The sequence below is a fragment of the Hemitrygon akajei genome, chromosome 3 (assembly GCF_048418815.1).
Source record: "Hemitrygon akajei chromosome 3, sHemAka1.3, whole genome shotgun sequence".
NCBI lineage: Eukaryota > Metazoa > Chordata > Chondrichthyes > Myliobatiformes > Dasyatidae > Hemitrygon > Hemitrygon akajei.
The window spans coordinates 120,760,565-120,832,653 of record NC_133126.1 but is presented as its reverse complement, the minus strand read 5'-3'; positions in this window follow the sequence as shown (position 1 = coordinate 120,832,653).

Genomic DNA, 72,089 nt, shown 5'->3' with positions numbered 1-72,089 from the left:
AATGATGTTCATGGCCCTCATCACCCTATCTGTTTCCCCTCCCTTCACCCCCACCTGCCCATCATCAAGACACCCCTACTACCAGTTCCTTCTCTCATCTTCTTCCCTTTATTACATGGTTCCCTGTCCTAGCAGATTCCATTTTCTTCAGCCCTTGGTCATTTCCACCTATCATTTCCCAGCTTCTTGCATCATTCCCACTCACCACCCCCTCCTCACCTTTTTATATTGACTCTCTTCCTCTCTCTTTCCAGTCCTGATGAAGGATCTCAGCCAAAACGTAGATTGTTCCCCTGAAACGTAGATTGGCCCACTGACTTCCTCCAGCATGTCTGAGTGGTGCTCACATTCTTTGAATGGAAATGTTAAATCCTAGCAAAGTCACTTCTTTTATCTGTCCACACTTCTGTGAAAACTCGTTGGATGTTTTCCTTTGTTAAAGGTGGTGTGCAGAACATGATGAGGTTTCGAGAGACTGTAGTTTCAGGGTTAGTCAGGATACCGTGTGTCCAGGGGGATGAAGGTTCCGAACTTCATTGACACAAGGTGTGCCTCTGGCAGATTGGAGTGTTGGCTTATACCAGAGTGGTAATGGGAAGTAGAGTTGAAATGGGTGGCCACCTGGAGATCCCTTTTCTTTCTGGCGGATGGGGCATAGGTGCTTGGCGAAGCGGTCTCCCAATCTACATCGGGTCTCACTGATAGACAGGTCACACTAGGAACACTGGATACAGCAGATGATCCCAACAGACCCACAGCCTCACCTAGAAGGACAGTTTGGGGCCCCAAATGGTAGTGAGGGGGGTGGTGTAGGGGCAACTGTAGCACTTGTTCCGCTTGCAAAGATAAGTGCCAGGAGGGAGATCATTGAAGAGGGACGAATGGAGAAGGGAGTCGCATAGGGAGTGATACCGGTGGAAAGCGAAAAGTGGGAGGAGGGGAAAGATGTGCTTGGACCTCCCACAGCGGGATCATATCGGTCAATTGTGGGGCAGTGTGGCTTGAAGGGCTGGGAAAACCTACTCCATGCTTTATCTCAATAAATAACTGTGCAAGTGTTTAGATAATGTCTGTGCACAATGTGCTATATAGCTCTGTATTATTCCAAACCTCTGTGTACCTTGTAATGCTCTCCTGTATGTGTTATTTTGTGCTTGTTTATATTTTTGTACAGTAATTCTTTTCTTTTTTCTTTTTACAATATTTTTATTCAGAAGAAAAAAAACAAGATTTACAGAGTGCAACACATTGATACATCTCAACATAACTTGTGTACCTTCATATATTGTAATAAAATTGATCAAAATGCTATAGCATAACACTTAAAGGAATAGCACTCTGTAATCAAAAATTTAAAGATAAGTCATACATCATAAAAGACATTTTTAATATAAAAAAGTCAACCCCCTACCAACTACCAAAGAAAAAAGCTGAAGGATGACAATGGATAATTAGAAAAAAAAGACATATTCACTTAAGAAGGGAAGATAAAAATATACATAAAAGTCTATGCACTGTTAAACTTTATAAATTGGAAAAGTAATTTAGGAAAGGTCCCCAAATATCATAAAAAGATTGTTTTGAATTTAAGACTGAGCAGCGGATCTTTTCTAAATTTAAATAAGACATAATATCACGTAGCCATTGAAGATGTGTAGGAGGGGTAGACTCCTTCCATTTGAGCAAGATTGCTCTTCTTGCTAAAAGAGAGGTAAAAACTAAAACCTGTAGGTTAGGAGTATTTAAAGTTATCTCTTCATTTGCAATAATACCAAACAAGGCAGTAAGGGGATTTGGGTCAAATTGGACCCTAAAAAGTTGTGAGAAGGTATGAAATACTTCCCGCCAAAACTTTTCAATTGTAGGGCAAAATCAAAACATATGAATTAAAGAGGCATCAGCAGAGTTGCATTTATTACAAAGTGAAGAAACATTCGGGTCAAAACTGGAGAGCTTCTGTTTAGAAATGTAAGCTCTATGAACCACTTTAAATTGTAGAAGAGAATGACGAGCACAGAAAGATGATTTATTAACCTGTTTAAGAATTTTATTCCATCTATCATCAGAAATCTGACAATTTAGGTCATCCTCCCAAGCTTTTTTTATTTTATCTAAAAAGTCTTGTCTAGAATCAATCAACAAGTTATAGATACTGGTAATAGAACCATTAACAAAAGGTTTTAAATTTAAAAGATCGTCCAGTAAATTTTTATCAGGACCTATAGGAAAAGTAGCTAATTGGAAACGTAGAAAATCTCTAATTTGAAGGTATCTGTAAAAATGTGTTTTTGGGAATGCAAATTTATTTGACAATTGGTCAAATGAAGCAAGAGATCCTGAGATAAGCAGGTCCCAAAAACACTTAATACCTAGTTCATCCCAATCTTTAAAGACTTTATCAGTCATGGAAGGGATAAAAAAAAATTAAGGAGAATGGGAGATGATAATGAAAAATTTGTTAAACCAAAACATTTTCTAAATTGAGACCAGGTCCTTAAAGTTTGCTTAACAATTATGTTATCTGTTGTTTTATTTACTGAAAAAGAAGAATATGATCCAAGAAGAGAGACAATAGAGGAATTTTTTACAGAATTAACTTCTAAGGAGGCCCATGATGGGCAATCTTTACGATAAAAATAATAGGACCAGAAAGTAATATTCCTTATATTTGCAGTCCAATAGTAAAACCTAAAATTGGGTAGGGCTAGTCCACCCATCTCTTTATTTCTTTGTAAGTAAACTTTACTTAAACGAGCTTGTTTATTATTCCAAATATAAGAGGTTAAAATTGAATCTAAAGAATCAAAGTACGTCTTAGGAATAAAAATAGGTAAGGCCCGAAAAAGATATAAAAATTTAGGAAGAATCTTCATTTTAATCGAATTAATTCGGCCAATTAGGGATAAAGAAAGAAGGGACCATTTAGAAAGCGTCTTTTTCACATAATTCAATAAGGGGTTTAAGTTTTCTTTAAATAAATTCTTGAAGTTTTTAGTAATTGTTACACCTAGATATGTAAATTGACTTGTAACAACTTTGAACGGAAATTTGGCATTTGATGACATTAGGTCATTTAAAGGAAATAGCTCACTTTTATGTATGTTCAGTTTATATCCTGAAAAAGAACTAAACTGGGAGATTAAAGAAAGAAGCAAAGGTAAAGAAGTTTCAGTGTTAGAGATAAAAAGTAAAATATCATCAGCGTATAATGAAATTTTATGAAACATACCTTCCCTTAGTATACCAGAAATGTCCTTAGATTCTCGAAGTGCTTTTGCTAAGGGTTCTATAGCTAAAGCAAAAAATAAAGAACTAAGAGGACAACCTTGTCTAGTTCCCCGCTGTAATTTAAAGGGCTTAGAAATTTGGGAGTTAGTAATAACCTGAGCGGTAGGAGACAAGTAGATTAATTTAACCCAAAGAATAAAATTAGGCCCAAAATTAAACTTTTCTAAGGTCTTAAAAAGATAATTCCACTCACTCCGGTCAAAGGCTTTTTCTGCATCTAAGGATAATATACACTCTGATTTTTTTTGGATGGTGAATATATCACATTCCATAACCGACATATATTAAAATGTGAGTAACGATTTTTAATAAATCCTGTTTGGTCATGTGATATAATGAATGATAGAATATTTTCAAGTCTTCGAGCTAAGATTTTGGATAAAATTTTTGCATCAACATTTAATAAAGAAATCGGTCTGTATGAAGAACATACAGCTGGATTTTTATTTTTTTTTAAGAATAAGAGAAATAAAAGCTTCATAAAAAGATTGAGGGAGTTTACCTGATATAAAGGACTCTGATAAAACAGAGGATAAATAAGGTGTAAGTAACATAGTGAAAGTTTTATAAAACTCCCCAGGAAAGCCATCAGGTCCTGGGGTCTTACCAGAATGTAAAGCATGTATAGCCTCAGCCACAACTTCATTGGAAATAGGCTGATCTAACTGTGTTAGACTATCAGCAGACAATGTAGGAATGTTGATATTACTGAAAAAAGCATTCATATAGGTATCATCTGAAGAAGAGTCAGACTGATACAACTTAAGGTAAAAGTCTTTAAATACATTGTTAATTTCAGAATGGTCGGATGTCTTAGTTCCATTATCTTTAAACATTTCAGTGATTTGACGATTAACTGTAAAAGATTTTACGCGATTGGCTAATAAACTACCAGTTCTATCCCCGTGAATGTAAAATTGAGTTTTATCTCTCAACAGCTGTCGTTCAATTGGGTAAGTCAGCAGAAGATTATACTTGGATTGGATTTCAATACGCTTATTATATATGCTTGGATCTGGAGATAGGACATACTTTCGATCAAGATCTTTTATTATCGCCGCTAGGTCAGACCTTCCTTTGTCAGCTTTTTTCTTTATATAGGTAGAGTAAGAGATAATTTCTCCACGAATATATGCTTTAAAAGTATCCCAGACTATATTACCAGCAGTATCTCATTTAAAATTTTCTTTAAAGAAAAAAGTAATATGGTTTTCCAAAAACTTTAGAAAATTTTTATCAGATAACAATGATAAGTTAAAACATCAACTTCTATTTGGTACAGAGTAAACAGGTAGTCTTAAAGCCAGAAGCACAGGTGCATGATCAGACAAAGCAATCTCATAATCACAGGATCATACCGGTGGAAGCAAGTTTCTATCTATTAAAAAAAATCAATCCGAGAGTACATATGATGAACCTGAGAGAAATACGGATATTCCTTTTCTTTGGGGTGTAAAAAACGCCACACATCAAGAATACCACATTGAGATAAAAAAGATTTAAAAAGTAGGACTGATTTATTAGTGACAGGGGTTTTACTTGAAGAGTGGTCTAATATAGGGTCAAGCCAAAAATTAAAATCTCCACCCATCACTAAGGAATACCGATTCAAATCAGGCAGAAAAGAGAAAAGACGTTCAAAGAACAAGGAGTCATCTGTATTTGGAGCATATACATTCACAAATACGATTAGTTTATTCTCAAGACTACCCGAAACAATAACAAAGTGCCCATTTGTATCAGAAATTACATTATGTTGAATAAAGGATACATTCTGATCAAACAGGAGAGAGACGCCTCTCGATCTAGATTGAGAGGGTGAATGAAAATGTATACCCTTCCATCCTTGAAAAAGCGTGAAATATAATCGTTACGAATTAAGTTTTCCTGGAGAAAGATTATACCAGTTTTAAGTTTCCTGATATAAGAGAAAATCTTATTTTGTTTAACAGGGTTATTTAGACCTTTCACATTAAAATTGAGTATATTAATAAAAGAATCCATCAAGTATCCTTTAGTAATGTATAAAAGGTAATCACAGACATGTAGTTAGTGGATAAATAAAACAGTAAAAACATCCAATCAGCTTTCTGGAAGAACCCATTTCCCCCCTCCCTCCCCCCAAGAGAGAAATCAGCCAAGAGAGGCTGAAGACTAATTCTAACGTTCCCAACCCAAAACTCCAGTGGCTCCAGAAAATATATATGTATAGCTGTGCTTAATAAACGATTGTAAATATTTATATATACATAAACAAAATATCAAAGTAAATAAGTTTGCTAATTACGAAAAAAAACACTATGGGAAAATATACGTATTAGTCTCGGTAAAAAAGGAAAGACAGATAAGGAAAATCAATAAGTAAGACAACATATACTCGCGGGTGCAAAAAAAAAGGAGTAAAGAAACAAATAGAAGATAATTAAAAAGGGAAGCTGTTTAGATAGATTCCTACATGACTAATTTAAGGCATTCAAGGGAGAGAAAAAAAAGGATAACATGGCAAAATAATGGGAAAAAAATCAAAAACCAGCAATAAGAAATATAGAATATTGTATACTATTGAAAAACAGTAAAAGACCAAAAGGTATATAAATAATCAAAAGATAGGAAAAATCTGAGTGAATTTAAGGTAAAACAAAACACCCTATAGTTTCATTCCCCAGTAATTACTACATGTACACCCTACATAATTACTTTCAGTCAAATTACTAAAAGGAAGGTAAAAATCAACATAGAGAATATAACGTATTGTTTAAAAAGAGCTGCGAAAAAGTAACATCAGAGGACCCATATAAAGGCAGAAAACAGCAAAAGACTTCATAAAACCAAAAAACCTTGTTATCAACTGTTATGAACCCCATAACTGGGTCACTTACCAGCAAAGATAGAGAGGTCCGCTGAAGTCTGATGGTACCATTTTTAAACGTTTTTATTTATAAAGGGGCACAAAAGTAAAGTTAATACAAACATTCAGATAATATATGTCGTCAATACTCAATCTAAAGCACGGGTATAGTAATAATCAACAATTCGAAGTAGCTCTATCGTTTGTCTAGGGGTAAAACCATTGTCCGATGGAAATATAAAAAGTCTCGCCAGTTCATGAAGGCTTTTAGCCATTTGAGGGACCGCTGGGTGTTCACGGGTTGGAGAGAGAAAATAAACCTGCCAGCCTGTTGGACTCAAATCGTGGAATCGGGAACGTGAGTTCCCCGTTGTCAGTTCGGAATCCTTTTCGGGGTTATCAGCCACTCGATTCCCTAGCTAGGGGAACCAAATCACACGTGGCTCCTGAACAGCTTCCCGTCCTTACGGGAGCGATGAGCGATGGTGTCTCCGTCTGGTGCGTCGCTGGAGTACCGCCTCCTGCAGTCTCCGTTTTATCATGGCTGGCAGATTTGTAAATGTCAATCAAGGTAGGGTGATACAATCCCCACCCCACATTGCCCGAGGGTGTCCATGTCCCTGATAGCTGGCACGTACTATAGAGTTGCAATTCACACAGGTGCTTCTAAGAACAATGGTCAAATCCGTTGCATTGTCTCTCATTTCCTGGGTCCAAGACCCAAATTAATAGCGATCTTGCGATTCTCCGGAAGGAGGGGGCTGGTCCCGCACCCTTCGGCCCCTCAGAGCTGTGGTACATTTATAACACCCTCTTTCTTCAAAGCGTTTTCACCAGCGGTGAAACGAAGTGGTACAGAGTCTTACAGGATTTTAGAATCTAACACAATACACAAGCTTTCCATGTCACTACAGAGCTATACAGTTATACATTTAATTCAGCATCTAAACAGGTAACGAGTACAGTGGCACTTCCTTTAATATTTTTTTGTTTCTCTTGTACCTGACTAAAGGCTGGTAGCATCAGATTTCAACTTAACAGGCAGGTTCCAAGGGGGTTGTCTTTGTTATTCACATGCTTTGTCAAAATCCCGTACAGCCAGTTTTCCTATTTAAAATGGCGCCCCCATTAACCATCACCTTTTTTTCGGTGAGTTTCTATGGGAGGAACTCGAGTAGTTTGGCAGGGTAAACTTCCGTCTGCCTTATTCATAGGAGTTCTTGTATCAACACCGGATCCCAGACCTAATTCATTCCTACCCAATTCTTTAGTTTTAAGCAAGTTGCTATTTTTCTCTTCAGGACCCGTCATGTTATTAGTTTCCAATTTAAGATCTGCAAGCGATCCTGCTTTTTCCAGACAGCCTGTCAAGTGCTGCCTGTTCACTCCACATCCTTGAATAACAATAGCGTGTGGGGCCCTGGCAGCTCTCGACTTACTCTGTAAGCGAGCTGCCGGGTTTTAAATTTTTTCATTCGATTTGGGAACTACAAACTTTCCGTTCCCTTCAATAATAATGTTTATCCCCACATGGTCGAGTTCCACTTTAAGGTTCACCACCCCTTCGTGTACAAACACCTGGGTACCCTCCCTTCCACCAATTACCAGGGTTAACCCTGTCTTCACTGAACCCAGTCCATCTGACCCACAGGGACTGCATTCCTTTTCAACTGAATCAAATACCTCAGACTTTTTCTGAGCTCCATTACTCGGTTCAGTACCACGTGCATCCACATCTTGGACACACTCAAACGGGACATCTGCCTCTTCCTGGCTTTCAATACCCGTACCCTTTTCAAATTCTAAATTCCCCTGATCCTCCCAGTTCCTCTCTGGGCAACTCCCTTCCGGAGTAAACTTAACCCCGCGGGCTGAAACAACCTCATCTGCCAACCCAGCAGACCTCTCCAAGGTAGTGGCATCCTTTTCATCTAGGACTGCCTTCATCTCATTATTGGGAACACCTTGATAACTCTCAACTTCTTCAAACAGGGCTGCCACCCCCGACAGATCATCCATGTCCAACTCTGGACCTTTTAACAGCTTTTTCCGTTTCTCATCTTTATTTCCTATCTCTAGGACCTTTCTCTTCACTAAGGGCCGATCTATCTCCTCTCCCTTACCCTCTTTCACATTACTATTCCTCTTTTTACCACCCTCTAAACCTTCGTGGCAGAGGGTCGGTAAAGACGTCTCGGCCAAATCAAAACTGGCCAATTTTAAACTGCTCCCGTTCTCAGCTGCCGATCTCGACAGGCTGCGAGTGACCGCGCATGCGGTATAGCTCGGGGACGCTAGGGGCGGGGCCTCAACACGCACCGGTCGGCGGGTCATAGTCATGGTTGACCAAATCCTACCCCCGGCTAAATCGTTCCCAAGGAGGACGTCCACGTCAGTTCTCGGGAATTCTGATGGCACCCCTATTTCAACTGATCCATACACCAGCTCACAATCCAAAATGAGCCTATGTAAGGACACCATTTCTGTCCATTTTCCTATTCCTCTCAGGGCTACCTCACCCGTCTAAGGTCCGAATTGTAATACGTTACGGCTAATTAATGATAGCTCTGCCCCCGTGTCTCTCCAAATCCGTACGGGAATTGGTGGGTCCCCCTCCCTCACAGACACAGTTCCGTGTGACAGATAAATCTCAGACCCCTCGCGTTCTCTGCTTACCCGGGACCCTCTTGCCAATTTTCTGATTACCACTGCACACCCGATAGGGACCGCTGCTTTCCCTTTTTCTGGCTCCTTCCTCGGAGCAAAGCACCTAGATGCAATATGTCCTCCCTTCTCACAATTAAAACAGGTCAAGCCCGGAAATCTCAGGCCGCCTGGCCTTTCCCCCTCAACCTTACCACTAGCTCCCGGCGGGACCTCTGCCTCAGCCGGCGGACTTTCTTGGTCGTTCCCATGGTCTCTCGGGGTACTTTTATTCGAGGGAAACTTTGTCTTGTGGGTTAGGGCATATTCATCTGCGAACCTAGCAATTTCCGAGATGGACTTATTCGGCTTCTCATTCAAGTACATCCGGATCTCCTCCGGAACACACCCTTTTAATTCCTCAATCAAAAATAACTCCCTGATACGCCCATAATCCCCGTCCACCTGTTCCGCGGTGCACCAATGGTCCAAGAGCACACCCTTTTCATGGGCTAGCTCGGTATACGTTTGATTCCACCCTTTTCGTAAATTTCTGAACCTTTGTCGATAAGCTTCAGGTATTAGCTCGTAACTCCGGAGAATGGCCTCCTTTACTTTGGCATAATTCTCCGCTTCCCCCTCCCCGACGGACAATGCCGCATATGCTCGTTGTGCCTTCCCTTTTAACTCACTTTGTAACAACGCCACCCACTGCTCTTTGGGCCACTTCTGATTTACTGCCACCTTTTCAAAAAGCAAGAAATAACTATCAACATCCGACTCTTCGAATGGAGGTACTACCCTCAACTCCCGACTAACATTAAACCTCTCCTCTCCATCTAACCCTGGATCTCTTCGCTCTTTCCTTAACTTCTCCATCTCTAAGTCATGTTCCCTCTGTTTCTCTTTCTCCTCATACTCTCTTTGCTTTTCAGCTCGGTCCTGCTCTCTCTCGGCCCGTTCCTTCTCGTTCTCGGCTGCTTCTAGCTCTTTTAGCTGAATTTCATGCTGTCTTTGCCCCTCAGCTTGGTCCTGCTCTTTTTTCACCTCTAACCCCTTTAGTTGGAGCTCCTGGTCCCGTTTCACCTCTAACTCCTTTAGGTGGAACGCCTGCTCCCTTTGTTTGTCGGCCCTTTCTTTCTCTTTCTCAGCCCTTTCTTTCTCTTTCTCAGCCCTTTCTTTCTCTTTCTCAGCCCTTTCTTTCTCTCTCTAAGCCCGTTCTTTCTCTGTCTCAGCCCGTTCTTTCTCTTTCTCGGCTGCTTCCAGCTGCTTTATTTTAAATTCATGTTCCAACCTTAATTTCTCCAACTCTAACTGATCCGTCTCACTTGCTAGTACCTTTTCAGGGATATTTTCCAACTCCTCAGCTGCAAACACCTTCTTCCCAATGTAATACTGAGTTATGACCCTTCGCACTTCCCGCATTTTCATTGATGACCTCACCTCTGTGAGGCTTAACCCCTTCGCCAGATTTACCAAGTCTAATTTTGTAGCTGCCTCTAGCGCCCCCAGAGTCGGGTCTTTCATAAATTCATCCACGTCCATCTTTGCTGGTTTCCCGTCTGGCTACCCGCGTACCAGATACAAATTTTTTGACTTACAAACCCAATTCACTGACCTCCCAATTTGGTATCAAATCTCGAGACGAGGCCCCACGTTGTTATGAAACCCATAACTGGGTCACTTACCAGCAAAGATAGAGAGGTCCGCTGAAGTCTGATGGTACCATTTTTAAACATTTTTATTTATAAAGGGGCACAAAAGTAAGGTTAATACAAACATTCAGATAATATACGTCATCAATACTCAATCTAAAGCACGGGTATAGTAATAATCAACAATTCGAAGTAGCTCTATCGTTTGTCTAGGGGTAAAACCATTGTCCGATGGAAATATAAAAAGTCTCGCCAGTTCATGAAGGCTTTTAGCCGTTTGAGGGACCGCTGGGTGTTCACGGGTTGGAGAGAGAAAATAAACTTGCCAGCCTGTTGGACTCAAATCATGGAATCGTGAGTTCCCCGTTGTCAGTTCGGAATCCTTTTCGGGGTTATCAGCCACTCGATTCCCTAGCTAGGGGAACCAAACCACACGTGGCTCCCGAACAGCTTCCCGTCCTTACGGGAGCGATGAGCGATGGTGTCTCCGTCTGGTGCGTCGCTGGAGTACCGCCTCCTGCAGTCTCCATTTTATCATGGCTGGCAGATTTGAAAATGTCAATCAAGGTAGGGTGATACAATCCCCACCCCACATTGCCCGAGGGTGTCCATGTCCCTGATAGCTGGCACGTACTATAGAGTTGCAATTCACATAGGTGCCTCTAAGAACAATGGTCAAATCCGTTGCATTGTCTCTTATTTCCTGGGTCCAAGACCCAAATTAATAGCGATCTTGCGATTCTCCGGAAGGAGGGGGCTGGTCCCGCACCCTTCGGCCCCTCAGAGCTGTGGTACATTCATAACACAACAAAGCGCCAATTACTTGATTGAACACCTGAAATTAAAACATTTAACATAAAACAACTCAAGGTTGAATTTAAGCATGGAGACTTTGTAGCTTCTTCAGGCTTCGTAAACCAAGAAACCTTATTATCTGAAGTAGTAACCTTGAGTTTACATGGATCTTTGAGAGAAAGGCGACAGCCAAGCTTAAAAAGATCAGACATGACCTCTTTAAAAGCCTGTCTAGCTCTTGGAACTTCCGGTGGATAATCTTGAACGATCCGAAACTGTTGATCACAAAATTGTAATATACGTTTCTTCCTTGATTCACGAAGGATCTGTTCTTTAATCTGATAGTCATAAAAGCGAATGATAACAGAGCGATGTTTGGCAAGATCCCAATTAGGCAGGGTAACTCGGTGAACGCCCTCAAGTTTTGGTAGTTCCGATAATATATCAGGGAATAAATCTTTCAGCATTTGAGCACAAAAATCGATAGGTTCATTACCCTGCAATTTTTCAGGAAGTCCAAGAATTCTGATATTGCACCTTCGGTTCCTGGTCTCCAAATCTGTAAGTTTCTTCAGTAACGCGTTGTATTTTTAAAGTTGTTCCTTAGAAATTTTCTTGAAACCTTCGATATCCTTCTGCAACACCGGCAGAGATTCTTCGTGTAGCTTAATACGAACTTTGTGGTCATTCACAGTCTGCTGTATACTTCCAAGTTTCCGATTAAGCGTTTTCAGTTCAGATTTAACCAGGTCGAAGGAATTCTGTAACAAGTCAAACTTGGATTCCAAGTCATCCAGTTTATCCAATTTTTCGAGTTTCTCTGACATTTGTTGAAACATTTCAGTCAAAGTCTCTAAAGTAGTCTCTTTTTTTTTAGTGTTTTCTACTCATGGTGTTCTCACCGAGATAGGTTTAAACAGCAAAGTAAGCAAATAATTTCGGAGCACATAGCTACCGCAACCTACTCCATTACACCCACCGGAAGTCTCCCGTACAGTAATTGGTAATAACATGAGCAAACACGAGGAAATCTGCAGATGCTGGAAATTCAAACAATACACACAAAATGCTGGTGGAACACAGCAGGCCAGGCAGCATCTATAAGGAGAAGCACTGTCGACGTTTCGGGCCGAGACCCTTCGTCGGGACAGTGCTTCTCCTTATATATGCTGCCTGGCCTGCTGTGTTCCACCAGCATTTTGTGTGTGTTGATTGATGATAATATTATATCTTTGCAGTGTACTGCTGCCACAAAACAACACATTTCATGTCATCTAAGGCGGTGATAATAAATCTGGTTTTGATTGATTGTGTACACAAAACTTTATAATATAATTTTATATATTACAGTATATGTGTGTGTGTGTGTGTGTATATAATATATAGACACACTGCACAAAAACTGCAAAGTGTGCCGACTGTGACGTATCTCTTTGGGAGTTGCAGTCCAGATCTTGAATCACTATCCTGTACGGGTGCACATGCAGCATTTTGTGTGTATTGACTCATTCTTTGATTCATGTTGTAATGTCACCTTCTGCGCTTCTTAACCAAACAGCAGCGTGCCTGAAAATTCCTGGAAAATAAACTCACCGAAAGCCCAAAGGAGGCCACCAACCCCATCGTGTGAGCAGAGGTCAATGGAGGTGATTAGTAATCCCTTGTATGAAACATTTGAACAGAGGCCGAACGCGGGCTTAAGGAGCGAGCCAGGAACAGCCTGGCCCCCAAGGAAAGAGGCCCCAGCAGCTGCGGATAAGATCTCTGCCAATAAATTGACCAAGTCAAATTGGCAGGTGCTTCACCAGACAGCAGTGGTGCGGAATCACTCCTACACCGTATCAGAGATGAAGAGCTCGGCCCAGGAGAATCCGCAGACCAAACAAGCTCCTGCCCCAGCTAACTTTTCCAAGCCAGGTGCCAACCTGCCAAGCACGTGGGCCCCCTTGCCCAACAGACCCCCACTGCCGGTCAAGAGTCAGAAGGTGCTGGAGCAACAGCACGCACTGAAAGACTACAGGAATAGCACAGAGATCATGGGTCAAGCCAAGCAACGCGGCAGCCAAAGTGTAGGACAACAGGCCAGTGTCTCGGTGAGTAAGATATGTTTGCTATAAATATAGGCACTTGCAGACAACCTTCATATGGAATTCGAAAGATGCATTAATTTTAATCATGAACTAGATTAGGAGGGGCACAAGGTAGGAGACGGACTCTCTAGCTGGGCTTAGTGGCCTGTTTCAATGCCAGAAATTCTATCCAACATTCCCTTGGCCAAGTTTCTATCCCAGGTCCGTAAGAAAAGCACTGACAGTGTGAAGAACAATCCGATCTACTGATTCCGTCGGCAGAGCCTTCCGCCCACCAGCACCAACATGACCCAGGGCTGCTTTCAGCTCCATCCTCACAGGTTGGGATGTGGGTTTATTCAGGCAAACTCTGGCCTAGAGATGTCACCGCATGCTGCAAAACCTGCACTCAATGCAACGCCAAATGTAACTGCAAATCGGGGACTCCCTGTGGGTTGCCAGAAACCAGTCTCCTGCCCAGGCACAACCACACCCCCAGTCACCTGATAACCATGTTCTTATCCCAACACCAATCTGCCTGTACCTGCAAACTTTCCTGTGGAACGGCTAAGTCAGCTGTTTTGTCTTTGGGTCGGATTGGGAGGTGGTGGGGGAAACGGGTGTTTGGCTTCCATAGGCAAGTTGCATCTGGGGTTATTGCACTAGTCTGTATGGTGTTCGGTGGTCACAAGTCAGAAGGTGGTCAAAAACAAAGAATGACCATTAAATGCCCAACATATTCCAAAGCCGTCAATATTTTTAACAAAGACGTCATCCTTGTGTGGAATTCATGTGTCTAAGCACTGTGCGAAGTTTAAAATAATTTTGATATAAGGGGAATTTTGGGAGCTAGAGGTTGGAGAGCTGCTGAGAGGGGGAGGAAGACCCCAACGGTAATGTAATCATCACAACTAATTGTTAATGAAAATCAAAAGTCTACCTGTTGGTGGACTTGTGAAATAAAACTAGAAAATGCTGGGAAGACTCAGCAGGTCATCTGCAAAATGAGAAACAGACTTAGCTTTTTCAGCTGAAGTCTCTTCTAATTGAACTGAGAAAGAGAGAAAACAAGCAAATTCTTTGTTTCCCTGTTCTGACGAAGGGTCTTCAATAATATTGGCCTGGATTGCAAACCTGCTCACAAATCTCTCTTTCTCTCTCTCTTTGCAGTGATCAAGACCACGCCTGTGATCCTTGTCAGGAACTTTGTGAAAAGTAAAGCGTTTCCTTTTTTCCTGTTTGCTTTTACTCCCTTGACAGATGTAAGCTGTGGTCCTTTGGTTGGCAGAATTCTTTCAATAAGCTAAGTACCAGAGAGAGAGGGGGAGAGAAAGAGAGAGAGAGAGAGAGAGAGAGAGAGGGAGAGGGGGGAGAGAGAGAGAGGGGGAGAGGGAGAGAGAGAGAGAGAGAGGGGGGGGAGGGGGAGAGAGAGAGAGAGAGAGAGAGAGAGACATGATTGAATTCAGTACTGATGCCAAGGAACTGGAAGTGAGGATGCTCAGGCAGCCTAAAGAAGTTTCAGTGTTACAGGAGTTTTGAGAACCACCTACTTGTCACCCCACCCTCAACATGCACCTATTTCGTTGGTGACAGAGATTCAGTCTTTGGATTCATCCTCACACCTTTCAACCGGATCCAACCCAGGTGCACTGCAGCTTCATCACTCGGCCTATTCTGCTGAACGGCCTGGTTATGGGAGCCACATGATCGCACTATAATCAGCATCTTTCAGCTCAGGCAACAACACTATTAACATGGATCACGGCACCAGAGTAGTCCGCCAGTTTGGAAAGCATTAAAGGGAAGAGAAAGAACTGACTTTACTACGGCACTTTCCACAAACTTGGAACATCTAGAAGTGCAGTCGCTATTAAAATGCGGGAGATACAGCACGCAACCTGTGCCTCACAGACAGCAGTTCTATGTCGAGGGTGTTGATAGGTGAATAGATATCACGCAGCACATTGTAAATAACTTCATTTCTCTTCAGCTTTGAACCAGGAGCTTTTCCGTTGTTACTGGACGGGCATGCAGAACTTCAGTTCAACATCTCTTTGGCTGTGACTGACAGATCAATGCTCCCCCAGTACTGCACAGCAGCACCCAACCTAACATTCTGCTGAAGTGATTTGAAAGGAGGCTTGACCCTCGGGCCAGCTGCGTCGGAGATAGGAACACTACCCACTGTGCTGTGGCAAGAAGACACTCCTTGGTTGGGACACAGGGGCGTGGCTCATGTGAGAAAGATTGTGATTTGATTGTGTGGGGACGAGAAAGGACTGGGGGAGCAGTTAGAATTATGTGTCAGAAACCATACAATGACACTTGTATGCCTTCAGGTTTTGTCCTCAGTTTGCAAATCACCCTGGAAGTTCTTCCCTGCAGGTTTGGAGATAGTGCAATCTGCCCCTGTGTGAAACGCCACATGAGATGTGTTAACCCTGCTGTCCATTCTGTGACATCAGGGAGATGACAGTGGCTTATGCCCTAAGAGGAACTGTTGATAATGCCTCTTCTCTACCCCTCATACCCTCGTTTCACACTTGTAGGTGTCCCCAACTCTGCTGCCATTGCTGTAGGAACAACTGCATATGAGAAGAAACTGTTTTAATTCTGCTGCTCCTTTCACCTGTCTGGGACATGACTGAGGCCCTCAACACACTGCCAAGTGTCGCTCCCTGTGTAATCTCATGCTTTAAGGGATGTACCAGTGGGAGCCAGTATCAGGCTCTTAGATGCCTTTCAACTCTTTCATCTTTCCCATACAACAATGTTTTTCAAAATTTTGACATTTCTGTGGAATTTAACACTTGGCCTCCATTTGTTATTGAATGTACAATGACAACCCCATGAAAGAGAATATGGATGAAATAAAATGCTGTCAAATCAACCATACAATTTTGTCCTTGACCCCGTTTGATGCTACTGGCTCATGTGATCCAGCCTAACGTTTTCCAGCATAACAATACATCCTGGTGGTTTGGTGGCATTTTGTCTCAACTTTGCACATCCCCACTGTTGTGGATAGTGTGGAGGGCTGTCAGAGGTTACAGCGGGACATTGATAGGATGCAAAACTAGGCTGAGAAGTGGCAGATGGAGTTCAACCCTGATAAGTGTGAGGAGGTTAATTTTGGTAGGTCAAATATGATGGCAGAATATAGCATTAATGGTAAGACTCTTGGCAGTGTGGAGGATCAGAGGGATCCTGGGGTCCGAGTCCAAAGGACACTCAAAGCTGCTGAGCAGGTTGACTGTGTGGTTAAGAAAGCATACAGTACATTGCCTGTCATCAATCGTGGGATTGAGTTTAGAAGCAGAGAAGTAATGTTGCAGCTATATAGGACCCTGGTCAGACCCCACTTGGAGTACTGTGCTCAGTTCTGGTCACTTCACTATAGGAAGGATGTGGAAACTACAGAAAGGGTGCAGAGGAGATTTACAACGATGTTGCCTGGATTGGGGAGCATGCCTTATGGAACAGGTTGAGTGAACTTGGCCTTTTTTCCTTGGAGCGATGGAGGATGAGAGGTGACTGATAGAGGTGTATAAGATGATGAGAGGCATTGATTGGATGGATGGTCAGAGGCTTTCTCCCAGGGCTGAAATGGCTAACACGAGAGGACACAGTTTTAAGGTACTCAGAAATAGGTACAGAAGAGATATCAGGGTAAGTTTTTTTATGCAGAGAGTGGTGAGTGTGTGGAATGGGCTAACAGCAGCGATGGTGGAGGTGGATACAATAGGGTCTTTTAAGAGACTCCTAGACAGGTACATGGAGCTCAGAAAAATAGAGGGCTATGGGTAGCACTAGGTAATTTCTCAGGTAAGGACATGTTCGGCACAGCTTTGTGGGCTGAAGGGCCTGTATTGTGCTATAGGTTTTCTATGCTTCTATGATATAAATTAAAGGTAAGGAGTAAGAGATTTAGAGGCTATCAGATGGGGACCTTTGGCACCCAGAGAGAAGTGAGACACTGTCTGAGAGAGGGATGGAAGCTGAATCACTGATAACATTGCCAAAATGTCAGGACAAGCCCAGGCATAGAAGGCTATAGGCCAAGTTCAAGAGGAGGAGTTTAATATGGATGGGTACTCACTAGTCAGCGTGGAATTGGTGGCCAGATTGTCCTCTTTCTGTGCTGTATGACTCAATAACTCTAATAAACTAACGATTAATGAGACTGGGCAGCTGATTGTGCGAGCTCTGTGAGGCCTATTTCTGCTTTGTATCTCTACATGACTATATTGAAGAGTGTGAATACAGATCATGTCTACCACCTCATGCTCAATTCTCTGAGTTTCAGCACACTATTACAAACCCTGTGCCTCAGTTTCCCCTGAGGCATTGTTCTGCTGCCATTAGCAAAGGTTAACTCCTGTTATCACTCAGTGCTCTCCATCTCAGCGTTCACCGTCTCCACATGCACCATCCCACAGATCACACACTAAGGTCGGTGCTCTCTAGCGGACTCTCTGGTGAACTGGAAGTCACAGGGTGAATCGACACAAAGTGCACAAACAGAAACGAGCTGACAATTTAGAATTCAGCAGCAAATTTCCATTGAAAAAGGTGCGCATGTTTCTGGGACATTGTGAACAACTGTTTTCAACCCAATTCTGAATGTTATTTGGAGATGGTGCTCTAGTTTGCAGTCCCCAGAACTGTGGCTGGAGTTGTCCGAGACCCTACCTCCCGACTCAGCCACGGTATTGCTCTGACCTGGACGATACTGGACATCGAAGTCAAACACTGACAGCTGTGAGATCCATCCCTGCTCCACTGCTCCCAATTTGGCAGTTTTCAGGTGGGATAAGGGGGGTTATTGTCAGTGATTACAGTGGATTTGGAGCCCAACAAGTACCCACAAAATTTCTCTACTACAGCCCACTTAAGTGCAAGCAGCTCCAACTTCATGCTGCTATAATTCCTATCATTCTTTTCAGCATTCCTTAATCGCCGGCTTGCATATGCAATAACCCTCTTTGCCTCTCCCTGCTGTTGGTATAACACAGCCCCTAGCCCATGATTGCTGGCATCGGTCTCCACTGTAAAGGGCTGGGAGAAATCGACAAAGCCAAGGATGGGGGAGCTGGTCAGTTTCTCTTTGAGCAAGTCAAAGGCAGTTTGACTTTCATCCAAGACTGTTGTAACAGCCGGTTTGTTTTACTTGGACTCCCTACATTAGTAAACAAATTCACTACATCATGCAGTGGACTGAAATCTTTGAGAATCCCTGAATGAATCATCGATAATAACTGCAAAAGCCAAGAAATGATCTTAAGTCCTTAACTGTAGATGGTACTGGCCACTGCTGAACAGCTAAGACCTTCTCAGGATCTGTGCCTATCCCCTTGGCTGATATCTGGTGTCCTAAGAACTTGACCTCTGACTGCAGAAAATGACACTTCTCCAATTTTACCTTCAGATCATTCTCCTTGAGGCACTTAAGCACAGTGTTGAGCCTCTCCAAGTGTTCCTGGAAAGTCTGTTGTTACAAATGTGGAGCAACTCTGAGGGGCCGAAGGGTACAAAGTCGCCCCCTCCTTTTTGAGAATCGCAAGATCGCTATTATTTCGGGTCTGAGACCCAGGAAATGAGAGAGATACACAGCATGTCAGTAATGAGGGAGACACAGGATAACAGCAAAGGCAGTTGTTATAGACAACACAGAATACACAAGGTTTGGAATGTCTCCTTACATAAGCGGAACGGAACCACTGATAACGGCTATCGTCTCTTGGAGAAGGAATTGTGTATTGAGTACTGTACTATTCATTGAATCCCCTAAGTGGACAACCAGAGTGGTCTGGTTGAGGGATTGCATCATCCCAACCTGATTGACATCTGAGACCCCGTGAGTGAGGATAAAAGACGGGTCTGGGGAACACCCCTTAGATGCACCAGGAGAAACGCTAGAGATCCAGGGACAGCGTTTTATAGCAAAAGCCGGTGAGAGCTCATGTGCATCCTCCGTTGCCTGGGTGGCGGGCTCATCACGGAAGAACGGCTTAGCTAAAGGAGAGGTCACACTTGAACGGCCACAACAACGAGACACCGACGGATCGAAATCATAAAGGAAGGTTGGCAAAACACTTAGCGGTAACTGTTCCCATTCTCCTATCTCTCTCTCTCCACAACAATTGCAACACAGCGACAAACAAACGACGGCAGCCTGTGTGAACTGCAGCGAACTTTATATTTCCATCGGACAATTCATTATCCCCTAGACAACGATAGAGCTTATTTCTTATTATTATTATATCCGCACATTTAGGTTTAGTATTGACGACGTATATTATCTGTATATTTGCATTGATATTATTTTTGTGTATTTTTACTAATAAAATTGTGTATTTTTACTGTTAAAAATAGTATCACCAGACTCCAACGGACATCTCTATCTTTGCTGGTAAGTAACCCAGTTATGGGGTTCGTAACACTGTGAATACACCAAATATCATCCAGGTACAGAAGCATGATTTGGAAGACTAAGTCATTCATGGTTGCCTGCATGAGCCTTTGAAAAGTCGCCGGTTCATTGCAGACCCCAATCAGCATTTGAAGATATTCATATAGACCAAACAGGGTCAAAAAAGCAGTCTTATGCCTATCACGCTCCTCTACTACCACTTGGTGGTAACCACTTGCGAGGTCTATTGTCGAGAAAATTTGCGCACCCCGCAGGACATCAGAACTCTCATCAATACGCGGGAGCAGGAACGTGTCCTTTCTGGTCTGAGATTCAGTCTCCAATAATCTACACACAGTCTTATACTACCATCAGCCTTCCGGACCAACACCACAGATGAGGCATACACACTATTGCTCTCCTGAATCACATCCTTCTTCAACAACTTTGCGATGTGCTCTTTCACTTCATTGTACTGATTCGGCGGAACACGACGGTATGGCTGTCAAACAGGCTTGTCATCAATTAACTGAATTTCATGCTTGACTTTGTCAGTGTACCCAAGGTCTTCCTCTTCAACTGCAAAGATATCCAGGTACTTAACCAGTAAAGCTCTTAGCTGAGCTTGTTGTCCTTCACTACCCCCAATGTCGAGCTTGTCTAGAATTGACTTCAACTTGTGATTACTACACTGCTCCTTTAAACCCACAGTCACGTGATCAATGCCAGCTGAGATCCGCTGAAACCTTACTGCACATTGCTGATCACTATCTATGCACTCCACCTTTGACAGGATACCCAGCTAGGTCCTAGGTGTGCGTCATACATCCTCTCGAGAGAGGTTTAAAATCTGTACTGGCACTATATGATTAGCAGACTCAATGAGCGCAGGAATGACTACAATACCTCCAGGTAAAGGGCTGTTAAGTGGCTCAAGTAACATTTTATGGTCACTGCCAGCATCGCCAGTGGCCTTGCTAGCTGCAGTGGTTACTACAGATCCAGCAGGTATGTGCTCAGTATCTTTTCCCAATACTCGGACTACTGCTTTCTTTTCAGTAGTGTGCATCTGCACTTTCTGGAAAACATCTCTGCAATCAGAATCCAGCTTCCCTTCTAGGGTTGTGTCAAACTCTACAAAGACAAGTTGCCTACACTGGCTGATAATGTTCATGTCTACAATAGATAGGATAGGTGGTTCGGTGCCAACGGGATCCCTGACTACTAGAAAGCTACAATTTGGTATCTTCATGCCCACTGCTTGAACCTCTAGGTCTAGATACCCAAGGCAGGGAATATCAAGACCGTTTGCAGCTGTTAAACTAAGCCAGCCAGCAGTGGACAACAGCCAGGACAGCAGTCCTCTCCATTCAAGTGTTCTCGAAAGAACTGCTCGGTCAGGGTGCTTTCTTGACTACCTGTGTTCGACAGACAACGGACAGCCATACCTGCTATTTCAAGCTCAGCAACTGGACATGTTCCTATGATGCGTTGTAGCAACTGGTCACGGGATAGCGGTTCATTCTCCGTATCTGTGAGGTTCCATCGATTTGCCCGACTCCCAACCTCTTGAGGGCGGGAGGATGCAGGCTCCACTTCCCTTGCACCCCTCTTCCATGGGCAATTCTTGGCCAAATGCCCTCCCACCTGACTCTTGAAACATATTGGTTGCCCATTTTCTGTGAACCTAGGCTGTAAATTTTGTCTGCTGCTAGTAGCGCACGTAAGCTCCCTCTGTACAGTGAGATCTTTCACTGCTCGAGTCAATTCACAAAGGGCTTTGCCCTGCTCTGCGACTACTTTAAGGACGTCATCTTGTGTGACAGACTCAGATTCCCGAGCTTTAAGAATCAATCACTGTGCCTGGCTACTGCTACACTCTAACTTTCCAGACTTTGTATTTCCCAGGGCCACAGACGAGCCTCCTCTCGCACTTCTATCATCGAGGACTCAGGGTGGTTCTGCACAAATCCGTGGAGCTCTCTTATGAGGGAAGAATCCCTGATCCCCTCTATAAATTGATCTCTTAGTACCACCCTCTTATTGGTCACGGCATCAGGGGAGTGCTTCAGTATCAAGTTAGAGCTTGGGCTAGGGCATGTGAAAACTCTCTTACATCTTCAACCTTGATGCACCATCAATAACTCTCGGAGACGGGAGGCAAACGATAGGCTTTTATTAGCTGCAAACGTGACAACATCTTGGAGACTGAGGGAGGAGCAGTGCCTCCAATCGCCTTTATACAGGGGTGTGTGGGAGAAGCCATAGGAGCAGTCGGCAGAAGGGCGTGTCCAGACAGGTATACACATAGTTTACCACATTCACCCCCCCTTTGTTTTAAAAGAGAGTCCCAAGGGGCGATGTTTCTCACAAGTATATTTACAGGTTAAGTCTATCAGGTGGTCGAGACTGTCGCTGCGATCTACGTAGCACCGGTGACGGTGGTTGTGCTGGCTCCGGCCTGACTTGAGGTGCCAGCCCGTTGGGCGTCAGTAATCCCTCATGCGTGTGCCCGGCGCCCGGTATGGGAGTGTCGTGAGGAGACTGCGTAGGGCTTGGTGTGCGCATGGGCCTCGGCTGAGAGGGGAGTGTGGGTGGGGTCTCGTGGGTATATATAAATACATCAGTGGGTACAGGGTTTATAGTCACCGTGGAGTGTTCGGGGTAGGGGTCTGGTGCTCCTGCGGGTGCCAGGTCACGGACGAGCTGCGCGCTGGCACACACTCCCCGTTATAGGGCATCAGGGGGTTCATTGAGCCTTCCAGGCTGGTACAGGATGTCATAGTTGTAGGTGGAGAGTTCTATTATCCACCTCAAAATTTTATCATTTTTGATTTTGCCCCGCTGTTGGTTGCTGAACATGAACGCAACTGAGCGCTGGTCGGTCAGCAAGGTGAAACTTCTGCCGGCGAGATAGTGCCTCCAGTGCCTAATAGCTTCCACTACGGCCTGGGCTTCTTTCTCCACTGCGGAGTGCTGAATTTCAGGGCCTTGAAGGGTACGAGAGATGAGGACCCGCCCGATGGAAGCAACGGGCAGGAAGGGGCAGAAAACCCTCCGGGCAGCGGCAGTCCGGCCGGATGCGCCCGATGGAGGCAATGGGCAGGAAGGGGCAGAAAACCCTCCGGGCAGTGGCAGTCTGGCCGGATGCACCCGACGGAGGCAATGGGCAGGAAGGGGCAGAAAACCGGACGGGCAGCGGCAGTCCGGCCGGACCCGCCCGACGGAGGCAACAGGTAGGAAAGGGCAGAACCCCAGCCGGGCAGCGGCAGTCCGGCCGGACGCGCCCGAAGGAGGCAATGGGTAGGAAGGGGCAGAACCCCAGCCGGGCAGCGGCAGTCCAGCCGGATCCGCCCGACGGAGTGAACGGGCAGGAAGGGGCAGAAAACCGGCCGGGCAGCGGCAGTGCGGCCGGATCCGCCCGACGGAGGCAACGGGTAGGAAGGGGCAGAACCCCAGCCGGGCAGCGGCAGTCCAGCCGGATCCGCCCGACGGAGGCAACGGGAAGGAAGGGGCAGAAAACCGGCCGGGCAGCGGCAGTCTGACCGGAGCCGCCCAACGGATGCAACGGGTAGGAAGGGGCAGAAAACCCTCCGGGCAGCGGCAGTCCGGCCGGACGCGCCCGACGGATGCAACGGGAAGGAAGGGGCAGAAAACCCAGCCGGGCAGCGGCAGTCTGACCGGACGCGCCTGACGGAGGCAACGGGTAGGAAGGGGCAGAATCCCAGCCGGGCAGCGGCAGTCAGACCGGAGCCGCCCGACGGAGGCAACGGGTAGGAAGGGGCAGAAAACCCGCCGGGCAGAGGCCAGTCCGGCCGGACCCGCCCGACAGAGGCAACAGGTAGGAAGGGGCAGAAAACCCACCGGGCAGCGGCAGTCCAGCCGGATCCGCCCGACGGAGGCAACAGGTAGGAAGGGGCAAAACCGCCGCCGGGCAGCGGCAGTCTCGCCGGATCCGCCCGACAGAGGCAACATCCCACAGTTCCGGGGCAGGCAGGCAAGCAGATCCCACAGTTCGAGGCAGGCAGGCAGATCCCACAGGTCAGGGCCGTGAGGCAGTCAAATCCGACAGTTTGGGGCAGGCAGGCAGGCAGATCCAACAGTTCGGGGCCGTGAGGCAGTCAAATCCGACCGTTCGGGGCAGGCAGGCAGGCAATTCCCACAGTTCGGAGCAGGCAGGCAAATCCCACAGTTCGGGTCAGGCAGGCAGATCCCACAGTTCGGGTCAGGCAGGCAGATCCCACAGTTCGGGCAGGCAGGCAGATCCCACAGTTCGGGCAGGCAGGCAGGCAGATCCCACAGTTCGGGCAGGCAGGCAGGCAGATCCCACAGTTCGGGCAGGCAGGCAGGCAGATCCTACAGTTCGGGGCAGGCAGGCAGATCCCACAATTCGGGTCAGGCAGGCAGGCAGATCCCACAGTTCGGATCAGGCAGGCAGGCAGATCCCACAGTTCGGGGCAGGCAGGCAGGCAGATCCCACAGTTCGAGGCAGGCAGGCAGATCCCACAGTTTGGGGCAGGCAGGCAGGCAGATCCCACAGTTCGGGGCAGGCAGGCAGGCAGATCCCACAGTTTGAGGCAGGCAGGCAGATCCCACAGTTTGGGGCAGGCAGGCAGGCAGATCCCACAGTTCGGGGCAGGCAGGCAGGCAGATCCCACAGTTCGGGTCAGGCAGGCAGATCCCACAGTTCGGGGCAGGACGGCAGATCCCACAGTTCGGGGCAGGACGGCAGATCCCACAGTTCGGGTCAGACAGGCAGATCCCACAGTTAGGGTCAGACAGGCAGATCCCACAGTTCGGGTCAGACAGGCAGATCCCACAGTTCGGGGCAGGCAGGCAGATCCCACAGTTCGGGTCAGGCAGGCAGATCCCACAGTTCGGGGCAGGCAGGCAGATCCCACAGTTCGGGTCAGACAGGCAGATCCCACAGTTCGGGGCAGGCAGGCTGATCCCACAGTTCGGGGCAGGCAGGCAGAAGCCACAGTTCGGGTCAGGCAGGCAGGCAGATCCCACAGTTCGGGGCAGGCAGGCAGATCCCACAGTTCAAGGCAGGCAGGCAGAAGCCACAGTTCGGGTCAGGCAGACAGGCAGATCCCACAGTTCGGGGCAGACAGGCAGATCCCACAGTTCGAGGCAGGCAGGCAGATCCCACAGTTCGGGTCAGGCAGGCAGATCCCACAGTTCGGCGCAGGCAGGCAGATCCCACAGTTCGGGGCAGGCAGGCAGAAGCCACAGTTCGGGTCAGGCAGGCAGATCCCACAGTTCGGGTCAGGCAGGCAGATCCCACAGTTCGGGTCAGGCAGGCAGGCAGATCCCACAGTTCGGGGCAGGCAGGCAGGCAGATCCCACAGTTCGGGGCAGGCAGGCAGATCCCACAGTTTGGGGCAGGCAGGCAGATCCCACAGTTCGAGGCAGGCAAGCAGGCAGGCAGATCCCACAGTTCGGGTCAGGCAGGCTGATCCCACAGTTCGGGGCAGGCAGGCTGATCCCACAGTTCGGGGCAGACAGGCAGATCCCACAGTTCGTTCAGGCAGGCAGATCCCACAGTTCGGGGCAGGCAGGCAGATCCCACAGTTCGGGGCATGCAGGCAGATCCCACAGTTCGGGTCAGGCAGGCAGATCCCACAGTTCGGGTCAGACAGGTTGATCCCACAGGTCGAGGCAGGCAAGCAGATCCGACAGTTCGGGTCAGGCAGGCAGATCCCACAGTTCGGGGCAGGCAGGCAGGCAGATCCCACAGTTCGGGGCAGGCAGGCAGGCAGATCCCACAGTTCGGGGCAGGCAGGCAGATCCCACAGTTCGGGGCAGGCAGGCAGATCCCACAGTTCGAGGCAGGCAGGAAGGCGGATCCCACAGTTCGGGGCAGGCAGGCAGATCCCACAGTTCGGGGCATGCAGGCAGTTCCCACAGTTCGGGGCAGGATGGCAAATCCCACAGTTCGGGGCAGGCAGGCAGATCCCACAGTTCGGGGCAGGCAGGCAGATCCCACAGTTCGAGGCAGGCAGGCAGATCCCACAGTTCGGGGCAGGCAGGCAGGCAGACCCCACAGTTCGGGGCAGGCAGGCAGGCAGACCCCACAGTTCGAGGCAGGCAGGCAAATCCCACAGTTCAGGGCAGGCAGGCAGATCCCACAGTTCGGGGCAGGCAGGCAGATCCCACAGTTCAGGGCAGGGAGGCAGATCCCACAGTTCGGGGCAGGCAGGCAGATCCCACAGTTCAGGGCAGGCAGGCAGATCCCACAGTTCGGGGCATGCAGGCAGATCCCACAGTTCGGGGCAGGCAGGCAGGCAGATCCCACATTTCGGGCAGGCAGGCAGGCAGATCCCACATTTCGGGCAGGCAGGCAGGCAGATCCCACAGTTCGGGGCAGGCAGGCAAATCCCACAGTTCGGGTCAGGCAGGCAGATCCCACAGTTCGGGGCAGGCAGCCAGATCCCACAGTTCGGGGCAGGCAGGCAAATCCCACTGTTCGGGGCAGGCAGGCAGATCCCACAGTTCGGGTCAGGCAGGCAGATCCAACAGTTCGGGGCAGGCAGGCAGATCCCACAGTTCGGGGCAGGCAGGCAGATCCCACAGTTCGGGGCAGGCAGGCAGAGCCCACAGTTCGCGTCAGGCAGGCAGGCAGATCCCACAGTTAGGGGCAGGCAGGCAGATCCCACAGTTTGGGGCAGGCAGGCAGAGCCCACAGTTCGCGTCAGGCAGGCAGGCAGATCCCACAGTTCGGGGCAGGCAGGCAGATCCCACAGTTCGGGGCAGGCAGGCAGAGCCCACAGTTCGCGTCAGGCAGGCAGGCAGATCCCAGAGTTAGGGGCAGGCAGGCAGATCCCACAGTTTGGGGCAGGCAGGCAGAGCCCACAGTTCGCGTCAGGCAGGCAGGCAGATCCCACAGTTCGGGGCAGGCAGGCAGATCCAACAGTTTGGGGCAGGCAGTCAGGCAGATCCCACAGTTCCGGGGCAGGCAGGCAGATCCCACAGATCGGAGCAGGCAAGGAGATCCCACAGATCGGAGCAGGCTGGGAGGCAGGCAGATCCCACAGATCGGAGCAGGCAGGGAGGCAGGCAGATCCCACAGATCGGAGCAGGCAGGGAGGCAGGCAGATCCCAAAGATCGGAGCAGGCTGGCAGGCAGATCCCACAGATCGGAGCAGGCAAGGAGATCCCACAGATCGGAGCAGGCTGGGAGGCAGGCAGATCCCACAGATCGGAGCAGGCAGGGAGGCAGGCAGATCCCACAGATCGGAGCAGGCAGGGAGGCAGGCAGATCCCACAGATCGGAGCAGGCAGGGAGGCAGGCAGATCCCACAGTTCGGAGCAGGCAGGGAGGCAGTCAAATTCCACAGATCGGAGCAGGCAAGGAGATCCCACAGATCGGAGCAGGCTGGGAGGCAGGCAGATCCCAAAGATCGGAGCAGGCAGGGAGGCAGGCAGATCCCACAGATCGGAGCAGGCAGGGAGGCAGGCAGAGCCCACAGTTCGCGGCAGGCAGGCAGGCAGATCCCACAGTTAGGGGCAGGCAGGCAGATCCCACAGTTCGGGGCAGGCAGGCAGGCAGATCCCACAGTTCGGGGCAGGCAGTCAGGCAGATCCCACAGTTCGGGGCAGGCAGGCAGAGCCCACAGTTCGCGTCAGGCAGGCAGAGCCCACAGTTCGCGTCAGGCAGGCAGGCAGATCCCACAGTTCGGGGCAGGCAGTCAGGCAGATCCCACAGTTCGGGTCAGGCAAGGAGATCCCACAGATCGGAGCAGGCAGGCAGATCCCACATTTCAGGGCAGGCAGGCAGGCGCTTCCCACAGTTCCGGGGCAGGCAGGCAGATCCCACAGATCGGAGCAGGCAAGGAGATCCCACAGATCGGAGCAGGCAGGCAGATCCCACATTTCGGGCAGGCAGGCAGGCAGATCCCACAGTTCGGGGCAGGCAGGCAAATCCCACAGTTCGGGTCAGGCAGGCAGATCCCACAGTTCGGGGCAGGCAGCCAGATCCCACAGTTCGGGGCAGGCAGGCAGATCCCACAGTTCGGGGCATGCAGGCAGATCCCACAGTTCGGGTCAGGCAGGCAGATCCCACAGTTCGGGTCAGACAGGTTGATCCCACAGGTCGAGGCAGGCAAGCAGATCCGACAGTTCAGGTCAGGCAGGCAGATCCCACAGTTCGGGGCAGGCAGGCAGGCAGATCCCACAGTTCGGGGCAGGCAGGCAGGCAGATCCCACAGTTCGGGGCAGGCAGGCAGATCCCACAGTTCGGGGCAGGCAGGCAGATCCCACAGTTCGAGGCAGGCAGGAAGGCGGATCCCACAGTTCGGGGCAGGCAGGCAGATCCCACAGTTCGGGGCATGCAGGCAGTTCCCACAGTTCGGGGCAGGATGGCAAATCCCACAGTTCGGGGCAGGCAGGCAGATCCCACAGTTCGGGGCAGGCAGGCAGATCCCACAGTTCGGGGCAGGCAGGCAGATCCCACAGTTCGGGGCAGGCAGGCAGGCAGACCCCACAGTTCGAGGCAGGCAGGCAAATCCCACAGTTCAGGGCAGGCAGGCAGATCCCACAGTTCGGGGCAGGCAGGCAGATCCCACAGTTCAGGGCAGGGAGGCAGATCCCACAGTTCGGGGCAGGCAGGCAGATCCCACAGTTCGGGGCAGGCAGGCAGTCAGATCCCACAGTTCGGGGCAGGCAGGCAGATCCCACAGTTCGGGGCAGGCAGGCAGATCGCACAGTTCGGGGCATGCAGGCAGTTCCCACAGTTCGGGTCAGGCAGGCAGATCCCACAGTTCGGGGCAGGCAGGCAGGCAGATCCCACATTTCGGGCAGGCAGGCAGGCAGATCCCACATTTCGGGCAGGCAGGCAGGCAGATCCCACAGTTCGGGGCAGGCAGGCAAATCCCACAGTTCGGGTCAGGCAGGCAGATCCCACAGTTCGGGGCAGGCAGCCAGATCCCACAGTTCGGGGCAGGCAGGCAAATCCCACTGTTCGGGGCAGGCAGGCAGATCCCACAGTTCGGGTCAGGCAGGCAGATCCAACAGTTCGGGGCAGGCAGGCAGATCCCACAGTTCGGGGCAGGCAGGCAGATCCCACAGTTCGGGGCAGGCAGGCAGGCATATCCCACAGTTCGGGTCAGGCAGGCAGATCCCACAGTTCGGGGCAGGCAGGCAGAGCCCACAGTTCGCGTCAGGCAGGCAGGCAGATCCCACAGTTCGGGGCAGGACGGCAGATCCCACAGTTCGGGGCAGGACGGCAGATCCCACAGTTCGGGTCAGACAGGCAGATCCCACAGTTAGGGTCAGACAGGCAGATCCCACAGTTCGGGTCAGACAGGCAGATCCCACAGTTCGGGGCAGGCAGGCAGATCCCACAGTTCGGGTCAGGCAGGCAGATCCCACAGTTCGGGGCAGGCAGGCAGATCCCACAGTTCGGGTCAGACAGGCAGATCCCACAGTTCGGGGCAGGCAGGCTGATCCCACAGTTCGGGGCAGGCAGGCAGAAGCCACAGTTCGGGTCAGGCAGGCAGGCAGATCCCACAGTTCGGGGCAGGCAGGCAGATCCCACAGTTCAAGGCAGGCAGGCAGAAGCCACAGTTCGGGTCAGGCAGACAGGCAGATCCCACAGTTCGAGGCAGGCAGGCAGATCCCACAGTTCGGGTCAGGCAGGCAGATCCCACAGTTCGGCGCAGGCAGGCAGATCCCACAGTTCGGGGCAGGCAGGCAGAAGCCACAGTTCGGGTCAGGCAGGCAGATCCCACAGTTCGGGTCAGGCAGGCAGGCAGATCCCACAGTTCGGGGCAGGCAGGCAGGCAGATCCCACAGTTCGGGGCAGGCAGGCAGATCCCACAGTTCGGGGCAGGCAGGCAGATCCCACAGTTCGAGGCAGGCAAGCAGGCAGGCAGATCCCACAGTTCGGGTCAGGCAGGCTGATCCCACAGTTCGGGGCAGGCAGGCTGATCCCACAGTTCGGGGCAGACAGGCAGATCCCACAGTTCGTTCAGGCAGGCAGATCCCACAGTTCGGGGCAGGCAGGCAGATCCCACAGTTCGGGGCATGCAGGCAGATCCCACAGTTCGGGTCAGGCAGGCAGATCCCACAGTTCGGGTCAGACAGGTTGATCCCACAGGTCGAGGCAGGCAAGCAGATCCGACAGTTCGGGTCAGGCAGGCAGATCCCACAGTTCGGGGCAGGCAGGCAGGCAGATCCCACAGTTCGGGGCAGGCAGGCAGGCAGATCCCACAGTTCGGGGCAGGCAGGCAGATCCCACAGTTCGGGGCAGGCAGGCAGATCCCACAGTTCGAGGCAGGCAGGAAGGCGGATCCCACAGTTCGGGGCAGGCAGGCAGATCCCACAGTTCGGGGCATGCAGGCAGTTCCCACAGTTCGGGGCAGGATGGCAAATCCCACAGTTCGGGGCAGGCAGGCAGATCCCACAGTTCGGGGCAGGCAGGCAGATCCCACAGTTCGAGGCAGGCAGGCAGATCCCACAGTTCGGGGCAGGCAGGCAGGCAGACCCCACAGTTCGGGGCAGGCAGGCAGGCAGACCCCACAGTTCGAGGCAGGCAGGCAAATCCCACAGTTCAGGGCAGGCAGGCAGATCCCACAGTTTGGGGCAGGCAGGCAGATCCCACAGTTCAGGGCAGGGAGGCAGATCCCACAGTTCGGGGCAGGCAGGCAGATCCCACAGTTCAGGGCAGGCAGGCAGATCCCACAGTTCGGGGCATGCAGGCAGATCCCACAGTTCGGGGCAGGCAGGCAGGCAGATCCCACATTTCGGGCAGGCAGGCAGGCAGATCCCACATTTCGGGCAGGCAGGCAGGCAGATGCCACAGTTCGGGGCAGGCAGGCAAATCCCACAGTTCGGGTCAGGCAGGCAGATCCCACAGTTCGGGGCAGGCAGCCAGATCCCACAGTTCGGGGCAGGCAGGCAAATCCCACTGTTCGGGGCAGGCAGGCAGATCCCACAGTTCGGGTCAGGCAGGCAGATCCAACAGTTCGGGGCAGGCAGGCAGATCCCACAGTTCGGGGCAGGCAGGCAGATCCCACAGTTCGGGGCAGGCAGGCAGATCCCACAGTTCGGGGCAGGCAGGCAGGCATATCCCACAGTTCGGGTCAGGCAGGCAGATCCCACAGTTCGGGGCAGGCAGGCAGAGCCCACAGTTCGCGTCAGGCAGGCAGGCAGATCCCACAGTTAGGGGCAGGCAGGCAGATCCCACAGTTTGGGGCAGGCAGGCAGAGCCCACAGTTCGCGTCAGGCAGGCAGGCAGATCCCACAGTTCGGGGCAGGCAGGCAGATCCCACAGTTCGGGGCAGGCAGGCAGAGCCCACAGTTCGCGTCAGGCAGGCAGGCAGATCCCAGAGTTAGGGGCAGGCAGGCAGATCCCACAGTTTGGGGCAGGCAGGCAGAGCCCACAGTTCGCGTCAGGCAGGCAGGCAGATCCCACAGTTCGGGGCAGGCAGGCAGATCCAACAGTTTGGGGCAGGCAGTCAGGCAGATCCCACAGTTCCGGGGCAGGCAGGCAGATCCCACAGATCGGAGCAGGCAAGGAGATCCCACAGATCGGAGCAGGCTGGGAGGCAGGCAGATCCCACAGATCGGAGCAGGCAGGGAGGCAGGCAGATCCCACAGATCGGAGCAGGCAGGGAGGCAGGCAGATCCCAAAGATCGGAGCAGGCTGGCAGGCAGATCCCACAGATCGGAGCAGGCAAGGAGATCCCACAGATCGGAGCAGGCTGGGAGGCAGGCAGATCCCACAGATCGGAGCAGGCAGGGAGGCAGGCAGATCCCACAGATCGGAGCAGGCAGGGAGGCAGGCAGATCCCACAGATCGGAGCAGGCAGGGAGGCAGGCAGATCCCACAGTTCGGAGCAGGCAGGGAGGCAGTCAAATTCCACAGATCGGAGCAGGCAAGGAGATCCCACAGATCGGAGCAGGCTGGGAGGCAGGCAGATCCCAAAGATCGGAGCAGGCAGGGAGGCAGGCAGATCCCACAGATCGGAGCAGGCAGGGAGGCAGGCAGAGCCCACAGTTCGCGGCAGGCAGGCAGGCAGATCCCACAGTTAGGGGCAGGCAGGCAGATCCCACAGTTCGGGGCAGGCAGGCAGGCAGATCCCACAGTTCGGGGCAGGCAGTCAGGCAGATCCCACAGTTCGGGGCAGGCAGGCAGAGCCCACAGTTCGCGTCAGGCAGGCAGAGCCCACAGTTCGCGTCAGGCAGGCAGGCAGATCCCACAGTTCGGGGCAGGCAGTCAGGCAGATCCCACAGTTCGGGTCAGGCAAGGAGATCCCACAGATCGGAGCAGGCAGGCAGATCCCACATTTCAGGGCAGGCAGGCAGGCGCTTCCCACAGTTCCGGGGCAGGCAGGCAGATCCCACAGATCGGAGCAGGCAAGGAGATCCCACAGATCGGAGCAGGCAGGCAGATCCCACATTTCGGGCAGGCAGGCAGGCAGATCCCACAGTTCGGGGCAGGCAGGCAAATCCCACAGTTCGGGTCAGGCAGGCAGATCCCACAGTTCGGGGCAGGCAGCCAGATCCCACAGTTCGGGGCAGGCAGGCAGATCCCACAGTTCGGGGCATGCAGGCAGATCCCACAGTTCGGGTCAGGCAGGCAGATCCCACAGTTCGGGTCAGACAGGTTGATCCCACAGGTCGAGGCAGGCAAGCAGATCCGACAGTTCAGGTCAGGCAGGCAGATCCCACAGTTCGGGGCAGGCAGGCAGGCAGATCCCACAGTTCGGGGCAGGCAGGCAGGCAGATCCCACAGTTCGGGGCAGGCAGGCAGATCCCACAGTTCGGGGCAGGCAGGCAGATCCCACAGTTCGAGGCAGGCAGGAAGGCGGATCCCACAGTTCGGGGCAGGCAGGCAGATCCCACAGTTCGGGGCATGCAGGCAGTTCCCACAGTTCGGGGCAGGATGGCAAATCCCACAGTTCGGGGCAGGCAGGCAGATCCCACAGTTCGGGGCAGGCAGGCAGATCCCACAGTTCGGGGCAGGCAGGCAGATCCCACAGTTCGGGTCAGGCAGGCAGGCAGACCCCACAGTTCGAGGCAGGCAGGCAAATCCCACAGTTCAGGGCAGGCAGGCAGATCCCACAGTTCGGGGCAGGCAGGCAGATCCCACAGTTCAGGGCAGGGAGGCAGATCCCACAGTTCGGGGCAGGCAGGCAGATCCCACAGTTCAGGGCAGGCAGGCAGATCCCACAGTTCGGGGCAGGCAGGCAGGCAGATCCCACATTTCGGGCAGGCAGGCAGGCAGATCCCACATTTCGGGCAGGCAGGCAGGCAGATCCCACAGTTCGGGGCAGGCAGGCAAATCCCACAGTTCGGGTCAGGCAGGCAGATCCCACAGTTCGGGGCAGGCAGCCAGATCCCACAGTTCGGGGCAGGCAGGCAAATCCCACTGTTCGGGGCAGGCAGGCAGATCCCACAGTTCGGGTCAGGCAGGCAGATCCAACAGTTCGGGGCAGGCAGGCAGATCCCACAGTTCGGGGCAGGCAGGCAGATCCCACAGTTCGGGGCAGGCAGGCAGATCCCACAGTTCGGGGCAGGCAGGCAGGCATATCCCACAGTTCGGGTCAGGCAGGCAGATCCCACAGTTCGGGGCAGGCAGGCAGAGCCCACAGTTCGCGTCAGGCAGGCAGGCAGATCCCACAGTTAGGGGCAGGCAGGCAGATCCCACAGTTTGGGGCAGGCAGGCAGAGCCCACAGTTCGCGTCAGGCAGGCAGGCAGATCCCACAGTTCGGGGCAGGCAGGCAGATCCAACAGTTTGGGGCAGGCAGTCAGGCAGATCCCACAGTTCCGGGGCAGGCAGGCAGATCCCACAGATCGGAGCAGGCAAGGAGATCCCACAGATCGGAGCAGGCTGGGAGGCAGGCAGATCCCACAGATCGGAGCAGGCAGGGAGGCAGGCAGATCCCACAGTTCGGGGCAGGCAGGCAGGCAGATCCCAAAGATCGGAGCAGGCAGGGAGGCAGGCAGATCCCACAGATCGGAGCAGGCAGGGAGGCAGGCAGATCCCAAAGATCGGAGCAGGCTGGCAGGCAGATCCCACAGATCGGAGCAGGCAAGGAGATCCCACAGATCGGAGCAGGCTGGGAGGCAGGCAGATCCCACAGATCGGAGCAGGCAGGGAGGCAGGCAGATCCCACAGATCGGAGCAGGCAGGGAGGCAGGCAGATCCCACAGATCGGAGCAGGCAGGGAGGCAGGCAGATCCCACAGTTCGGAGCAGGCAGGGAGGCAGTCAAATTCCACAGATCGGAGCAGGCAAGGAGATCCCACAGATCGGAGCAGGCTGGGAGGCAGGCAGATCCCAAAGATCGGAGCAGGCAGGGAGGCAGGCAGATCCCACAGATCGGAGCAGGCAGGGAGGCAGGCAGAGCCCACAGTTCGCGGCAGGCAGGCAGGCAGATCCCACAGTTAGGGGCAGGCAGGCAGATCCCACAGTTCGGGGCAGGCAGGCAGGCAGATCCCACAGTTCGGGGCAGGCAGTCAGGCAGATCCCACAGTTCGGGGCAGGCAGGCAGAGCCCACAGTTCGCGTCAGGCAGGCAGAGCCCACAGTTCGCGTCAGGCAGGCAGGCAGATCCCACAGTTCGGGGCAGGCAGTCAGGCAGATCCCACAGTTCGGGTCAGGCAAGGAGATCCCACAGATCGGAGCAGGCAGGCAGATCCCACATTTCAGGGCAGGCAGGCAGGCGCTTCCCACAGTTCCGGGGCAGGCAGGCAGATCCCACAGATCGGAGCAGGCAAGGAGATCCCACAGATCGGAGCAGGCTGGGAGGCAGGCAGATCCCACAGATCGGAGTAGGCAGGGAGGCAGGCAGATCCCACAGATCGGAGCAGGCAGGGAGGCAGGCAGATCCCACAGATCGGAGCAGGCAGGGAGGCAGGCAGATCCCACAGATCGGAGCAGGCAGGGAGGCAGGCAGATCCCACAGATCGGAGCAGGCAGGCAGGCAGGCAGAGCCCACAGTTCGCGGCAGGCAGGCAGGCAGATCCCACAGTTCGGGGCAGGCAGGCAGGCAGATCCCACAGTTCGGGGCAGGCAGGCAGGCAGATCCCACAGTTCGGGGCACGCAGGCAGATCCCACAGTTCGGGGCAGGCAGGCAGATCCCACAGTTCGGGGCAGGCAGGCAGAGCCCACAGTTCGGGGCAGGCAGGCAGATCCCACAGTTCGGGGCAGGCAGGCAGAGCCCACAGTTCGGGGCAGGCAGGCTGATCCAACAGTTTGGGGCAGGCAGTCAGGCAGATCCCACAGTTCGGGTCAGGCAAGGAGATCCCACAGATCGGAGCAGGCTGGGAGGCAGGCAGATCCCACAGATCGGAGTAGGCAGGGAGGCAGGCAGATCCCACAGATCGGAGCAGGCAGGGAGATCCCACAGATCGGAGCAGGCTGGGAGGCAGGCAGATCCCACAGATCGGAGTAGGCAGGGAGGCAGGCAGATCCCACAGATCGGAGCAGGCAGGGAGGCAGGCAGATCCCACAGATCGGAGCAGGCAGGCAGATCCCACAGATCGGAGCAGGCAGGGAGGCAGGCAAATTCCACAGATCGGAGCAGGCAAGGAGATCCCACAGATCGGAGCAGGCAGGGAGGCAGGCAGATCCCAAAGATCGGAGCAGGCTGGGAGGCAGGCAGATCCCACAGTTCGGGGCAGGCAGGAAGGCAGGCAGATCCCACAGATTGGAGCAGGCAGGGAGGCAGATCCCAAAGATCGGAGCAGGCAGGGAGGCAGGCAGATCCCACAGATCGGAGCAGGCAGGGAGGCAGGCAGATCGCACAGATCGGAGCAGGCAGGCAGGCAGGCAGATCCCACAGTTCGGGGCAGGCAGGGAGGCAGGCAGATCCCACAGTTCGGGGCAGGCTGGGAGGCAGGCAGATCCCAGAGATCGGAGCAGGCAGGCAGATCCCACAGATCGGGGCAGGCAGGGAGGCAGGCAAATTCCACAGATCGGAGCAGGCAAGGAGATCCCACAGATCGGAGCAGGCAGGGAGGCAGGCAGATCCCACAGATCGGAGCAGGCAGGGAGGCAGGCAGATCCCACAGATCGGAGCAGGCAGGGAGGCAGGCAGATCCCACAGTTCGGGGCAGGCAGGCAGGCAGGCAGATCCCACAGATCGGGGCAGGCAGGCAGGCAGATCCCACAGTTCGGGGCAGGCAGGCAGGCAGATCCCACAGTTCGGGGCAGGCAGGCAGACAGATCCCACAGTTCGGGGTAGGCAGGCAGACAGATCTGGGTTAAAAACTTTAATAACTAATTGAATCTGTGGATGCTGAGGGCCTGAGGGAACTAAAGGTGATGTAGGGGAAGCAAACAGAGAAGTATTGTAAGATGGAGAGGTGCCTTTGACCTCCTACATGGGTTCGGGGTGGACTTGATGCTCTGCCTGGTGCTCTCTCCCTGGCTCTGTGCTGTGGCACACTGCTGGATAAATGCTTCAGCAGCCATTGTCTCCTCTTCATGAGGTTGTTTCTCTCCATTAATTTTGAAATGCCTCGGATCCATTGCCTGGCCTCGTTGGCGTTGGTGGCCACCAGATCTAAGTTCTTCTTGCTGCCCTTAAATACAATGCTGAAGCATTGGTCGGTTGGTATGTCTGTGGCATTCCGCTGCATTCCCTGCGTCTGATGACCTGCTTTCAGCTCCTTAATATCATTAATTGAGACTGCAAGGGAGGGAGCAAAACAGCAGCAGAGATCAGAACAAGAGATTCAGACACATTCATAAGCACAAGAGATTCTGCAGAAGCTGGAAATTCAGAGTAACACACACAAAGTTATTTATTCACAGTACTCTATCTATTTAGAGATACTCTGTAGAACTGGCCCTTCTGCCCCAGAAAGCTACATTGCCCAACAGCCCACCTATTTAACACCAGCCTAACCGCAGGAAAATTTCCAATCACCAATCAGCCTTTTTTGAACTACAGGAGGAAACCCACATGGTCACAGGGAGAATATACAAACTCCTTACACACAGCACTGGTATTGAACTCTGAATTATTACCTGCCCTCTCCCTGCCCCCCCATCCCTGACCGAGCAGCAACAGCATCGCACAAACCCCTCTGCTATTGTGGTGCCCTAAGATGCCGGAGGAACTCTGCAGGTCAGGCAGTATCTATGGAGAGGAGTAAAGAGTCAACACTTCAGGCCAACATCCTCCATCAGGATGAATGCTGCAGACAGGTGTGTGTGTGTGTGTGTGTGTGTGTGTGTGTGTGTGTGTGTGTGTGTGTGTGTGTGTGTGTGTGTGTGTGTGTGTGTGTGTGTGTGTGTGTGTGTGTGTGTGTGTGTGTGTGTGTGTGTGTGTGTGTGTGTGTGTGTGTGTGTGCGTGCGTGTAAACAGTTGTGGATGCTGCCTGGCCTGCTGAGTTCATTCTGCATTTTGTGTGTGTTGTTCTAGCATCTGCAGAATCTCTTGTGCAAAGGCATCATTTTGTTGCTCAGCTGCAGAAATTAGGGCTGTGTGGTGTGGGGCTTCAGGTTTCCCTAGCTCCTGCCTGATGGATATGCCTCATGTCATGTTTGTGGGAAACCTGGATGAACAGAGAAATGGAAATGGACCAAGAGCTGAGAGACAAAGGAGCTTTGCAGGAGAATATTGCAACATGTGGGTCATATCGTCTGAAAGTTCCTCTGCCTGTGGAATGCTGAAGGAATTGGAGAGTTCTTATCCTGAGCAGTACGCACGCAGGCACACAAACACGCGCGCGCGAATCGGTTCTACGAGCGCCTGTGTGAGTCTACAGCCTGGAAGGGCACCCTTGCTCTCACTTTCTCCCCCGGCTGGCTCAGTCCACAAGGCAGGTTGCACAACCCCCAGGCTCACGGATATTAGCGCACGCACATTGCCACCCTTCCACCCCACCCATGGGTGCTTCTGGCACCACTTAATGAGCTGTGGATGCTTGATGACACAGAAGAAACTGCTTAAGCTAATATTCTTTCTTTGTCGTCAGAAAAAGCACAGTGAGTGTTGACGTTGGAGTATTCTGTTGCAGTGGCAGAGACTGTGTTTGGAGTACTGTGTACAGTTTAGCCCTGTTTTGCAAAATGCATGATTCAACTGGAAAGAGTTGAGAGAAGATTTTCCTGTCTGCAGTCAGGACCCGAGGGTCTGAGTTAATAGGGAGAGGTTGGGCAGGCTCAGACTCTCGCCTTTTGTCTATGTGTCAAGAGTGATATATATTTAGTCGGTGCACTGTGGTTTGGAGTAACATTGTTTCGTTTGGTTGTAGATAATTACTGTCACATGGCAATAAACTCAAACTTGAACTTTATTCCTTGGAATGCCCAGAGACTGAAGTGAGGAAAATGATCAGGGCGAATACACATATTCTTTACCCAGGGACATGGAACCAAAAACTAGGGCACAGAGGTCTAAGGTGCGAGGGGAAAGATTTAAAAGGGACATCAGGGTATTGTCATATGGAGTTGTGGCAGGTTGAATAATAATATTTCAGACCTTTGGTTAAGTGCATGTTTAGGAAAAGCTCAGAGGGATTTGGGCCAAAAGTGAGCCAATGGGACGAGCTTGGTGGACTCTGTGGTTGAATGGATGGTGGCTGTGGCATTGACTCTCAGGAGTCATGTGACTTTGGCAGAGTTGCTGAGACTCGCCCCAGTTCGCTCCTCTTGTTTGGCAGATTATAATCCAACCTCTGGGATTTAAGGTAAAATGAGCTTTATGTGTCTCATGTACATCGTAGCGAACAATGAAACATCTCATTTGCATCAACGAGCAACGCGATTGGAGGATGTGCCGGACACAGCCTGCAAATGTTGCCATGCTCCTGGTGCTACCATTGCAAATATTCAGGTAAGATTAGTGAGTTGTGGGCATGCCGTGTTGGTACCAGGACATGGTGATGCTTTTGTGGGCTGCCCAGCATAACCTTCGGTGATTTGATTTGATGCATTTCACTCTACTTTCAATGCACGTGTGACAAATGAAGCTGATCTTGATCTTTTCTCGCCACCACCCCTGGCAGCCTCTGCACCCACCGCAGTGTGTCCATTCCAGTGTTGTCTGTATGGAGTCTGCATGTCCTTCCTGTGAGTGTGGGGGTTTCCTCCGGGTGCTCTGGACTCCACCCACAGTCCAAAGACCGACCAGTTAGTAAGTGAATTGGTCGTTGTAAATTGTCCTGTGATTTGGCTGGCGCTAAACTGGTGGACCGCTGGGTGGTGTGGCTGATTGGGCCAGAAGGACCTGTCTGTACTCTATCTCCAAACAAAATAGAATCAATGAAAGACAGAATCTAGGTCACTGGTGCAGTGAAGCAGTAACTCTACTGGCCTGAGAGTGGTGCCATACCAGGAATCAAGGACTAACACCTGCAATTGTTGGTGCCCAAGACAATTTTTTAAAACTCATTTAAAGTATGTTTGCCATCACACCATCCCTCCAAGTTTTGAGCAACACTCACACGTTTGGCTCCTGGCTGACTTCAGGATCTTTTTGGAATTGTACCACACCGTCTGACAGTCTTCCTGGAGCTTGTAAAACCGGGTCTTCCTCCACGATCTGGATCTGAGCTTCTGCATGTGACTACCCTCGAGCATGGCTTTAATATCCTTGTCCTTGGCGAGGCCTTGGGAGGAGCACAGAGAGGACACGTCAGTCAGAGTGATGGCAGAAGGAAAGTGGGTAGTGAAGGAGAAGTGGAATGGAGGGAAGGAGTGATGGAACACACAAGAGGAGAGTGAGTGAGGATCTGGTGAGGTAGGGGTAGGAGTTCAGGAGTTAGGAAGGTAGAGGAGAGCAGTGGAGGACAGAGGAACGGTGTTAATGTGTAGGAGAGGGGCAGGTATTGCAATGAGTGAGATAGAACTCTAGAGCACACTACAGGCTCTTCAGCCCACAGTATTGTGCCAAATTTTGAACTGTTCTAAGATCAATATAACCCTTTCCCCAGATAGAGCATTCCCTTTTTCTATCATTCATGTGCTCTGTACAGGTATTTCTTAAATGTCCCCAATGTATCTGCCTCTACCACCACCCCTGAGGTGGTTCCATACACACACCACTCTCTGTGTGCACTCCCTGGTATTAGCCATTCCCACCCTGGGAAACTATCTCTGGCTATCCACTCGATCTATGTTTGTTATGAACTTGTACACCCCTCTCAAGTCTCCTCTCACCCTCCTTCACTCCAAAGGGAAAAGCCCTCACGTGCTCATCCTCTCCTCATTTTTCATTTTCAATCTTTTTTTATTGATTTTCCAGCAGAGAAAAAATTGCAGATCAGAGGAGAAGTTTTAACAAAAACATAATACAAAAAACATATAAACAACAATATAATGTCAAAGTCAATTAAATATAATATTACGCTGTTGTATATAATATATAAACAAGAAACCACAACTCCTCTTGGCAGGTCGTAAAGAAAAAAAAATTGGAAATTTTATTGTATAAGAAGAAAATAAAACCCGCTAAACTAGCCTAAAAAAAAGAAAGATTGGGCAGTCCATTTGAGGATAAAATTAGAAAAAAGAAGAAAGAAAGCATCCTTCCAGTCACCTCCAAACGGTCAGGGACGAGGAAAATTTTTCCTTAAAGAAATAAAAAAAATAAATAAATAAAATTAAATCGTATGAAAATATTGAATAAAGGTCACCAGACTTGCTCAAAGTTAAAAGATGAGTTAAACGTCTGGCTTCTAATTTTCTCCAAACTTAAACAGGACATAATGGAGGAGAGCCAATGAAAAACGTTAAGTGGATTAGACTCTTTCCAGTGTAACGAGATAGCTCTCCTAGCCAGTAAAGTTGAAAAGGTTTCCTCTGGAATAATCCCAAAAATTGCCGTGAGTGAATTGGGTTGTAAATCCACACCTATAACTTTTGATAATAACCTAAATACATCCCTCCAAAAGTTATTTATCGTTACACAGGACCAAAACATATGAGTTAGAATAGCCACCTCTGTGTTGCATCTGTCACAAATAGGGCTTATATTAGAAAAAATATGTGCAAATTTATCTTTTGACATATGGGCCCTGTGTACTATCTTAAACTGAATTAAGGAATGACGAGCACAGATGGATGAATTATTAAGTAGATAATAAATTTTACTCCATTGATCATCTGAAAGTGAATGTTGAAATTCTATTTCCCAAGTACGTTTAACCTTATCATTAGGCGTCATATGTGCATTCTTTGACTGTTTATAAATAGCTATTAATCGTTTCTGAAATGGTTTAAGCTGAAAAATAGCATAAACCAAATTTGGTGAGTAAGCCAAGGGATAATTCAGTAAAAAATCACGTAAAAATTCCTAACTTGTAAATATCTAAAAAAAATGCGTACTAGGTATATCATATTTATCCATTAACTTTGAAAAAGACATTAACAATCCTCTGAAAATAAATCTAAAAAATTTTTTATTCCCTTAGTTTTCCATATTAAAAAAGCCTTATCCAGAGTTAATGGTTTAAAGAAAAAAGTTAGAATAGATATTACTAGAGAGTACAAAACATTCAAAAAATCTACGAAACTGAAACCAAATTTTTAAAGTATGTTTACCAATAGAACTAAGACATTGTCTACCTATTCTGGAGAACGAAAAAGGAAGGGGAGCTCCTAGTAAGGAAGCTAAAGAAAACCCCCTTACCAAATTCTCCTCCAAATCTGACCATGAAGGGTAATCCTGGTTATCTATACCATGAATCCAGAAGGTGATATAACAAATATTAATTGCCCAATAATAAAATCTAAAGTTTGGTAGCACCAGTCCTCCCTCATTTTTTGATTTTTGCAATAAAAATTTACTCACTCTGGAGCTTTTATTATTCCAAATGTAAGGCAAGATCATAGAATCAATTTTATCAAAAAATGTTTTTGGAACAAAAAATGGAACTGCTTGAAATGTATAGAAAAATTTTGGTAAAATAACCATTTTTATAGCATTTATTTGACCAATCAATGACATCGACATAGGCGACCATTTAGAAAGCGCTTGTTGAGTATATTCAATTAGAGGGGAAAAATTATACTTATATAGGTCTTTTAAAAGTTTTAATAATTTTAATACCAAGGTATGTGTAATAGCTTTTAGCAATATTAAAAGGTATTTGATCATAATAATCAGAATAATTATTAATAGGAAATAGTTCACTTTTATGTAAGTTAAGTTTATATCCAGAGAAAATACTAAATTCCGTAATTATAGAAAACATAAAAGGAATAGATTTCCTAGGGTCTGAAATGTAAACTAATACATCATCTGCATATAACGAAACCTTATGTAATTTATCCCCTCTCCTAATACCCTGCACAGAATTAGAATCCCTAAGAGAGATTGCAAGTGGTTCTAAAACCAAATTAAATAATAAAGGACTGAGAGCACAGCCCTGACGGGTTCCTCTATATAATCTAAAATAAGGAGACTTTTGATTATTAGTTATAATTGCAGCCACCGGGGCTTGATAAATCAGTTTAATCCAGGAAATAATTCCCGGACCAAAATTAAACCTCTGCAAAATCTGAAACAAATAAGGCCATTCCACCCTATCAAAAGCTTTCTCTGCATCCAGAGACACAATACATCCAGATTCTTTAACCGAGGGGAATTAAATGATATTAACAGTCGTCAAATATTAAAATGTGAGTATCTGTTTTTATTAAATCCTGTTTGATCATTTGAGATAACAGTAGGCAAAATATTCTCAAGTCCATCGGCTAGAATCGTAGAGAGAATTTAAAAATCTACATTCAGTAAAGAGATAGTTCTATAGGATACACATTCCAGTAAATCTTGTCCTTTTTTAGGAATCAATGAAATTAATGCCTCATAAAAAATTTTCGGAAGATTCCCAGACGGTATAGAATCAATAAGAGTTTGATGAAGATGTGGTATAAGCATTTCATGGAAAGTCTTGTAAAATTCCACCGTGTAACCATCTGGTCCCGGAGCTTTCCCTGATTGCATAGAGGATATAGCTTTAGCTATCTCCTCTTGTTTAATAGGTGCATCTAATATATCAACATCTTGAGTCGAAATTTTGGGTATATTTAACTTTTGCAAAAATCTATTCATAATAATAGTATTATCAGAGAATTCAGATTTATACAGATTAGAATAGAAATCCATAAATATCTTCTTAATTTCACAAGGATCTAAGGTTTCAATTCTATCTGGTCTACGAATTTTTAAAATCTGTCTTCTAACCATACCAGCCTTTAACTGACCAGCCAAAAGTTTACCAGATTTACATCCATGTATATAAAATAAACTTTTAGATTTAAGAATTTGCTGTTTGATAGGAAAGGTCAAAAGCAAATCATATTGTGATTGAAGTTCGACCCTTTCTTTATATAGGTCTTCAGTAGGTTTAACTGAATACGCTTTATCTATCTCTCTAATTTTATTAGTAAGCACTGACAGTTCCACTTTAGTTTTCTTTCTTAAAGCTGCTGAGTATGAAATTATCTGTCCCCTAAGAAAAGATTTCATCGTGTCCCATATAACTAGGTTTGATATTCCTTCAGTTGTATTAAATTCAAAAAATATAGAAATTTGCTCCTTAATAAAACTAACAAAAGCGGGATCCTGTAACAATACGGGATTCAATCTCCACTGTGACATTTTCAAAAAGCTATCCAAAAACTTCAGGGTTAACTTCAAAGGCGCGTGATCCAACTTTACAATGATGCCATACGCACACTCAACAACAAAGTGTAGCAAAAGTGTGTCTAGAAAAAAGTAATCAATTCTAGACTATTTATGATGAAAGTGTGAAAAAATAGAGACATCTTTGTCGTTAGGGTGCTTATATCTCCAGATATCGACCAGGCCATATTCTAGTAAAAAAGAATTAATACACGCCGCCGCTTTATTAGGAAGCGACGGATTGGTTGATGACCTGTCAATTGCCAGATTCAGACAACAATTAAAGTCACTGCCCATGATCAACTTATATTACTTCAGATTCGGTAGCTCAGAAAAAAGCTTCTTAAAAAATTCAGAACTATCTACATTAGGTGCGTATATACACACCAGAGCTACCTTTTACTTGCACAATAAACAAGTAACAATTAAATATCTTCCAGTCGAATCAGTAATAGTATTAAAATGTACAAAAGGAATTTTGGAGGTAACAAAAAGTAGATACACCTCTAATTTTATTAGTCGATAACAAATGAAATAAAGGAACCTTTTCAAAATTTGAAAAACCAGTTCTCATTCTATCTCCGTATATGATCTTCTTGCGCAAAAATAATATCTGCGTTAAATGTTTTTAATTTCTTAAAAATCTTTTTACGCTTACTAGGATGATTCACACGTTCAGATTCCAACAGATTATATTAATGTTATTAACATCCATGTTTAAAATTTCATTTAATATTTTATAAATCCAAAAGGCACGGATATGACTAGAAGGAATGACGTATTTGCGAAAAAAAATCCATCCAAAGAACAGCCCAATCGAGAAAAGAAATCTACTCTAATAGCCCCCTCCTGCAAAGCCAGAAAGACAGCAACCAATAGGCTGGTCGCATGCTAACCTAGTGACTCTTGACTCCATCCTCCATTTTGCAGCTACATATATTAAATTTGAAATATTAATCCCACTCAATATAGCCATAATAAAAGGAACAAACAAATTTCAAATACTGCAATGTTATGTCTAACAGTAATAAAAACATAATTGGCGATGGCCATCTTTAATTCATCTACAGTATATTAATCACATATTAAAAGAAAAGTAAATCCAAGCAAATAATATTACAAAGTTCTTTCTCTCAAAAAGAAAAAAATGAAAATATATATATATATATATATATATATATATATATAAAACAAACCTAAAATTATATCAATGTTGAAGCAAACAAAAAAAAAGTAATACACGGCAGGTCCTATACAGACCTTTATAGTATAATACTGTAAGAGTTCCCTCCAAAACAATTTGATATATATATACTAATTATTAATGAGTAAAAAAAAAGTTTGATCAGCCACATCCCATACCAGAGACTCAAAAAGCATAGAATAAACTTAACTCAGGGCATCTGTAAACATCTCATACATCAGAATTACCTATTCAGCAATCAGCTTAACTTTAAGATTTTTAATGTCAAAACACAAAAATACAACTGCAGATGCTGTGGATCAAAGAATACGTATACAACGCTGGAAGAACTCAGCAGGTCAGGCAGCATCCGTGAGAAAAGAGTAGCCAACGTTTCGGGCAGAGACCCTTCATCAAGATTTTTAATGTACTCCCATCCCTCCTGGGGAGAGTAGATTCTCAGTGACTGAGACCCTTCCGGAAAGATTATCAGCTGTGCTGGATGCCGAAGTGATGGATGTAAATTTAGCTTATACATTTCACTCATGACGTCTCGGTATTTCCTTCTTTCGGCAAAAATTTCAGGAGGAAAATTTTCGACTATACGAATCTCTGTTGATTTAAAGATTATCTTTCGCTTTCTTCTGGCCTCTCGAAGTACGGCTTCTTTGGTTGTATAATAATGCAAACAAAGTACAATTGGTCGAGGATGTAATTCAGATGAACGCTGAGAAATAGAATTCTATGGACTCTATCGATTAAAGGGCTAGCTTCCAGGGTCTCACTAAAAAGTGAGTACAGCATGTCTGAGAAGAACTTTAACAGATCAGCAGCTTCAGTATTTTCAGCCAATGCTAGTATACGCAAATTCCTCCGTCGCGCTCTACTATCTTAATCAACCATTTTTTCTTCATTTTAGATAGATCCAAGGTAATTTCATTCATTTTCTTTTCCGTCGAAGACACCTTAACTCCTTGTTCTTTAATAGTTTGCCTGAATTCATCATGTTCGTTCTCAATTCGATTTGTAGTCTGCTTAAGCGTCTGAAATTGAAAGTCCAAATTCTTCAGAGATTCTTACACTAGAGATAGACTTTTCAAGCTTCCCGTTGGTGTCCGTCAGCTTATCAATCTTAGTATTGAGCAATCCAAATTCCAACTTCATGTTTTCTATTGAAGAAAATATTCCCGCTGAAGTAACAGGTTCCTCCGCTTTCTTTACTTGTTCAGTTTGGTCTGTTTCAGGAAAAGTCTTGCCGCTTCTCAGTTCAATACCAGATCGACTTACGGCCATCGTAATTCCTTCAGTAGAAGTAATAAATCATCAAACTTAAAAGGAATCTGTCAGTGGGATGTAAAAAGAAAAGTGGCGCCGCTGTGAAATGCGACTTACTCCATGCGCTGCAAAATGGCGGATCCCATCCTCTCCTCATAAGACTACATGAGGATGGGTTAAACTAGTCCAGGTAGCATCCTAGTGAATCTCCTCTGCACAATCAATACCAGGAAGGGGGGAAATTGGAAGATTTCAATTGAACTTGGAGGAAATCCATGGTGTCTTGGGAAGAATGTACAGACTCCTTTCAGAGAGCAGTGGAACTGTATCCTGATTGGTGATCGCTGGCCCTGTGGAGTGCTGCACTAATTGCTTCTCCACTGCCCTGTACCAGTGACAATCGGCAGTTAGATAATGAAGGTGGGTGGGAGACTGCAGGTAAACAAAGGGTCTGTGATGTCATGATGTGTCATCGAAAGATCGGCACAGAATCAGGCCATTCAACCCATCATTTAATGATGTCATCCATACTAGCCCCAGTTATTAGCATTTGATCAGTAGCCTTCTACAACTTGGATATTCCAGAGCCCCAAAATCTTTGGAACACCGACCCCTTTATATTAAAAACTTGATATAGCAATTGTGCCTATACATTTATTCTCAAACTCTTACACGTACACTCAGACAGATATATTTAAACTAATATTTTTACCTTCATTCGCTTTACGGTCTTCTGTGTTCCTTCTAGGACTAATGGACTGCTCTATCCATTTTCCTTTCCTTGACCCAGCCTCAGGCACTGCTTCACTAAACCAGAGGACTCTTCTGCAAGTTCGCCGTTGCCCCCTTCTACTTCTCTGACCTAGAAAGACTTGCTCCCTTTGAAGTTTATTCTTCCATCTCCTCAATTCCTTCCCCTCGCCAACCAACTTCTTTGCAAAAGATCGCTTTATCTTGCCCAATTTTATTCTCCTTTGCTTGCACACTTGGCCATTAGTGGGGTCACCCCACATCCCCCCCAGCCTCTCTTCATTGTTTGGCTCTTCCTGATCTCCGATGGTTTGTTTGTCGTTTTCCTCCCTCTCCTCCTCTCGTTGCTCGTGTTCGTCCACTGATTCAGTCGCCTCTTTTTGGGTATCTTCAGGGCTCCGATCTGCCAGTCCCTGTGATGACATCGCATGTTCATTTCCTTCATCCCCTAACTGAATATGCCCCTCCTCCATACTTTCGTTGTAACCTTGTGGCTTCAGATCCACAGTATTAATTCTCAGAGTGTGAGCACTGCCCCCCGGCTCCACTTCCTCAGTGTTGGAATCTATTGTCTGGCCTGTGCCAACCACGGGCTTGGTTGTCACAGTTTGAGGGTGCTTCTTGTCAAACCTCAGGCAGCCCAACAGCCGAAGAAGGTGGCAATACCACCAGAGACCACCAGCCTGTATTGTTTATGGAATTCCGTTAACTTTGTCAGTTATTCCAAGAAACTGTTGTAAAAGCAGCTCAGCACATCGAGAAGAGTTCCCTTTCCTCGTGTACTTGGATGAACTGCACTCAGCCTGCAGTTTCTTGTGGTCAGGTACTGGATCATAATGACCTCACAATCTACCTCATGATGATCAAGATGTGACTACAGGAAAATGCAGGGTGATATGGACACAACTTAGCACATCACAGAAATCATCCTTTCCTCCTTGGACTCTGTCTACATTTCTCACTGCCTCAGTAAAACAGCAAGCACAATCCAAGACACCTCCCATATTCTGTCTTATCCCCTCTCCCATCGGGCAGGAGATAGGAAAGCCCAAAAACACAAACCAACAGGCTCAAGGAGAGCTTCTACCCTGTCTGCCATTGAATTTAGGACAGACACAGTAGGAACAATTAAACTCTTAGATAGGCACATGGATGGGGGAGAGACTGAGGGCTATGTAGGAGGGAAGGGTTACATAGATCTTAGAGTAGGATAAAATATTTGCAGAACATAGTGGGCTGAATGGCCTGTATTGTGCTGTAATGTTCTATTGAATGGTCCTCTACTGTGATGTGGACTGTTGATCTCACAATGTCAATTGCTACAATCCTGCACCTTACTGTTTACCAACACTACACTTCTCTGTAGCTGCTGCACTTTACTCTGCATTCTGTTATTGTTTTACCTTGTTCTACCTCAGTTCCGTGTGTGATGATTTGATCAGTATGAACAGTTTGCAAGTCAGGCTTTTCACTGTATCTCAGTACATGAGAAAATAATAAACCAACACCAAATAGTGAAAGTAAAGAATGAAGCCTGAGGTCTAGACTGGTGGTCATTTTGGGAAGGGGTGAGGAGATGTCCATTTTAATTTCATCATGGTTATTTCTGGCCACACTTCCTGTGAGTGCCCCTCACTCTCCCTTGACTATGACACTGAGGCAACGCTGATAATGGAAGACCTTGTTCTACTGGGGACAAGGAAGATGGCAGATCAGTCATGGTTGCATACAGCACACAAACAGGCCCTTGGACCCAATTGGTCCATGCCAACAAAGCTGCACGTCTACGCTGGTCCCATTTGCCTACATTTGGCAGATGTCCCTCTGAACATTTCCTATCCGTGTTCCCTTCCAAATGACTTTTATATGTGATGGTCCCCACCTCTACCACTTCCTCTGGCAGCTCAGTCCATGTAATCACCTTCCCCTCTGTGTGAACAGCTGACCTCATGATGTTATGTTGTCAACCCCTCGACCTTCTGCGCTCCAAGCAAAAGAAACTGTCCGATCCTATCCAGTCTTTCCTTATAACTCTCAATTCTCCTGTCCTGGTCACAGTAAATTCCTTGTAACTTGAATTTAATGACTTCCTTCCCATTGCAGGATGACCAGAACTGTACACAGCACTCCAAATGTGGTTTTCCCAACATCTTCCATAGGTTTTACAAACATTTGTGTTGATTTAGAGATACAACACGATGATGGGCTCTTCCACCCAATGAGTCCATCAGAATCAGAATCAGGTTTATCATCTCCAGCATGTGACGGGAAATTTGTTAATTCAGCAGCAGCAGCAGTTCAATGCAATACATAATGTAGATAAAAATAAAATAATAAACAAACAAGTAAATCAATTACATATATTGAACAGATTTTTTTAAATGTGCAAAAACAGAAATACTGTATACTAAAAGAAAAGTGAGGTCGTGCCCAAAGATTCAAGGTTCATTTTGGAATCGGTTGGCAGAGGGGAATAAGCTGTTCATGAATCACTGAGTGTGTGCCTTCAGGCTTCTGTACCTCCTCCCTGATGGTAACAGTGAGAAAAGGGCATGCCTTGGGTGCTGGAGGTCCCTAATAATGGACGCTGCCTTTCTGAGACACCGTTCCCTAAAGATCTCCTGGGTAGTTTGTAGGCTAGTACCCAAGATGGAGATGACTAGATTTGCAGCTTCTTTCGGTCCAGACTGCCCAATCAGACAGATGTCATACATAATGGCCTTTGCAACTGATAATAGTGCTGCTTCGATGAGAAGAAGATACTGTGGTGAACTAGATATACCTGTCTGACTGCTCCTGTGGCTCCTCCCACAGACCCTGCTGACTGCTCCTGTGGCTCCTCCCACAGACCCCTGTATAAAGGCGACTGTGGTCTGCTGCTCTCCCTCATTTTCCCAGGATGTAGTGTTGTTCTTCAGTCAATAAAAGCCGATATCTCACTTCCTAAGTCTCAGCGTGAGTTATTGATGGTGCATCAATTTTATTGACTGAAAATTACAACATGGAAACCGTTTTACGCCCAGAACGCCTGGATTTGGACCCCCAAGACCCTGAAGCAGCTCTTGCCTTTGAACACTGGCTTGTGTGCTTCCAGTCATACTTGGAGGAGGTTCGTGCCACCGACTCGGCTGTTCGGCTCAGACTTCTCCTCTCGAGGGTCGCCCCAAAAGTTTATTCGTTCATCAGGGACCTCTCCACCTAAGAGGGGGCGCTTGCCGCCCTCAAAAGACAGTACCTGCGGCCGGTAAACGCAGTTTATGCTCGGCACCGCTTGGCAACACGACAACAGCGGCCTACGGAGTCGACTGCTGAATTTCTCCGAGCTCTACAGGCACTCGTGCGGACTTGTGACTGCCAAACGCTCACAGCGGAACAGCATACGGAACTCTTGGTCCGAGACGCTTTTGTGACTGGGGTCCGGTCAGTGTATTTGCGCCAGCGGCTGCTGGAAAAAGCTGATCTTACCTTACGCTCCGCGATAGAGACGGCCGATACGTTAGAGGCTGCGCAGCTGTACGCCGAAGCGGTCCAGCCGCGCGATTCCCCGGTTCCGAGCGAATTCGCCAACGCCGCTGCCAGTCGCGGTATCACGAACTCCTCGAATTCGCCGTGTATAAAACACTGTTACTTTTGTGGGCTTCAGAAACATGCCAGAAACAGCTGTCCGGCTCGCGACGCGACTTGTTCCAGCTGCGGGAAGAAGGGCCATTTCGCCAAGGTCTGTAAATCTAAACCGCGCCCGGGGTCGAGCAGCGCTGCGTCTGAGACCTGGGGGCCGCCATTTTGCATGCCCGGATGTGGACAACCATCTTTGCCGGCGTCACCATCTTTGCCGCCCCTACCTACCCATGTGCGACCTGGGAGCCGCCATCTTGCATGCCCGGTACATGAGCGTCGTGAGGAGTCAGGGTGTGGCACGGTGCGTGCGGTGTCACCTCGGGTACAGGGTGCATAGTTACCGTGGAATGCTCGGGGTTCTCCTCTCCGGCCTCTGCGACTTCTTGGAGAAGTACAGAGTGATGACGGTGCCCACTTCTAAACTCCTGCACAGCTCCGCGATTTGGGTTTCGCTCTGGACCCCGTGGTCGAGTTGTGGCATCCCATGGTGGAATAGCCCTCCTGCAACAGCCATGTCCCTTTCCTTATAAATGAGTGTGTGTGAAGAAGAAAAAAAGGAGGTTCACCTTGCTGACCGACCAGCGCTCGGTTGCGTTCATGTTTAGCAACCAACAGCGGGGCAAAATCAAAAATGATAAAATTTTGCGATGGAGAATAGAACTCTCCACCTACAACTATGATATCCTGTACCGGCCTGGCAGGCTCAATGAACCCTCTGATGCCCTATCCCGGGGAACGTGTGCTAGTGCCCAGCTCGACCGGCTGTATGCCCTTCATGCCCAACTTTGCCACCCGGGGGTCACCCGATTTTACCATTTCATTAAAGCCCGGAACCTGCTGTACTCCCTGGAGGACATCAGGACGATGACCAGGGACTGCCAGATCTGCGCTGAGTGCAAACCGCACTTCTACCGTCCTGACACTGCGCAGCTTGTCAAGGCCACCCGCCCTTTTGAGCGACTGAGTGTTGACTTTAAGGGCCCCCTTCCCTCCACCGACCGCAATGTCTATTTTCTCAGTATTATTGACGAGTACTCACGATTCCCCTTTGCCGTTCCCTGCCCCGACACCACTGCCACGTCCGTCATAAAAGCCCTGCGCCAACTCTTCACTCTGTTCGGATATCCCTGCTATATCCACAGTGATAGAGGGTCCTCCTTTATGAGTGACGAGTTGCGCTGGTTCCTGCTAGCTAGGGGCATTGCTACTAGTCGAACCACGAGTTATAATCCTCGGGGGAATGGACAGGTGGAGAGGGAGAACGCCACAGTGTGGAAGGCCACACTTTTAGCCCTTAAGTCAAAAGGGTTGCCAGTCTCCCGATGGCAGGAGGTCCTCCCTGAGGCACTCCACTCTATCCGCTCCCTGTTGTGTACGTCCACTAATGCCACCCCTCACGAACGCCTATTCTCTTTTCCCAGGAAGTCTGTCAGTGGGACCACCCTACCAGTTTGGCTGACGTCCCCGGGGCCAGTGCTGCTACGTAAACATGCGAGGAGTAATAAGTACTCACCGCTGGTCGAGAGGGTTCACCTGCATGCTAATCCCCAGTATGCCTACGTGGTCTTGCCTGATGGGCGGGAGGACACGGTCTCTGTCCGCGACCTGGCGCCCGCCGGAGCAGAAGACCACTACCCCGAGCATTCCACGGTAACTATGCACCCTGTACCCGAGGTGACACCGCACGCACCGTGCCACACCCTGACTCCTCACGACGCTCATGTACCGGGCATCTCGTACGCGTCTATTCCAGGGACCTCGCTCACACGCGAGGGATCCCTGACACCTCCTGTTGGGACAGAACCAACCCACTCTCCGCCTCCGGTGCAAACACCACCTCCGGCACCTGTGCCATCACCAACTCCGGCTCCTGTGCAATTGCAGCCGGAGCTACGTAGATCGCAGCCAACGATTCGACCGCCTGATAGACTTAACCTGTAACTATACTTGGGGATTTTTTTAAACAAAGGGGGGGTGAATGTGGTGAACTAGATATACCTGTCTGACTGCTCCTGTGGCTCCTCCCACAGACCCTGCTGACTGCTCCTGTGGCTCCTCCCACAGACCCCTGTATAAAGGCGACTGTGGTCTGCTGCTCTCCCTCATTTTCCCAGGATGTAGTGTTGTTCTTCAGTCAATAAAAGCCGATATCTCACTTCCTAAGTCTCAGCGTGAGTTATTGATGGTGCATCAGATACAGAGGATTCATTACTCATTGAAAAATGCTCTGCCTGACATACTTTGTGTCATCCATCTTGTGAAAATATTGGGAGAATGTTTATAAGACAGCCTTGCTGTGTGATAATGGCTGTCAACTTCATCACATTCAACACACTTTCATATCGTCTTTTTCAACAATTTTGTGAGGAAAGTGAACAAGATATTGAATGGCTACTAATGCACACTGAGGTACGATGGTTATCAAAAGGTAATTGTCTTTGCTGGTTTGTTGAAATTTGTGTAGCATCTGTGCCCCCAATTTACCCCCGTTCACCTAGGGTGAGCCGCCGTCATCCTGCCAACAGAGCAATACTTCGGTGTAATGCCCCCCACCCCAGTACACACTCACAACACAATAATCAAATACACCAAATGCGAGTAAATAATTACAACTTTAACTATAAAGTTAGTGATGGGTTAGTAGAAACAGATAACCTAAAGGCGCCAAATCAGTAAGTTTATCAGTTTGCGCACATAATATTTTAATACATTGGAGCTCACGCCTCCAGTTCCTTCCACAATGACCTTCCAAGCCTTTGGCCACCATCCAAACTGCCAACTTCCGTATCCGCTGCCCTGGAATCGCTGCTCGCTCCTCACACGTCTGTCCTTCTCGGTCGCTTCCCTGAATAAGACCACAAACACCCGCTCAGCTTACTCATACAAGACAGCATAACAATTCTCCATTGGTTAGTTCCCCCCTTACCTGCAGTTATAACCCAAACATTCCAGGCACAGAAACCCATTACAGCATTAAGTAACATTACAGAGAAGCCATTTCATTATAACAATACAGAGAAGCCATTCTGTTAGCCTGAATAGTTAACACCACAGTTAATGGTACTGACAGCCCTACATTTGGGACAGTATTGTAGTATTTCTAGGAGAACAAATTGTCACTGCTAAGTCTGACATATTTTACCTGTCAGATATAGTTGAAAAACTGAATTTATTAAACAAGGCAGTTATGGGGAAAAATCACCTGGTCTCCACAGCTGTACGTGGCAACAAATTCCATAAATTCACCACCCTTTGGCTAAAGAAATTTCTCAGCATCCCTGTTTTGAAAAGGCGCCCCTCTATCCTGAGGTTGTGCCCTCGTGTCCGAGACTCTCCCAACATGGGACACATCCTTTCCACATCTACTCTGTCTAGGCCTTTCAATATTTGAAAGGTGGCAATGAGATACCCTCTCATCCTTCTGAATTCCAGTGAGTACAGACCCTGAGCAATCAAACATTCCTCGTATGATAAGTAAGCACAAAGTACACTGCAGATGCTGTGGTCAAATCAACTCAGCAGGTCGGGCAGTATCCATGGAAACGATCAATCAACGTTTCGGGCCGAGACCCTTCGGCAGGACTGAAGAAGGAGGGGGTAGGGGCTCTATAAAGGTGGGGGGAGGGAGAGAAGGAGAAGGCTGGTAAACCACTGACTCTCAGAACTACCTCGACTATACCTCTTCCGACACTGCCAAATATAAAAATGCTATTCCCTATTCCGTAAGACGATAAGACAAAGGAGCAGAAGTCGGCCATTTGGCCCATCGAGTCTCTCTGCCATTTCATCATGAGCTGCTCCAATCTCCCCTTTAGTCCCATTCCCCCACCTTCTCACCATAACCTTTGATGCCCTGACTACTCAGATACCTATCAATCTCTGCCATAAATACACCCAGTGACCCGACCTCCACTGCCGCCCGTGGCAACAAATTCCACAGATACACCACCCTCTGGCTAAAAAAAATTTTTTCCATCTCCGTTTTGAATGGGCGCCTTGCAATCCTCAAGTCACGTCCTCTCATACTGGACTCCTCCCACCATGGGAAACAACTTTGCCACATCCACTCTGTCCATGCCTTTCAACATTCAAAATGTTTCTATGAAATCCCCCCTCATTCTTCTAAACTCCAAGGAGTACAGTCTAAGAGTGGTCAAATGTTCCTCATATGTTAACCCTCTCATTCCCGGAATCATTCTAGTGAATCTTCTCTGAACCCTCTCCAATGTCAGCACATCCTTTCTTAAATAAGGAGCCCAAAACTGCACGCAGTATTCCAAGTGAGGTCTTACCAGTGCCTTATAGAGCCTCAACATCACATCCCGGCTAATATACTCTATTCTTCTAGAACTCCTCTAGAACCACAAAATGGAGTAAAGTGTCGTGGAGCTTGCAGACGTGAAGCCTGGAACAGTAGAGGCCCTTCAATCCACGATGTTGTGCCAACCTTTTAACCTTCTCTAAGAGCAATCTAACCCTTCCCTCCCACAAAATTCACTATTTTTCTTTTCATCAATGTGCCTATGTAAGAGTTTTTTCAATGCCCCTAATGTATCTACCCTGGCAGCACATTCCAGAGACTCTCTGCAGAATTGTTACTTTTCTCATTTCTTTTTGTAGTTTAACTTTTTATGCTTTATGTATTTTATATAGTCCTCTATTATTGTGTAATTCTTCAAGTAAATGCAGTTGACAATGGACTCTTTGCTGCAGGGGATTCCTCATGTAGCAGTATATCTTGATGATATTTTGATAACGGAAGCCACGGAGGGGAAGCATCTGCCTAACTTAAAACAGGTGATGAAGAGACTCTCAGATTCAGAACTGCGGTTGAAACGCGGAAAATGTGTCTTCCTGGCTCCGAGTGTGACCTACCTGGGGCACAAAATTACAGCTGAGGGGCTTTGCCCAGTGGAGTAAAAAGTGAGAGCTATTAAGGAGGCCCCAAGCCCCAGGAGCATCACTGAACTCAGATCGTTTTTGGGCATGGTGAATTATTATGGCAAGTTTCTTCCGGAGCTCTCAAAGGTTTTGGCCCCACTGTATAAGCTGCTTCACAATAACACTAAGTGGCAGTGGGGTGAAGAGCAGGAGGAAACTTTCAAGACAATGAAAGAACTCCTGCACTGAGTGAAGCTGCTCGTTCACTATGACCCAGACAAGGAGATCACCCTTTCTTGCGACGCTTCGTCCTATGGAGTCGGGGCAGTTCTCTCACACGTAATGGAGGACTGTTCAGAGAAGCCTATTGCTTTTGCTTCACGTACCCTGACGGCTGCTGAGAAGGCATATTCACAGCTAGACAAAGAAGGTCTGGACATTATTTGCGGTCAAACTTTTTCATCAGTACCTCTATGGTTGTGCATTCACAATTTAAATGGACCACAAACCACTGATGAGCCTTTTTAGGGAGACCAGATGCATCCCACATCTAGCCTCAGCCAGGATACAGCGTTGGGCTCTCACATTGTCAGCCTAACAGTATACTATAGTGTACAGAGCGGGTGGAGATAATGCAAACACCAATGTGCTGAGTCGACTCCCATTACCTGAGAAGCCTGTTACTACGTATGTGCCTCCAGAGACTGTTTTCATTGGACAGGCTGTCCGCGACACCTGTAAAGGCAACCCAGATCAAGCAATGGACAGAGAGGGACCCAATCCTGTCTGAAGTCAAGATTTTTCTTTGATAAGGTTGGCCCAGAGTTGTGGAAGGAGAGGAACTGAGACCTTATGCCAAACACAAGACCAAACTGAGTCTGCAGGATGGTTGCATTTTCTGGGGGGTGGGGGGGGGAGGGTCATCGTGCCTCCCTCTGGCCGTTCATAGATTGTAGAGGAACTATATACAATGCATACTGGGAGTAAAAGAGTGGAAGTAAAGACCCCGCCAACCCGGGTAGTATTAACTTATCTTTAATAATACTCACATTACAACACTTCTCCCCCTTTAAAATCCAACATTCCCCAAATATAGACGAACTGGGAAATAAAAACAGTGGTATTATTAGCAACAGGTTACCAATACAAAAACACCTAAAAAACATGGCAAATTCAACATTCAATCTAACAACAGAAGGAACTATCCAATCAAAGATTCAGTCTGTCAGGAGGTTTGCGAGGGTGCTGCGATCTACACACTACTCCCGGTGACCAAGCATGCACCGCTGGTGAGGATGTTTTGGGTGGATCTAGTGTTGGGGACATGAGAGGGGCCTGTGTGTCCGCGTGAGAATGGTCTATCCTCTTCAGGGGACTCTGCCCCCTCTGCCAGTGTCTCTCCCTCTAGCAAAGTCACTGGTGGACATGCTTTCCTGGTATGCATTAAGTGGTCATTGCTCCTTAACTGTTTTGGACTACTGAGCTTCTTTGAAATCTGTGGCAGGCTATTCTCAGTATTATTGGGAGAAACGACATCTGCAGGTTTGCCACCTAGCTTGGAATGCATTGAGTAAGGAACTTTGGTTTTTGAACTTTTGGCTTTTGACTGTGGCTCAGAACAGACCTAATTGCAAATTTTTCATGGAGTTCCTTGTTATCACTTGGAACTATCTGGAGTTCAACAGCAGGAAATCGCAATGCGTTTTGGAAAACCTCTTGTGCTTGAACAAAGGTCTTGTCTGTTAAATCAGTTATTGATTTGATGATACATTCATTCCCCTGGAGCAGGTTCTCTTTTCTTTAATGGTTGTTCTCTTCAATACCACGAATACTCAGGCCAAGAAATCTTCCACTCAGTGTAGAGTTAAAAGGCACCACAAGGATTCCCAGGGGGCCACCGCTTCCAGAAAATTCTATGTTCTTTGTCAAATCACTTAGAGTGCTTTCTGAATGCTTGTCTGGTGGTCCTGGAGGCTCTGTTCTTACATCGTCTGCGGGTGCCCAGTCTGCTACTGTTACGATTGGCTTCACATGCAGGTTCCTGTTAGCGAGATCATCAGGCTGAGATGCAACTTGCTGTAACTGGGCAGGTGGTACAAGAGCTGGGTCACTCACATTGCCATCGGCGAATTCATCTGCACGCTGCACCTCATGCTCTTCCGTCATGTGTGCATATTTAAATTCATGCCAGTTGAGCCAGATTTTACGAAGCCAATCATGGCCCAGAAGACTGGGCCCACTACCCTTAGCTATCACCAACCTGGCTTCAGCCTTCTGGACCCCAGCCGAAATATCCACATATAACATTCCTAAATGAGGTATGGGCTGCTCGTACAGGTCCTGAGTTAGAGTTCAGATGGTCTGATGGGAGGCAGGTTGGATCCCCATGTCCTGTAGGTCTCTTCACTAATGACTGATGCAGTAGCCCCTGAATCAATCTCGAACTTAATGTCCTTTCCCTTGACAGTGACTGTGGTATAATAGGGTTCAGGTGGTCCCTTGTCTGTTTCCAGCCCAAACATGTTGTAGGCACATGCTGCCTCTTCGTCTGCTTCCCCTAGGTGGTGTGTGGCTGCCTGAGTCTATTGAGCTTTCCCCTGCCCAGGCTTAACCTTACCCTTTATGCTCCTGCACTTCTTAACTAAATGTCCCTTCTTGCTACAAGCACGGCTGACAGCATCTTTGAATTTACAAACATTTGCATAGTGCGTTCCTCCACACTGAAAACATTCCACCCACTATGCCTGTTTACCGGTCTCCCTTCTGACTTGGAGCACCGCCGTCCACTGCGACCACCCCCCCCCCACCCCATTTGCTTTGTGTATATCCTTGGCATTATTAACAGCCAACTCCATGCCTTGAGCAATTTCTAGGGCTGTCTTGATAGTCAACGGTGGGGTTTCCCCCAACAAGTGGCGTTGTACGGTGTCATTATTATTGCTGCATACTAATCTATCACGGAGCATGTCATCCGACACGGCTCTGAAATCGCAATGTTCCGACAGCTGCCGAAGCTTGGCCACAAAATCGCCCGCAAGCTGACCTGGCTGTGAAACTTGAACTATCACCGAAAGCTTCGGATTGCGGTGGTTCCCCACAAGCATGACCAGTTCGTCATATGGAATTTCTCCCGGTTTCTGCGGCGTAGCCAAGTTCCATATCAGCTTGTATGTCTTTGCCCCACACACACTCAGGAGAATAGAGTGCTTCTTAACCTCCTCAGTGATTCCATTAGCACAGAAAAAGTGGCCCAACCTTTCCTCGTACTCCGGCCACTCCTCGATTTGCTTGTCGAACACACCGACCGTTCCTAACGCAGCCATCCGAACACGAGGCTCCTTGCCCGCTCACAGCTCTTGATTGAAAACGGGGCCGACCCATCCACAAAACCAGTTTACCTCGTCACCAAAAATATGTGGTAATTTCTACTTTACAAAAAGACCACTCGACAGCTTGATGGCCAAAAGAGCATCTTTATCTGGGACGGCAAATGATATTTACAATACGGAGGCTTCCAGGTACCTCGTGCAGCATGGGTCGACAACAATGCATACTGGGAGTAAAAGAGCGGAAGTAAAGACCCCGCCAACCCCAGTAGTTTAAACTTACTTTTAATAATACTCACATTACAACAGTAGTAAAGCTGGTTCTGTATTTTTCTCACTCTCTGCCTGTACTTCATCTCCCTCTGGTGCTCCCCCCCACTTTCTTTCTCCCGAGGCCTCCAATCCCATGATCCTTTCCCTTCTCCAGCTCTGTATCACTTTTGCCAATCACCTTTCTAGCTCTTAGCTTCATCCCCCCCCCCCCCCACCCCCGGTATTCTCCTACCATTTTGCATTTCCCCCTCCCCCCACTACTTACAAATTTTTTATTATCTTTCCTTTCAGTTAGTCGTGACAAAGGCTCTCGGCACAAAATGTCGACAGTGCTTCTCCTTACAGACGCTGCCTGGCCTGCTGTGTTCCAGCAGCATTTTGTGTGTGTTGTTTGAATTTCCAGCATCTGCAGATTTCCTCGTGTTTGCTCATCGGGTATACTTAAGGCAGAGATTGATAGGTTATTGATTAATCGGGGCACAAAGGAATATGGGGGAAGGCAGGAGGTTGGAGCTGAGAGGGAAATAGGTCAGGCATGATGAAATGGTGGAGCAGACTCAATGGGCCAAATGGCCTACTTCTGCTCCTATATCTTATGGTCTTATGGTTTCATATGTATGGTGTTTGATGATCTGTGAGGACTTGGTGGGCCAAAGGTTCTGATTCTGTGCTGCAGAGAAATTGAGCCAAAGGCCCTGTTCCAGGCTCTGTGACTCTGTGATTCTATTACACGAAAAGATGTTGCGAGCATTGACAGAACTTCCTGTTTTTATTTCAGCTTCTGTTTTTATTTCAATTTTCAAGAAAGGTTGTGATAAGATACAGAAAAGATTCACAAAGATGCTGGACTAGAGATTTTTCAGTTATAAGGAGAGGGGGCTGACAGTAATGTATAGAATTTTGAGGGCACACACGGAGGTTAGTCACAGTCCTTTTCCCAGGGTAGGGGAGAGTTTTAAGGTGAGGAAAATAATTTAAAGAGCACCTGGGGGGCAGGTTTTTCACAGAGTGTGTGGTGAATTCATGGAACAACCAGAGCAATACAATAAACCACATTCCTGGTCTCATCCCATATCCTATGACAAATCCCTCGAACGTAGAGTACTTCTAGAGATTTTATCTTAGGCTTATAATGACACAGAAGGTCCATTAAGTGCATGGTTCCTCTCCCCCCCCCCCCCACCTCGCCAGGGACAGTAGTCCATTCATCCCATACTCTTCACCCTTGTCATTTATCGTCTCACACACCTCTGGCATTCTTCTTTGAAACTTTTTATTGCCGTTTACTGACGACTGAATTCTCTGAGGTAAAGGTTAACTGATGTACAGCAGAAAATGACTTTGATAAGGTCCCAAGCAAGAGGCTTGTACAAAGGAAGGTTATAAATTCAAGGAAAAAGTGATGGTTTGAATGCTCAATTGATTCAGCGACAGGAAGGCAGGTGGTCATGTTCAGTTACTGGTTAATCTACTGGGATGTAGGAGGAAATGGCTGCAAACCCATGTGACTGTGGAGAGAATATCCAAACTCTGCACAGACAGTGCCTGAAGTCACTACCTAGGTCTGCCCATGCCATTGAGCTGTGAGATAGCAGCTCTACAGCACTGTTCCATAAACGTAATACCTTTATTCAAGAAAAAGGGGGAAGTAAACGTATCAGTTATCTTCAGGGCAGCTGCCAGAAAAATGCTGGAGTTCATTATTAGGACCGCTTGGAAAAGCTTAACATGTTTAAGACAAATCATGCCACGAAAGAAATGTTGCCCTGAATGAGCTTCATGTTTTGGAGATGTGACAGGTAGGAGATTGAAATGGTTCGTAAGCTGGAATGTCGTCAAGTGAAGAAGCAATTACCTTTTATTTATATGGGAAAAATCTGTGACCGTTCGCAGACCCAAAAAATAACCTGCCAAATCATGCCAAATAACACATAAAACCTAAAATAACAGTAACATATAGTAAAAGCAGGAATGATCTGATGAATACACAGCCGATGTAATGTAGGAATACTTTTCTACAATTATTGCAGCACTGACCACCCCCCCCCACCCCCGCAACGAAAATCTCACGCAAGCGCTCTCGGCAGGAACACACAGCGCAAGCGCGCCCGGCCCGGCAGGAACACACGGCGCAGGCGCGCCCGGCCCGGCAGGAACACACGGCGCAGGCGCGCCCGGCGGAAACATGAGCGCAAGCCTTCCCGGCAGAAGCACTTTTTCCAGGAACCTTAAATTTCAGCTATGAAGCTCCCGAATAACACATAAAAATACAGAGCCTATATAAAGTTGATATAATGTATATACAGCGTAGTTAACTTACTGAAAATCGGTAAGACAGCGAGCACACTGATGATGGTGTGCTAGGCTGAGTCGTCGGAGGTTGGGGTGGTGGGACACTGGGGTGTCATCGCATCGTCGTCTGTTTCCATCAGGGCAGGCAGGTCACCTTCTTCTATGTCGAAGGTCGAGCTTCGTCGTCTGATGTGGCTCATCTGGAAGGCTTGTAAAACGACAGTATGCTTGACTGCTCAGCCTCGCACATTTTTGTCATTCAATTCTTTGTAAGCAATCAAACCATCCTGCAAACCTGCCCTGAACCTACATACCCTTTCAAAATTAAAGTCAAACTTTTCTGCAATCTTTGCAGCGTTGTCAATCACAGCGAAAATCTCACGCAATTGCTTCCCGTTCAGTTCCTGGACGTCTTCACTTTCGCTACTGCGTTCGGCTTCAATTGTTATCCTTTCCTCTTCATCAGCTCTTCATCCATCAGCTCTTGGTCTCGGGATGCCAAAACCTCTTCAACATCATCTTCGTCAATTTCCACAAACCCTTAGCCAAACTCTCTATATATTTACTTCGTTCACCACGATCGAAACGCTTTATTATCTCTAGTTTTACGCTGTGTAACACCCTTATGCGCTCTTTTAGGCTTTTCCGATACCTTAGAACTCATCTTGCTAATGGATGTACAAAATAAAACGACATGAAGCACAGATGCTCACAGGCACGTGTTTAAGCAATGGCGGCTAGAATCCGGTTCCGGGGGAGGAGCTAGTCTGCACGGCGCGTGCGCTGCCCTTTACCCGCGCGCTGCCGTTACCCGCGCGCTGCCCTTTACCCGCGCGCTGCCGTTACCCGCGCGCTGCCCTTTACCCGCGCGCTGCCGTTACCCGCGCGCTGCCCTTTACCCGCGCGCTGCCGTTACCCGCGCGCTGCCCTTACCCGCGCGCTGCCGTTACCCGCGCGCTGCCCTTATCCGCGCGCTGCCCTTATCCGCGCGCTGCCCTTACCCGCGCGCTGCCCTTTACCCGCGCGCTGCCCTTATCCGCGCGCTGCCCTTACCCGCGCGCTGCCCTTTACCCGCGCGCTGCCCTTTACCCGCGCGCTGCCCTTTATCCGCGCGCTGCCCTTTACCCGCGCGCTGCCCTTTATCTGTGCGCTGCCCTTTATCCGCGAGCTGCCCTTTATCTGTGCGCTGCACTTTATCCGCGAGCTGCCCTTTATCCGCGCGCTCCCCTTTATCCGCGCGCTGCCGTTACTCGCGCGCTGCCCTTTATCCGCGAGCTCCCCTTTATCCGCGCGCTGCCCTTTATCCGCGAGCTCCCCTTTATCCGCGCGCTGCCGTTACTCGCGCGCTGCCCTTTATCCGCAAGCTCCCCTTTATCCGCGCGCTGCCGTTACTCGCGCGCTGCCCTTTATCCGCGAGCTCCCCTTTATCCGTGCGCTGCCATTACCCGCGCGCTGCCCTTTATCCGCGAGCTCCCCTTTATCCGCGCGCTGCCGTTACTCGCGCGCTGCCCTTTATCCGCGAGCTCCCCTTTATCTGCGCGCTGCCGTTACCCGCGCGCTGCCCTTTACCCGCGCGCTGCCCTTTTCTGCGCGCTGCCATTACCCGCGCGCTGCCCTTTTCCGCGCGCTGCCCTTACCCGCGCGCTGCCCTTTTCCGCGCACTGCCCATTACCCGCGCGCTGCCCTTTATCTGCGCGCTGCCCTTACCAGCACGCTGCCGTTTTCCGTAACGGTGAAAACACTTTCTGTTACCTAAAACAGGTAACTAATGTAGGTCTCTCGTAACAGCGAGTTGACGTAAAGCGAACGTTAGAAAAATGGGGGACTCCTGTACTGTAGCTTTCTATGTCCATCTGTTCATTTTGTCTTGCATCCTCACTTCATCTCCTTGCTGCAGTTCAGGTAATAGACGAGAACATCTGTCAAAGTATGTTTTCTGCTTTGCTTTGTGTTCATCTTTCCATCTTTTCACTTGTTCACCTCTCTCTGTTCGCAGGAGGCTCTCACCTATTGGCAGATTGGATCTCAAACGGTGTGGCATCAAGAGCTGAGCAGGTGAAATCCACATTCAAGTGTAGTACTACGGTAGGCTAACAAAGCTTTATTAAAATCACTTCCACTATCTTTTACTTTGCGCATTAGTTTCTTGATAATTCCTATCGACTTCTCAACTAATCCATTGGATTGAGGGGAAAATGCACTAGATGTTGTATGAACAAAGCCCCATTCATGAGCAAAATATCTCATACATTCACCATTGAATTGTAGACCACTGTCTGTGAAAACTTCATCAGGTATACTATGTCTATGTCTACTATATACTATGTCTGGAAAAAACTGTTTTCTTGCATGTAATTATGTTCTCTGCTGTTGTTCTGCTCAAAACCACACACTTCAGGATACAATGAGTAGTAATCTGTTATTAATAGATAATCTTTGTTGTCATTTACAAAAAGATCAACGTCTACCTTCTGATAAGGTCTCTGAGGACTAGGATGTGGAAGCAGTGGCTCCTTCAGGTTGCTAGGTTGGTATTTAAAGCATATTCAACAAGAAGACACCATTTCTGCAATTTCTTGATTCATCCTGGGTCAAAACATCACTTCCCGCACCCTTCTCTTACACGTTTCAATACCTAGGTGGCCTTCATGAATTTTCCCAAGCATTTCTTTTCGGAGACTTTTAGGTATCACAATTCTACTACCTTTGTACAATATCCCATGCACAACAGACAGTTCTGATCTATGGTTCCAATAATCTTGTACTACTGAGGTACAGTCATGCCTATTATCTGGCCATCCATCCATCACCACTTGTATTACATGACTGAGAATTATGTCCTTCTCTGTCTCAAGGCACAGCAGTTCCAACTTTCCGGGAGCAACAGGTACAGTCTCTATGATCACATCAACAAATGCCTGAACATCATCAGCGTCCCTGTGACTGTATTTTGTTGTTGGATCCACAGCGCTGGAAAGTGTGTCAGCCGTGTACATGAATTTTCCAGGTGTGTATGACACATTCAATGCGTATCTTTGCAATTTGTTCATCGTTCGCTGAATTTGCAAAGGACAGTCACTTAAAGGTTTGTTAAACAATGCAATCAGAGGCTTATGCTCAGTTTCAACATCAATAGATTGCCCTGACACAAATTGATGAAATCTCTCACAAGCAAACATAATGCTGAGCAATTCTGTTTCAATTTGGGCATACCTTGTTTCTGGATTGGATAATGCACGAGATGTATATGCCACTGGTAGCCATTCCTGATCATGTTTCTGGAGTAATACTGCCCCTAAGCCTGCTTGAGATGCATCACATGAGATTTTGATGGGTCTGTCAGCATCATAGAATTTCAACACAGGTTCTTTGGCAAGCACTTTCTTGAGATTTTGCCATGCCTTCTGTTCATGATTCCAGCTCCATTTGTTTTTCTTTTCTGTTAGCTGCCTAGGTGGAGCATTCTATTCCAAAAGAATTTTCCCATGTAGTAGACCATTCCCATAAACCTTTGAACATCCTTTTTATATTGTGGTCTTGGCATGTTCTCGATACTAGAAACCTTCAGTGGATCAGAACGCACACCCTCTTTGCTGATGATATCACCCACAAAGGTAAGTTAAGTCACTCCTAGCTGAGATTTGTCTTTATTCAACTTGAGGCTTGCCTTGCGTGTTGCCCCTAAGACTTGTCTTGAGTCTGGTGTCATGCTCTTCTTTAGATAATCTCCAAACAATAACATCATCCATGGAAGTATCCACACCCTCAATGTGCTCATAGAGCATGTGAATGGTTTTATGGTACACTTCAGGAGCTGATACCGTTCCAAATGGAAGCCTAAGAAAACGGTATCCAGAAAAAGGAGTGTTAAAGGTACACAACTTTGAACTCGGTTTATCTAGTTTTCTTTTCTTTTTCAATCTTTTTATTAATATCATCATGATAAGATTAATACATAGTTATTGGGATTACAAAATTAAAATGAACATGAAAGGATACACAAGCAATAAGTACAATATAGTTAAGTTCCCAAATCATGAATGATACAACTATCATATAAACGAAACAACAAAAAAAACTGGGTATATCATGTTGAGAAAAAAAAAGAAAAGAGAAAAAAAATATTGCCCTAAGAAAAACTAATCTAACAAAACTAACCACTAACTAATAAAGAGAAAAAAAAGAAAAAAGGGAAGAAAAAAAATGGGCTGTTTATAATATCTATAAAAAGACAAAGAATTATCAGTGTCCCCCAACCCTGATCCTCTCAACAAATATATAATCAAAACCGGAAAAACAAATAGGATTGGAACAGGGTCAAATTACATCATGTGAAAATATTGAATAAATGGCCTCCAAGTCTTTTCAAATTCAATAGAAGGGTCATATATGACACTTCTAATTTTTTCCAAATTTAGACATAACATAGTTTGAGAAAACCAATGAAATATGGTAGGGGGATTAATTTCTTTCCAATTCAGCAAAATAGATCTTCTAGCCATTAATATAAGGAATGCAATCATCCGACAAGCCGAAGAAGATAAATGAATTGACTATCATTGGTAAACCAAAGATTACAGTAATAGGATGAGGTTGTAAGTCAATGTTCAATACCGTGGAAATAATATCGAAAATGTCTTTCCAATATTTTTTCAAAAGTGGACATGACCAAAACATATGTGTTAAAGAAGCTATTTCAGAATGACATCTGTCACATATAGGATTTATATGGGAATAAAAATGAGCCAATTTATCCTTGGACATATGAGCCCTGTGCACTACTTTAAACTGTATCAATGAATGTTTTGCACATATAGAGGCTAAATTAACTAATTGAAGAATTTTATCCCAATTCTCAATAGGGATAGTAAGGTTAAGTTCTCTTTTCCAATCATTTTTGATCTTATAAAAGGCCTCTGAATGTATTTTCATAATTATATTGTAAACATTTGATATTACACCTTTCTGAAAAGGATTTAGTTGTAACAATTTCTCCAAAATACCCGAAGAAACAAGATTTGGAAAGGTAGGAAGTCCAGTGTTTAGAAAATTCCTAATCTGTAAATATCTAAAAAAATGAGATCTAGGCAAATTATATTTATTAGATAATTGTTCAAAAGACATAAAAAAATTATCCAAAAATAAATCAGAAAATCATAGTATACCTTCAGTCTTCCAAGCTGAATAAGCTTGGTCCATAATAGAGGGATGAAAAAAGAAATTGGATACAATAGGAATTGCTAAAACAAACTGATTCAACCCAAAAAGTTTCCGAAGTTGAAACCATATACGTAAAGTGTACTTAACTATCGGATTGTCAATTCGTTTATGCAATTTAGAAAGAGCAAAGGGAAGAGAAGTCCCTAAAATAGAACCCAAAGAAAATCCTTGTACAGATTTAGTTTCCAGATTTACCCAATGAGGGCTAGGAGATAAATCCAAATCCCTTAACCAACAATTCAAATATCGAATATTAATTGCCCAATAATAAAATCTAAAATTAGGCAATGCCAATCCACCTTCCTTCTTTGACTTCTGTAAATATCTTTTACCCAATCTAGGATTTTTATTCTGCCATATATATGAGGAAGTTTTTGAATCAACATTGTCAAAAAAGGATTTTGGAATAAAAATTGGTACCGCTTGAAATATATATAAGAACTTGGGTAAAATAATCATCTTAATAGCATTAATCTGACCTATCAGAGATAAAGACAATGGTCACCATTTAGTAAACAAACATTTAATCTGATCAATTAAGGGTAAAAAATTAACCTTGAATAACTCCTTATGATTTTTTGTAATTTTAATCCCTAGGTATATAAAAAAGTCATTAACTAATTTAAAAGGTAAATTTTTGTAAATTGGAACCTGTCTCTTTAAGGGGAACAATTCACTCTTATTAAGATTCAATTTATACCCGGAAAAATGACTAAACTGAGCCAATAATGATATAACTGCAGGAATGGATTTCTCAGGATCAGAAATGTATAATAACAGATCATCTGCATATAATGATAACTTATGTATATCTATCCCTTGAGTAATGCCAAAAATGTTAGGTGATTCTCTAATAGCAATTGCCAAAGGTTCCAGAGCAATATCAAATACTAATGGACTAAGAGGACAGCCTTGCCTGGTACCCCGAAATAAACGACAAAAGAGAGGTCTTTATTAGTAAAAACCGAGGCTACTGGAATATGATATATCAATTTAATCCAGGATATAAATGTCGGACTAAAATTAAACTTCTCAAGCACAGTAAATAAATATGGCCATTCAACTCTATCAAATGCTTTCTCCGAATCTAATGAAATGACACATTCTGAGGTACTGCGTGAAGGATTATAAACAATATTCAATAATCTCCTAATATTGAAAAAAGAATAACATTTTTTTATAAAACCAGTTTGATCCTCCGAGATAATTTGATGTAATACCTTCTCCAGCCTGGTTGCCAATAACTTGGAAAAGATCTTGGAATCTACATTCAATAGAAATATTGGTCTATAGGATGCACAGTCAGTAGGGTCTTTATCTTTTTTCAATATTAAAGAAATGGAAGCTCTATAAAAAGATTGTGGTAGTTTACCTAGTCTAATTATTTCTTCAAAAACCCTGCATAACCAAGGAGAAAGAGTAGAGGAAAAAAACTTTAAAAATTTCACTGTATACCCATCTGGACCTGGTGCTTTCCCGGAATTCATAGAGGAAATAGCACCTTTAATTTCTTTTCTTTTTTTATTATTAGTTATTTATTAAATTTTAGAAATTACAATGAATAAATGTGATGATAAAATAGTAAGAAAAATAATATTAACCCTCCCCCTCCCCTTAACCCTCCCCCCCCTTAACCCTTATCTAAAGAAAGGAAAGAAGAGAAAGATTGCCTGGATATCGGAGGATCCCCACAAGCTCCATGGAGTTCAAAATAATTTTGATATTTATTTTTACTTTCCCCCATTATTTTATAATTTTATCTTCAAAGGACCTATGTATTTAATCCTATCTTTTGTAAGTATGGGAACCAAATTTTCAAAAATATATCATATTCATTTCTTAGATTGTACGTAATTTTTTCAAGTGGAATACAACTATGTATTTCGTTATTCCAACGATCCATAGTTAAATATAAATCAGATTTCCAAGTAACTGCGATAACTTTTTTGGCTACTGCCAATGCAATTTTTATAAATTTTTTCTGATACTTATTCAATTTAAGTTTCGGTATTGTCCCTTCAATGTCTCCTAATAAAAATTATAGTGGACTATGTGGGAGTTGTACTCCAGTAATTTGTTCCAATAAAAGTCTTAAATTTATCCAAAATGGTTGAATTTTAAAACAAGACCAAGTAGAATGTAAAAAAGTACCAATTTCTTTATTACATTGAAAACATTGGTCAGACATATTTGAATTTAATCTATTTATTTTCTGTGGTGTTATATATAAAAATGAAATATATTTCCTAGATTGCAATATTTATTTCAAACTTTACCAATGCAATTACCTCAGAAGTTTTTTCAAGAACTGAATAAATATGTAAGGAAATTTCTTTGGAAAGGAAAGATGTCAAGAATATCATTGGAAAAATTGACATGTAAATTTGATTTAGGAGGGTTACAACTTCCAAATTTAAAAATTGTTATAAAGCAAATCAACTTAGATTTATTGCGTCTTTTTTTGCTGAAGAAAAACCGGCATGGATTAGAATAGAATTAGATAAGATAGGAGAAAACATACCGGAAGATTTTATATATAAATGGGAATCCAAATGGATATGGGAGAAAAAAGAGTCTCCTATATTAAGACACTTGATTGATTTATGGAATAAGGTAAATATGGACGATGAGATAAAGAAATATTTATTAGCAAAAAGAACTTTAATTCAAAATAGGCTTATTCCTTTTACAATGGATAATAAATTTTTACATAATTGGTTCCAAAAGGGGATTAAATATATAGGTGATAGTTTTGAAGGAGGTATATTGATGTCATTTGATCAATTAAAAAATAAATATATCAAATAACACTATTTTCTGTTATTTTCAATTAAAAGCTTACTTACGAGAAAAGCTGGGTCAAACAATGTTGATACCAAAACCTAGTGAAATAGAAATATTAATTCAGAAAGGAAAAATAAAAAAAAATTACATCTTGTATGTATAATTTGATTCAAAAACAGACAATTAAATCAGGAATTCATAAATCAAGACAAAAATGGGAATCTGATTTGAATGTTAAAATTGATGGAAAAACTGGTCAAGATTATGTTCTGATAGTATGAGAAATACAATAAATGTTCGACTTAGATTAATACAATATAATTTTTTACATCAATTACACCTTTGATTTCTGCATCCGTAATAGGAGTTTCTAATATTAAAAGTTCTTCAGATGATAATTTTGGAAAATTCAATTTCCCTAAAAAATCATGCATGGTATTATGATCATGAGGAAATTCAGAATGATACAGGGAGGTATAAAAATCTTGAAAAGCTTTATTTATCTCACCATGATTAACTGTCAGTTCACCATTCTGTTGACGAATCTTAATAATTTGACGTTTAACCAAAGCACTCTTCAATTGGTTAGCTAACAGTTTACCCGATTTATCACTATGTATATAAAAATCACTTCTGGTTTTCATTAATTGATTTTCAATCGAAGATGTAAGTAATAAACTGTGTTCCATTTGAAGCTCAACCCTTTGTTTGTGAAGCTCCTTACTAGGAGCAATCAAATATTTCTTGTCAATTTCTTTAATCTTATCAACCAATAAAAGAGTTTTCTTCTTAATACATTTTCTCAAACCAACAGAATAGGAGATAATCTGTCCACGTATATATGCTCTAAAAGTGTCCCAAAGTGTTCCGCAGGAGATTTCATCCGTGGAATTAGTTGAAAAGATCAATCTGTTCCTTTATAAATTTAATGAAATCTGGATCTTGTAGTAAGGTAGAATCAAATTGCCATTGCTTAGTACTGGGAGCTGTGTCCATTAATTTAATAGAATGTTTCATTGGAGCATGATCAGAGATGGCTATAACGTCATAATTTCAACCAGTTACAGATGGAATAAAACGAGAGTCAATGAAAAGTAGTCAATTCTCGAGTAAGAATGATAGACATGTGAGAAAAATGAAAACTCTTTGTCCTTAGGATGTAGAAATCTCCAAATATCGAAAATTCCAGTATCAGTCAAAAAAGAGTTGATATAAGTGGCGGACTTATTTGGTAAAGTCTGAATGGATATAGATCTATCCAGCAAAGGATTTAAACAACAATTGAAGTTGCCACCCATTATTAACATATATTCATTTAGATCAGGTAGAGAAGTAAATAAAGACTTAAAGAAATCAGGATAATCCACGTTTGGAGCCTAAACATTAACCATAGCAAACTTCTTATTGAAAAGTAACCTAGTAATTAACAAAAATCTACCATTCAGATCCAAAATATTATCGTGTTGAACAAATGTAATAGAGGAGTCAATAAAAATTGAAACTCCTTTTACTTTGGCATTCAAATTCGAATGGTACTGTTGACTCCTCCAAAAGCTTAAAAAAAGTTGATTGTTCTCTTTCCTCACATGAGTTTCTTGTCCAAAAATAATATGCGCTTTCAGTCTTCGGAATACTTTAAAAATCTTTTTCTGTTTAATTGGATGGTTTAAGCCATTAGTATTCCAAGAGACAAAATTAATGGTCTGAGCCATATTTCTAAAATCAACCCTTTGGTATATAAAGAGTTAACCAAAGTACGAACTCATGCACCCGGAAGAGGAACAAAAATAAGTGGAGGAACTGGAAATGACGACACATCGGACATTTTAGTAGTTTGAAATCAGCCCAAATGAAAAAACTAGAAAAACTAATAAAAGGACCAATAGAATTAGAAAGAGATCCCCCACCCACCACCCACAAAAAAGAGACTCTCCTGAGCCTAAAGGAGGCACGGGAAAAAAAGCTTGACACTAAATCTACCCCCATGTCTCCAGAAGGCGACTCCAAATATATAAAGGAGAGAAAAAAATCCTCCCAAAATCCTAAAAAGTAATTAACACTATGCTAAAACAGACTTCTTAATATAATTGCTAGTAAAAAGAAAACAAAAAGAATATGAACACTGATAACTTATAAATCGGGTTAAAACCCGAACAAATAAAAGTTAGGATGTGATAAGAAAGGCATTATAGGAAGAAAAAGACAAAAAAAATGGCAAAATCAAAAAGAAAGCAAGAAGTATTTTAAAAAAGAAACCGCCATCTTAGTTACACAAAAAAATGAAAAAAAGATATATATCAAAACGTTAAAAAAATTCACCTTCAGAGAATTAATATAATAATGACCAAAAAATGAAATACAATGGTTAAAGTAAATAAATTTTAAAAATTAGTATGTTGATAAAGAAAAGCTTTAATAGGAATATAAAATGTAGAGTAAACCTACACCAATAACCAGAAACAAAATCTGGCTTTGGAAACAAAGATTATCTTGTAACGATCAAAACCATACATTTATTAGAGACGAGAAACTGAAGCAGTAGGATAATTCTCATCCAGAAAGCTTTGAGCATCAGATGTGGAGAGAAAAACATGTCATGGTGCATTCGAAGGCGAGATTCTAAGTTTCGCAGGGTATAAAAGCGCTGGTTTTAGGCTTTTCTCATAACATTTAGACATCAAAGGTTTAAAAGCGAGCCACGCCTTCATCACTTCTAGGCTAAAATCCTCCGCAAGCTGGAATTGGAATTCTCGCAATTTAACAATCTCTAAACGACGAGCCAAACGAATAAGGTGCTCTTTAACATGCACATAGTGAAATCGAACAATTACAACAGGTAGTTTAGATGAAGAACTTGGTGATCGGCACATAATTCTATGGGCACGATCAAGTAACGGAGGACTACCTGGGAAAACAGAAGGGAACGCATCCTTTAAAAGTTGAGCGAAATACTTTGAGGGGTCTCCTTGTTTGATACCTTCTGGGAGAACAAGTATGCGTAAGTTCTGTCTTCTAGATCGATTTTCAAAATCAACACTCTTGGCTTTAAGTATTTCCAACTATTTAATCGCCAAAGATAATTTCTGCTCCAGATTCTGGATTTTCAAGTCTCGCTTCCGAGTGTCCTCTTGCAGAGTTGCGATTAAAGTTTGATGCTGTTTAACTTCATGACCAATCTTATCCAGA